The sequence below is a fragment of the Phaenicophaeus curvirostris genome, chromosome 3, assembly GCF_032191515.1.
Source record: "Phaenicophaeus curvirostris isolate KB17595 chromosome 3, BPBGC_Pcur_1.0, whole genome shotgun sequence".
Classification (NCBI taxonomy): Eukaryota; Metazoa; Chordata; class Aves; order Cuculiformes; family Cuculidae; genus Phaenicophaeus; species Phaenicophaeus curvirostris.
In genome coordinates, this window is record NC_091394.1 from 97728579 (window position 1) to 97789526 (window position 60948).

A 60948-nucleotide genomic window follows, 5' to 3' on the forward strand; every position below is an offset into this window, starting at 1 on the left:
TCACAGGAGTGTGTCCTCAGGTTCAGTCTGGACAAACCAGTAGAAAACCTAAGAGTTTTGAAGACATGAAAGAAAGCTCCAGGAAGACCTTAGAGCAGCCTTCCAGTACGTAAAAGCAGCCTACAGAAAAGCTGGGGAGTGAAGTGATAAGACAAGAGGGAACAGTTTTAAGCTGAAAGAGAGGAGATTTAGATTAGACATTGGGAAGAAATATTTTACTGTGAGGGTGGTGAGGCACTGGACCAGGTTGCCAGAGAAGTCGTGGATGCCCCGTGCCTGGAGATGTTCAAGGCCACGTTGAATGAGGCTTTGAGCAATCTGATCCAGAGGGAATTGCCCATGCCCATGGCAGACAGGTTTGGAACTAGATGATCTTTCAAGTCCCTTCCGACTCAAACCATTCTAGGATTCTAGGATTCTATAATATATTCACTGCTTAGGTAACAGTATTAGGAAGAAAAGTCCCAAGTTTGGCTTCCAGATGCTTGAAGATTTCAGGAAAATACATTTGACCTAAAAGCTTCTGGCTCCCAGAGCATTTCTCACTGGTAAAGGTGAGAGAAGCAGCCCTGCAGTGATGTTTCCTAGCCAGGTGAGCAGTTCAGCCTGTTAGAGGGTCCCAGCAAATAGGCAAAGCAAGGTCTGTGGGAGGTAAGACCATTTCAGAGGTATACGAGCAGAGGAGCTCAACCCCCACAGACACACCAGCAGTAGAATTCACATAACCTTTCCCAGCAGAAAAGGACCCATGGCGTGGTGGTCAACAGAACATGAGCCAGTAGCGTGCTCAGTATTGGCCTCTGGAAGGTCAACAGCATCCTGGCTTGTATCAGAAATGATGTGGCCAGCAGGAGCAGGGCAGGGATTGTGCCCCTCTACTTGGTGCTGGTGGGACCATACCTCAAATTCTGTGCTTGGTTTTGGGCACAGATGAAGGATATCGAGTTGCTGGATCATGTCCAGAGGAGGGCAACAAAGCTGGCGAAGGGTCTATAGAACAAGTCTTATGGAAAGCAGCTGAGGGAAACAGGATTGTTTAGCCTGGAGAATAGGAGGCTGAAGAGAGACATCATCACTCTCTACAACTGCCTGAAAGGAGGTTGTAGAGAAGTGGGTGAAGGTCTCTTCTCCCAAGTAACAAGTTATTGGACAAGAGGGAACATCCTCAAGTTGCACTAGGGGAGGTTTAGGTTGGATATTAGGAAAAATTTATTTTCCAAAAGAGTGGTGAAGCATTGGAAGAGGCTGCCCAGGGAAGAGGTAGAGTTCCTATTCCTGGAGGGGTTCATAAAATGTGTAGGCATACCACTTTGGGATGTGGTTTAGTATGCACGGTGGCATAGGGCTGACAGTCTGACTTGATGATCTTTGAGGTCTTTTCCAACCCTGTGTTTCTATGATTTTATGATTCTGTGAAACCCAATAGATTCTTCCTTACTTGCAAATTTGAGGTCTATCAAAACACCTCTTCTTGTTGGTTCCTCAGTCACCTCCATCAGGAAGCTGTCACCAGAGCATTACAGAAACCTCATAGATTGCTAGCACCCTTCTGTCTTGTTCCTCCAACAGATATTGAGTGGTAAAAGCCCACGATGAGAATGAGGGCTTGCTAGGCTGACACACTTTCTCCTCACCTCCAGCCTCCAGACGTACTTCTACCAAGAGCATCATGGCTCTTGGTAGAAGGGGCTTGCGGTCCTGATACATCAACACATCCATGCCAGGACAACCTACTGAGACTGCCCTGCTAGGTCTGGGGATTGCCACTGACACCTTCTGACAAGAGAAGGAAATGCAAATGCGTGGTCCCAGCCCATTTCTCAAGGAAGGGAGGGAGGAATTTTTAGGATTATTTTTGTACGTTTTAATATTCATTGTTCCCAAACTTCAGGTTTCATAATCATTCGGTTACAATGAGCTTTAGAATGAGATATCTCCATCTGAAAATAAAAAAGGGAGAAAACATGAAAGTTGGCATGGCCCCACATCTATTGACTGCTCTTATTTGCTTTTTATCATCTTTCCTCTCGTGGTTTGGATACTAAATGGGTGCTGTTCCTGGAAAGAGCAGGTTTAACTGGTCTGAGCTCAGGAAAGGGTCCTGGAGTGAAACTCAGGCTCTGGCATGAGAATGGGTGACCGCATCCCTGCAATTTTAGCAATGAGAAGACAGGATCAGAGCCAGGAGCACCTGGTTTTCAGGGACAACAACATGACACTACTTTTGGTGATGCAGGCATGACAGGAATCTATGTGAAACGCAATACACCCAGTTGTTGCTTGTGTGAATTGGCATGGAGAAGGAGAGCAAGACACGCTACTCACACCTCATCCCTCATGGGTTTGATGCTGTACATGTTACAATTATTTGATAGCTTAATTATTTGTACACGAAGGACAAGAATTATTAACCTAATGGCAGCTTGGATGGCTGAGTATCCCTGTGTCACAGGAAGGGCCAGATCACGAAAGCTAAAGAGACCAAGGCACCTTTTGCATCGTCTTAAATCGCTTTTTCTTGGGAGATGATGAGCAGGAAGATGGGAACATTTCCACAGCCACACGAAGAACATCCTATCTTTCCAGCCTTCTCCCATCTTAGCTGCTGCTCAGGTCAGCATTACAACCTGGCGATGCTACATCCTTGCTCCTCAAGGCTTCTCATGCGGATCTCAATTCCCAGAAGCTGGGGAGAAAAGGAACCAGGAGAAAAGAAAGGCTTGTAGTGATAGGACTAGGGGCAATGGCTATAAACTAGAGAAAGGCAGATTTAGACAAGACATAAGGAGGAATTCCTGCACGATGCCAGTGGTGAGACACTGGAACATGTTGTCCAGGGAAGTTTAGGATGCCCCATTCCTGGAAGTGTTCAAAGCCAGGTTGGATGGGGCCTTGGGCAGCCTGATCCAATGGGATGTGTCTATGCCCATTGCAGGGGGGTTGGAACTAGATGATCTTTAAGGTCCCCTCCAACTCAAACTCTTCTATGATTCTGATTCTAAAGTGGAGAGGGCTACCACCAGCAGGCAGGTGGAGCTCTTGATTCAGTCATTTATTTTCATCCTTTAGCACCACTCAAATTTTCACTTGCAAGACACTTTTCTTGACCTCTCCGCAACAGAACTAGCAAATGAGCCCATTTTCTTGAGACTCCCATCCATTCCCAGAGCTACTCCTTCCTCTGAACTCTATGTTTGTCACAGCTAGAGCGGAGGCACATCCAGAGGCACAGAAAAGGGCAGGGATGGGGAGGCAGGAGTCTTCCTGCCTCAGGCCTATTTGCTAGCACATGGTGTCTTGAGATCATCAACATGACCTTGGGATGGCAGTGAGAAAGGTTTGCAGAGCCAACTGAAACAGAAACACTGGCAATGGCCCATGTTGTTTAGTTTCCAGAAATACTTTCAGGCATCACATCACATCTCCTAATGCGGCTTCCTTGGAAATACGGATCTTAATGAAGAAAACAGCTCTATTACCTCTGGATCAAAACATTAGTGGTGTCCCCTTTTAGATGTGGAGAAAAGGCACCATTTCCCTGAACTTTCTGAACACCTGAAATGTGGGAGAACCAGTGCTGGGCCTGTCTAGAGACAGACAGGTCCCCACAGAGCAGCAGGAGTGGGGATGTGTGGAATGCCAGGTAGTAAGGGAGTGTTGCCTCTTAGGAGCAAGTTTCTTCTGTCATCGCATGCTGTACAATGCTCTCCAGTCCCCAAAATACTCCTTGTCACCACTGGTGCCCTCCTATCTCAAACTCAGTTATAGGTGAGGCAGAAAAATACAGATTGCAAGGAGGGAAATCAGTGGAGAAGACCCTTTCCCAGGAAGAAGATAGTCCAGGCTGGGGTTATCTCAAGAGAAAAGGAAAGATATTCTTACACCTTTGTTTCAAACAGCCTGTGGCTATTCTTAATCCTGAGAGCCCATTCCTGTTATTCTGCATTTATCTTACATTCCCCAGAGAGCATAATCTCCTTCTCCCATGGGATCCAACTGGACTCCCCAAAATAATGAAGCTTTCAGCAAAAATTAGAATGCCACAACTTTGCAAAGCAGCGTGAATGCTCCCTCGTTCAGGAGAGCAAGGGGAAATCTCCAGGGCAACCCTCCCCACAACTGTGTGTGCATCTGTCCGAGGGCAGGAGAGAGGCCAGAGCTGGGGAAGAGGAGCAGCTGCCCACAGACACCCACACAGGGGTCACTGTGTGCCCAAAATAGCTGCCCTCTCCAACAAGAAAGAACCCAGTGTCAAAGTACAAATCCCATCTCCATTCCCAGCAGGGTCAAGGGCAAGTCAACGGTATTTATGGGCATGACTATTGAAGGCAAAGACAATACTTGTTCTTTATCCTTCACCAGGAAGAAACTCAGGTGGCCTTGAGATGGAGTGTATGGATTTATCACCCCCCATAGTCTATAGGCTCAGCCTACTTTTGACCAGCCTGCGACCTCTAGTCCTGGGCTTTGAATCCAACCCAAGTACTTTCTTTTCACATAAAGCAAGAGGCAATTTCTGTAACATCTGCAATATCATCCAAACATTTTGTTACAAGTGAATCTTTTTTATTAATTCCATATGTATTTATTAGCGTATAAGAAACAATATGTAACATACACTACACTTATACTTATGCTAGTATATTTAAAGGAATCAATGTTTCTTTATTCTGCTTATTCTGTTACAAGAAAGGTAATACACAATTACAAATCTCACATATAGGTTTCAGTAAAATCAATTTTTCAGTGTAACCATCTCGGTGAAATGACATCATCCAACAACGCTGAAATAAAAAGTGTCGATATTTTTCCACAACACTTTATTGCCCTAATTATATTTTCATGAAGTGTTTCAGTTTTGATGAAACAGTAGGGTTTGGGCTGGGATAGAAGTGTTGTCTCAGAAAATGTTAGACCTGGGAAGACTGTTAAACATTCCATTTCTCAATTTACACTACCAGAGCAAAATTAAAATGCTCGGTCTGTCTCTGATGGTTCTGAATCTCTGCTTTGCATGCAATTATCTGGATAAAGTTAGCTTGCCCTTGGCACCCTACTCCTGATTTCATTTGTTAAGGGCTACTCCTTGACTTGCAGCTTCAAAGAATCTTTATTAAGTCTGGCAAAAGCCAGTAGATGGCAGGACTGACCCAGGGCTCCACTTCCCTGGCACACCTCATGGGCACTCCTTAAAATGCAGAATTGGGTGTGTCTATCCCCATTCCAGTTTGATAGCCTCAAACAGCAGTTTTCCTGCTCCAGGACCAAGGAAGGATTCTGAACTATCTCCACAGAATCATAGAATGGTTTGGGTTAGAAGGGACCTTAAAGCCCACACAGTCCAACCCCCCTGTCGGAAGCAGCTACGCTTTCAACTAGACCAGGTTGCTCAAAGCCTCATCCAGCCTGGCCTTGAACACCTCCAGGGATGGGGGATCCCAAACAGCTTACACTTCCAGCACTTCACCTCTGAGGATGACAGTGAAAGCTTCAGGATGCAAAAGCACTGAGATCACAGGAGTAAGGGGCTTGTGATAGGGCCCTAAACCTCCAACCATCCTGATGTCACATCTGCCTTTCCCAGAGACAGAAGACCATGGATGCCTATACCTCATTCCAGCATGGAGACACAGCCAGCTGAACCAGAGCTACCAGGCTTCCCACAGCGGTGGTGAGACCACAGGTCTTCTTCACGGCAGATTGAGTCCCTGGGAGGCAAGTAATTCCCACCTAAGTAAATCAATACCAAGCAAGCACAATGCAGAACTTTTGAGTAATGATTAAGCAACTGGCCTTACTTGTTCAGGCTATTTGTGCAACAAAGTAACACCAGGATTTCCAAAAGAAGAAATTTTGTCCTTTTGCAAAGAATAAATAAAAAAAGAAAAAACCCACACTCAGAAACAGTTGGAAGAACTTCGTTCATTTTTAGGTCCTCTTTTTCAGCAAACACCACATCCAGCAAATCTGGGTGGAAAGGGCTGGTTTTGCAGTAAGTTTTGAGCAAGTACAGATAATACACAAAAATGAGAGCCCTTGCGATGTCAGCGTAGTGGTAGACAGCAGCAGCTGCCGTTGAAATACAACCATTTCCAGTACAGAAGCACAGAAATCATTTTCTCATTTGCATGCTCCAAAATGGGTAAGTATTTGACTTAAGTTCTTATTTTCCAGTGTGCTGGTTTTGTCTGGGATAGAGTTAATTTTCTTTATGTTAGTTGGTATGGGGCTACCATATGGGGCTATCTTGGATTTGTGCTGAAATCAGTGTTGATAATACAGGGATGATTTGGTTATTGCTAAGCAGTCCTTACAGAGTTGAGGCCATTTCTGCCTCTCACACCACCTACCAGTGAGTAGGCTGAAGGTACACAAGGAGCTAGGAGGGGAAACAGACAGAACAGCTGATCTCAACTCACCAAAGGGATATTCCATGCTATATGATATCCATCAGCACACAAAGCTGTCGGGGGAGAAGGAGGAAGCGAGGGACATTCAGAGTGATGGTGTTTGTCTTCCCAAGCAACACATGATGGAGACCTGCTTTCCTGGAGATGGCTGAACACCTGCCTGCTGATTGCAAGTAGTGAATGAATTCCTTGGTTTGCTTTACCTGTTAAACTGTCATTATCTCAACCCACAAGTTTACTCACTTTTTGCCATTCTGACTCTCTCCCCATTCCAGTGCAGGGGAGTAAGTGCAGCTGTGTGGAGCTTACTTACCAGCTAGGGTTAAGCCATGACACACAATGAAAACTGTTCTGGGATATTTTGTTCCCATAAAGAGCAAAGCTGCCTCATAACCTCTCGTCTTCTCAGAAAAGGTGAAGATCTGAGTTTTCTGCTGTGATTTCAATCTCCAATTCCACAGTCCAAGTAAACACATTCAAAGCTCTTCAAGCTGTCCCACTGTGGCCCTCAAGTTCCAAATCAGGTGTTTCATGTAGCAAGCTTCCAGTTTTAATGCTCTATAAGTGCTGGGCTCTCGCTATTTATTTTCTTCTTACTATTAATGTTTTTAATTACTACAGCTGCACATTTTCAGGCCTTTCCCTCCTGGGCTTTACAATAGCTGAGGTTCTCATATGATTTCCGGTGCTGGGGATTTGGGAGCAAAAAGACATCTATAGAAGGACCACAAATTATTAGTTGGCAAAACTGATGATATGATGCTTGGGATTAAACTGTTGAATAGCATCTCTTACTTTTAACAAGCTGCCATACCCTCACTCTCTCTCAAATACACATTTATGTATCAAAGAGATCTTTGCCACCTGTGTTCAGTAGGAAAAACTGCAAATATCTCTTCTTCCACACACTAAGCACACAGGAATAAAGCACATGAGGAGGAGAGAAGAAGAATAAAGAGTAAAAAAATTCTCCATATGCAGTCAATTCATCATTTTTAGCCCCAAGAACACATGCAAATTGACCTTCAGCTCTGTCCCCTGGCAATACCATTGATATAACTTGTTATTTGTATAGGGTAAACAGCCTGCTGAATGCTTTTTCCACCAGCCCTTGCTCCCTTTCATAACCTTGGCACAAGCAACCTCTGAAATGCCGAGAGGAAGGAGGAAGCCCTAAGGGAGGAGAAAATCAGATCTCAGGATGCTGCTTGTAGCTTTAGCTCACAGGTTGTCTAGTGTGGCATCCTCCATAGCCTCGTAAAGGCATGAACAGGCATTGAGAGACAGCTATGCTGACGGCTTTTAAGTTCAGTTCTCACAGCAGAGATGTTGTGAGGGTAATGAGAGTCCCAAACCAAGATACCTTTTACCAGGTGGCTAGAAAAGGGTTACAGCCCCATTGCTTGCAAGGCAAGAGTACTCTGGGTGCTGTCTTGGTCTTACTACAGCATCTACTCACTATAAGTAACTAATTGACTCTGCAAATGAGGTTTGTAGCCCCCTGAGGAGGAAGGCTCAGGCACGGGGAAGCAAGGGAATATTTACCCTATTTCTAGTAATTTTTAACCTGTGTCATAGCTGCATAGCAGAATTTTACATCACACCTCAAGCCCTGTGGTCCCAGCAGACAAGGGAGGATGCGTTAACCAGAGGAAGGCACATCTGAGGACCAAGACCAGCGATGCGTTCTTCCCAAACTCATCATCTAATTGTGGGTCACATCACGATGACCAGTCCCTCCTGTTGTAAATGCTGTCATTAGCATGCATTATTTTAATTAAAAGATGGGGAGAAGGAGGAAAAAAAACACATAACTGCTTTTGTTGCAAACATTTCTGCACATCTGCACACCACCTTTTCCAAGAATCTGTTAATCACTCATTTAAGTGTGGATAGAGGTGTAATTAAACAGTGTGCAGCTTGAGAGGTTCGTTTGAAACACTTACAAGGAGGGCATGGCTAAAGAGGAACAATGCTACACCTTATTTTTGCTGCTAGAAGAGAAAAAAAAAGCCTAGTGCACCCCTGATCAATCAGTGGAAGTGACAGCAAGCTTTTGCCTGACAATTTAAGGCTCAATTTTGGCTTGTTTTGTGTCTAGCAGGTCCAAAGGTAGGCAAAGCAGGAAGGAAACCAGCACAAGCAGAGATGGTTGGAGGATACATCTCCCATGGGACAGATGAGAACTTCCAGAAGCAACACTGCTGAAACACCTGGGAAGATCCTGGGAAAGCAGGAGTGGCAGGTTTGGTTGTGAAGTCACCTTCTGCAGTCCACGTCCACCATCGGTCAGGGATTGCAGGTTGAACCTAAAGATCTGAGTAGCGATATCTTTGCCTCTGCCTTCACTGAACTTTGCAAACAGACCTGTCGTCCTGGATCATTTAGGTCTCTGTCTTTAGGTTACTGTCTATCTCCATCACATGTCCAAAGTGGGAAAATTGAGGCACCAAATCTTTGTAATATGCAGACTAATTTTTAGAGGTCCTGTTCCCAGTGCGCTTGCTCTATTAGGAGTAATGAACTCTGACCACAATAACTGTCATTTTTCACAAAATACACCTGGAAAACATGACTCCCAAGAGAGGTGAAACAAGCTGGCCCAGGAGTGTTTATCAGAGAGGACAGGAAGAAGATGGACTTGCTGCTCAGAGATGAACTGGTACGAATGCTGAGATGAAGCACTCAAAATTCACTTGAGAGGGTAAGAGGCCCTCATGCCGGGCATAATATTTGGGTTTCTTCTAAAAGCGTTTCTTATCTCTCTGTCTGGAGTAAGCAAATACACATAGAACACGTCCCACTTCAGGTAACAACAGGAGCATGTTTATTCAGGTCTGGCACTTACAGAGCTTGGAAGGACAAGGTACACGTCATTTGTTCTCCAGAAAAGTCAGCCCAGGATCGGAAAAAAATGAAACCATTTTATAAAAAGAGACTGCAGCTGCAAGGGGCTGGGAATGTGTCCCCCTTAAGGTTATGCATTCCCAGTGCCTGGAACACACTGGTACCAGGCACCTCCATGGAAGCGAGAGGCAGGAATTTCTGAACACTTGACCAGGTGATGTCTGGGGTTAATTGGTTCTCAGCGAGTCCCAGCCTTGTTTTAACCAACCTTAGAAACGAGGAGGGGAGTATTAGGTATAAAAGCAGAAACCCTTCCAAAACGATCCACCTTTGCCAAGGAGGTGTGAGAGTGCAGTGGGGTTATGTCCACGGAAGTAGAAGAACAGCTTGGCCGAACTGCCCAGGTCTCCAACACTGGAAGAGCATAAAGTCTGAGAAACAACCACCTTGGAAGCCTGCTGAGAAGTAGAGATCTCCTTGCAGACAGTAACAGAGAAGATATTGGCTAATGAGACCTGTGGCAGCCCATGGAAGACGGGTCTTCCTCGGCCAGCCCCATCACTCGCGAGCTCTGAGGACGTAGATGAAGCTAACGAGGACCCCCAAGGCCAGGACCGCGTAGCTGGCTTTCACGCTGCTGGAACCACTGATGTTGCAGAGGAAGGAGTCGCAGCAGTAAACAGAGGCAGCCGCTATGCCAAGGTTAATCCCAGCAGTGGGGCAAATGGGAGAGCATCCTTTGGAGATGGACTGGCCAGACTTGCCACCTGCATTTAAGTTAGGGAAGAAGGAAAGCAAAAAGGAGACAGGCTTATAACATATTTCGGCTTTCTGATCATCTGTTCTGCAAAGGCAGTAACAGCACTGAAATAGCCAAAGCATCACAGGTGTCATTAGGCTATGACAGTAATCTCAGCCAGCCCACACATCTCACGGAACACCCATGACAACCTCCTACACGGACTCTAGAGACCGTGCAACACCCCAGGGACATCTCTTCCAAGCTGGCCAAAGTTTGGCTACTACAGCTCCAGTGAAGAATCCCAGAATTCTCACTCGAGCTTGACCCTGGGACTCCTTAAGCAAGACAGGGAGCACAGGGTATACAGAGCACCTGGGAGTTGCTCATAAGCGAAGGCTGCATTTTGAGCATTGGCTGTGAGAGAGGCACAACACACATTTAGCAGCAGGAAACAGGAACCCATTAGCACCGTGCTAAAGTTTACAGAAGCTCCCAGCCTCCATTTGTCAGTGCACAAGCTGCCCACGTTGTGGACTGTATAACCAAAGCATACAACACCCCTCCCTCCTGCAAGGGAAAGCAAGGCAAGCTAGGCTGGGCTCTGGGCTCTGCAGTCATGCCAGGAGAACAGCTAGAGCAGCCTGATTCTATAGCAGCATGACCTGGGAAGCACCCTCCCAGATCTTTCCTGGCACTTAGGGAGGAAACCTGCAAATACCCCTTCCTGATAACCCCACTTCATCCACAGAGAGCGAAAAAGCAAAAGTGGGACTCGGGGATGAACAACCGAACACGTGGCAAAAGCACAAAGGGTAATACCAGAGCTTCCTGTAGAGGAAGGCTGCAGCACCCTCCACCCTTTCACTTATCAGCAACATCCCCACCCCTACTCAAAAATTCCCCTTGAACTCTTGGCATTGGTGCAGGCACGTGGTCTTTAATGTGACTCCATCTGGGAGCACATCCCTCATACAAACTCCCTTGGGATGGTCTGACACTCAGCTGCCAAGACCTTTCCCCTTTTTACTGCCAAAGGACGGAAAGTCCTCCTGCAGCTCAGCAGGTGACCCAGGAGAGCAGCCAAGAAGGGCAAAAGAAAGTCCTCACCACTCACCGATTCCCACTCCGACATATGTCGTCACGCAGTGGTTTTCATTCTCCCCACACTTGACAGGCGTCAGGCAGGCCCAGTTGGAGGATGCATCCGAGCATGAAAAGCAGACGAGCGTGTGGGCTGCAAAGGGAAGTCACATGTGGATTAAGGACTGGTGGGAAGACTTTGTTTGGTGGTCCCCCACCTCTGACACATGGCACACATCAAATCTGGCCACAGACATACTGTGCTGTTCCAGCTGTATCAATCTGCAACAGGGTTTTACCCCAAAACAACAGGGTGAAGAGTTCAAGTATAGGGGATACATTTTGAGCTGTTGGCAGGATCGGCTGCCAGCTCTCCAAGTGAAAAGAGGTTGTAGCAAGGTGGGTGTTTGGCTCTTCTCCCAAACAACTAGTGATAGGATGAGAGGAAAATGCCTCAAGCTGCACCAGAATAGGTGTTAGATTGGAGATTAGGACAAATTACTCCACTGAAAGAGTGGTGAAGCACTGGAACAACCTGCCCAAGGAAGTGGTGGAGTCACTATCTCTGGAGATGTTCAAAAAATGTGTAGAAATTACACTTTGGGACATGGTTTAGTAGACATGGTGGTGTTGGGCTGATGACTGGACCTGATGATCTTAGAGGTCTTTTCAACCTTAATGATTCTATGATTCTAAAGCCTCAATAAAACCACAGGTCTGCCTGGTACTTCATGAAATGCTCCTGTTTGCATAAAAAGCTGGTTTAAGCTCCAGCTTTCAACTTGAAACTAAACAACGGAGGCAAGTTCAGGCCTGCGACCTGGAGCCTGAGATTTGGGCTTATTTAGCTCCGCTACCACAGACACTGATGGGAAATGCTCCAGCTGTGATCACGAGTTCAAACTTTTCACGACCTGCTTTTGGCAGCATGGCACAAAGCTCAGGTGACACTTGAGCTTGCGCATGTTCTGGAAATGATTCTCAGCTAAAGGAATTCCAGTGTCGCACCAAGACTTGCAAGGACATGCACTGTCCAGCTACCCAGGGACTCATAATATTAAGAAGGCACCATACGCAATCAGTATTTTTCATTTGGAGCAGGAGGACAGCAAAGAAAGCATACTTTCCTCCATGGCAGGTCCTCTAAAATCATAGAATTCTAGAATGGTTTGGGGAGGAACGGACCTTCAAGATCATGAAGTTCCAACGTGTGGGACACCTAGACCACCTCCTGTGGGCAAGGACATCTCCCACTAGACCAAAGCTGCTCAAGACCCCATCCAACCTGGCCTTGAACAGTTCCAGGAATGGGACATCCACATCCTCACTGGGCAACCTGTTCTAGTATGTCAGCACCCTCATCATGAAGAATTTCTTCCTACTGTCCAGCATAAACCTTCTCCCTTCCAATTTAAAGCCATTCCCCCTTGCTCTATCACTACATGCCCCTGGAAAAAGTCCCTCTCCAGCTTTCTTGTAGGCTCCTAACAGATACTGGAAGGCGTATACCAGCAGGATGGACTGCATCAGCTGGCTCCCATCCCTCATCCTTCTGATCTGCCCAAGAAACAGGAATGATTGGAGAACAGCATTCAGTGGCGGGAAGTGGTTGCAGAAACAGCCTTGGACCAGTGACTCAGCAGGGATACAAGCATTTTGTAGTGGATGGATGATCTTCTCTGTATTTCACATGTGAGAACATCACATCCACATTGCAACTGTTGACCTACATAGGCAGACAGATCAGGTTTGCTTCCAAGATTCCCGGGCTCTGATTTTTGAGCACTCAGACAGCAAGCCCTTCCACCAGGCACTGCCTTTCTCTTCTGTGTTTACAGGATGCAAAACAGAGTGGAGGCTGATTCAGGAAGTGCAAAGCAGTGTCATTCTTGTTCCTACCTCTTTCAGCACCATCACAAACATCTTATGTTAAGGAGGCGAAGTCAGTGAAGCCTTGGGAGAGGCTCAGTAGTCCTTGTCATGGAGTATTTTAAAGAACAAGTTGGACAAATGACAGTCAGCAGGTGTCCCACTCTGCTGCGGGACTGCATGACCTCCCGAGTTTCTTCTCAATCCTGTTTCTCTCAGGAAAAGCAAAGCTCTTTACGGGAAAATTGAGATAGAAACAACGATTGTGCTCTGCAGAATGACTTTTGAGCAGCCTCAGCCAAGGCAGGGGAAGAAGACAAAAGCATAATCTCAGGGAGATGGATTAAAATGGGTTAGGGGGAGATTCTGAATGTCACATCAGGGCAGACAGATGACTGCTTTGTAGACAAAGACAAAGCCACAACCCCTTAAGCAAGAATTTCCCTGGACTGGCTCACACATCCTCCAAGTACCTGCCAATGATCCTTGAAAAAAAAAAAACCCCAAACAGCACCCACAACCTACACACAGCATGCAGGATTACAGGGCCACTGGTTGAGTCAAAAGCCCCAGGAGAGACAGGTCAGTGGACCTTGCTTCTGGACCTAGGAGACTGGGGGATGACACCAGTCACTGAGTCTACAGCCTGTCATTGGCCCTTGCTGAGCCCTCAGTGTTTCCATGGGTGGCATTTTTGGCCAGAACTCACCCAGGAACTTCAAAGTAGAGTCCAGTTCTCCTGCTCCCTTGTCCCCAGCGTATTTCTGCTCCTAGGTCTCAGGTGAGCTGTTCCAACCCCTTCTCCTTGCAACCACCCTGAGGGTAATGTGAGGAGACAAATTGACTCATCCTATTTCACATGAACCATCTGCAGCCAGGAATGAAGTGGATTATAGGCTTCCTGTGGGCATTATGGTAGAACATATGTCCTCGTACGTATTTGCTCACTATGCAGAGCACACAAGCCGAGCAGTGCAGTGCTATTCCTTAAGGCTTAGAGGTTCCAAATACAAAACACATCAGAAACATTTGTACATGCACACAAAAGTGCCTTTAGGTATCAAATTCTTCCCCACATGACTAAATCTAAGCTTGTACCACAGTGTCTCCTACCTGCCCCCATGTTTTTATTTGTCATAACTACCTTGTCTCAAAACAGACAAAATCTTTCCAAAAGAGGTTCATCTTTCAACGTAGTTTAAAGAGAGGAAATATGCAGTCATAACTAAGTGCCACTTTCTGCCCCAGCAAAATAGATAACTAAATAACCGTCTGCCAGCAAAACAGATAACTAAATAACCGTCTGCAGAGTTAAGAGACCAATCAGGCTGAGTGATTTAGACAAAAAGCACAAGAGGGCTGGCAAAATTATTTTACGCAGCCGGAGACAGAGCAAAGAGTTGGAGCTCAAGGCTGAAAGAAAAAAAAGAAAAAAAAAAAAAAGCCCAAGACTGAACAATGCAAAAGGGAAGCCTCGTTTTCACCAACTAGAAAATGCAGCATTCTTCCACGGGAAGAATTTATGTTTGTTCGCTGCTCCACTCCTCAAGAGAAATAAAGAGCTCCCAAAACAGAGCAGAGCATTTGGAGGAATTCCTTAGATAAGAGGTTCAAGCCATTCTTGCAGAGAGCAATGCAGGGAGGGGGGAAAAAAAGCATTTAAAAGCCAGACGCTCAGCAGCACTGGTGGAAAACGCTGTTGCTTCAATCCCTACGCCAAACATTCTTTCCTCTTCCATTGCCCTTAGACATGATCCTTACATCCCATATGATCTTCAGGGCATTTGGACCAGGGGGTAAAGCTTTTCTGCCAAAGACTCCCCGGATGTGTTGAACACACGTGGGAGTAAAGCTACCTTCCCTTTGGTGAGGAACTTAGTTTAAAGCTGAAAGGTTTTTCAGAGGTGGGGGGGAAGTGAAACCCCTTACTGCTCTGGCCTTGGTCCATCTTCCCAGCTGGAACTCAGCACATGCCAACTAGGCTTTCACAGAGACCCAACACTTGAATCGCTTCCTGGACCCCATGAGAATGGCAGCAAACAACTAGCTTCTTCTCACCAGTGTCCTCAGGAGAAAAGAAGGGTCCATGATTCCTGATTGGGTGCTCAGAGGGCCCAGAACTCTCCTGTTTGCTTTTTGCTTGACATCTCCAAGCAGCGACATATGGAAACAATAATGGGGTTTGCATGGCCCCATGGAGTTTGGATAGTCAGAAACGGAGTCCATGGGAAGGCACGGATTCCAGACCCTATGACTTAAGACGACTTGTAGTTTAACACCCAGCAACAGAAAGCATGTTATCCCCAGCTTAAGCCCCTACATGTGCTCCACAAGGCACAGTCCCTTGAGGGCCATCGCCCCACACTCCACAAGGCATGGTCCTTTGATGGTCATCGCCCCCACACTCCACAAGGCACGGTCCTTTGATGGTCATCACCCCACACGCTCCACAGGGCATGGTCCCTTGAGGGTCATCACCCCACATGCCCCACAGGGCATGGTCCCTTGAGGGTCATCACCCCACATGCTCCACAGGGCATGGTCCCTTGAGGGTCATCACCCCACATGCTCCAGAAGGGATGGTCCCTTGAGGGTCATCGCCCCACATGCTCCACAGGGCACGGTCCCTTGGGGGTCATCACCCCACATGCTCCACAGGACATAGTTCCTTGAGGGTCATCACCCCACACGCTCCAGAAGGGATGGTCCCTTGAGGGTCATCGCCCCACATGCTCCAGAAGGGATGGTCCTTTGAGGGTCATCACCCCACACGCTCCAGAAGGGAAGGTCCCTTGAGGGTCATTGCCCCACATGCTCCACAGGTCACGGTCCCTTGGGGGTCATCACCCCACATGCTCCACAGGGCATAGTTCCTTGAGGGTCATCACCCCACACGCTCCAGAAGGGATGGTCCCTTGAGGGTCATCGCGCCACATGCTCCACAAGGCACGGTCCCTTGGGACTCATCACCCTACACGTTGGCCATTGCAGCCAGCCCCGAAGGTTGCTGGGAGGGGGCAGCAGGAGCCAGAATCACGAGTGGCTCTGCCCAGACATTGCTCCATCAGCCATTGCCGGGGCTGGGCTCCCCCTCCACCCTCCCTCCCTCCCTCCCTCCTCGATTGCATCTCAGTCCGTTTCGGCGCCGTTATCCCAGCTCGCTGCACCGAAAAGGGGGAGCGGAGCCGGCCCCGGTCTTTGTTCGAGCTGCAACTGGGAAAAGCGCCAAAATATCGACGTGCCCAGCTGGAGATGCGCACCTCAACACAGAGGCACGGAGACCCTGAAGTTCCTGCTTCGAGAGGGACGCTGCTGCGAGGCGCATCTTTGGAAAGACACCCCAAAACCCGGCACGGCTCAGCTGCCGTCGTCGTCGTCGTCCCCCAAGCCTCCCCCCCCGCAAACCTCCAACTTCCAGAGCCTGCAAGGCGCAGCGCACCCACCCCGACCTGCCCCCAAACCAAGGGCTGGGGGGGGGTAGGTTTAGGGGGTGCTTTAGGGAGAGGTGGCGGTGTCCGGATGGCAGGGGCATCCCCTTCCCCCCCCCCCCCGTCCTTACCTCTCTCCACGCACAGCACCGCAGCCAGCGCGGCCAGCAGGAGCGCCTTCATGGTGCGGCGGTGGGACGAGCGAGATGCGCAGGGGCGGCTGGCGGAGCGCAGGGATGGAGGCAGGGGCTGGGCCACGGGGGTGGGGAAAGGGCAGCGGCCCCGCCCAGCGGGCCGGGTTAGGCCGCCCCGCCGCCTCCCCGCCGAGGGGCCCCGGACGCGGCCGGTTTCGTTTCCCCGCTCCGGAGAACCGAGGGCGGGAAAGCGGGTGGCGCGTGTGGCGCAACGTCGAGGGAGCTCAGGGCCCCTGGCCCTGCCCCAACGGCTTTTGCCACCCCCCTTTCCTCGCTGTTTCACTGAAAGAATCATAGCATCCACACTTTAGGAAACACCTTTGAGATCATCATAGAATCACTAAGTTGGAAAGGACCCATGAGATCGAGTCCAACCATTCCTATCAAACACTAAACCATGCCCCTCAGCACCTCGTCCACCCGTGCCTTAAACACCTCCAGGGAAGGTGACTTAACCCCCTCCCTGGGCAGCCTGTTCCAGTGCCCAATCACCCTTTCTGTGAAGAATTTTTTCCCTAATGTCCAGCCTAAACCTCCCCTGGTGGAGCTTGAGGCCATTCCCTCTTGTCCTGTCCCCTGTCACTTGGGAGAAGAGGCCAGCACCCTCCTCTCTACAACCTCCTTTCAGGTAGTTGCAGAGAGCAATGAGGTCTCCCCTCAGCCTCCTCTTCTCCAGGCTAAACAACCCCAGCTCTCTCAGCCGCTCCTCATAAGGCCTGTTCTCCAGCCCCTTCACCAGCTTTGTCGCTCTTCTCTGGACTCGCTCCAATGCCGAATTCACCACTCTTTCAGTAATTTTCCCTAATGTCCAATGTGAACCTCCTTTGGCACAGCTTGAGGCCATTCCCTCTCATCCTGTCACCTATCACGTGGGTGAAGAGACCAACGCCCACATCTCTACAATCTCCTATCAAGGAGTTGTAGACAGTGATGAGATCATCCCCCTCAGCCTCCTGTTCTCCAGGCTAAACAATTCAATTTCCCTCAGCTGCTCCTCATAAGACTTGTTCTCCAGTCTCTTCACCATCTTTGTTGCTTTTCTCTGGACACGCCCCAGGACCTCAATGGTTTTCTTGTAGCGAGGGGCCCAAAACTGAACACAGGATTTGAGGTACAGCCTTACTAGTGCCAAATACAGCGGGACAATGTCTTCCATGGTCCTGCTGGCCACACTGTTTCTGATACAGGCCAAAATACCATTGGCTTTCTTGGCTACCTGGGCCACTACTGACTCATATTCAGCCAGCTGGCAACTGGAGAGACAGGAGTAGGAGGTCTCCCTGCATTCCAGACCCTACTCATGCACAGCCCTTTTCAAGTGAAACCCCTTGCATCCACAATCTCATTTCACCCATTAGGACCTTCTGCTTTCATTCCTTTCTCACTTCTTCTGTGCATCTTCATTTGTGGATCCCCTGATACATTCACAACCACCCTAAGCATACGTAACCTGCATGTGCAAACCCCTGCATCCTTCATGCACAGACTCATAGAACTGTTAAGGTTGGAAAAGACCTCTAAGATCATCAAGTCCAACCATCAATACAACACCAACATGCCTTCTAAACCATGTCCCAAAATGCCATGTCTACACGTGTTTTGAACCCCTCCAGGGATGAGGACTCCCACCACTTACGTGGGCAGCCTCTTCCTGTGCTTCACCATTCTTTCAGTAAAGAATTTTTTCCTAATATCCAACCTGAACCTCCCCTGGTGTATCTTGAGGCCATTTAATCTTATCCTATCACTTGTTACCTGGGAGAAGAGACCAGTGTCTACCTAGCTACAGCCTCCTTTTAGGGAGTTGTAGAGAGCTATAAGGTCTTTCAAGTGCATCCCCCTACATCCACAGCTCCCTTCACGCACTGGGACCTGCTGCTTTCATTCCTTTCTCACCTCCTCTGTGTATCTTCATTCACAGATCCCCTGAGCACACAACCCCCCATACATTCACAACCACCCTATATGCACACATGTTTTTCATGTGCAAATCCCTGTGTGCAGGACTTCCTTCATGCTTGGATATCCTACCTGTAAGATCCCCTGAATGCACAAGCCCCCTGCATGCATGACACCTCTTATTCACGTATAATTTCCTCTGCATGCACAGCCCCCATACAAGACCCCAGCACAGAGAGGACCAGTTTCCTTCACCACTTACCAGACCCTAAACTGGATTAGACATAAAAGGCTGGGAAACTTGAGGGTACAAGTGCCCAGCACCTGGGGTGGCACGGGACGCATGGCAGGATGGGTCTTCAGAAAGTAGGACAGTCAGGTTTGTTGTGGTGGCCCAGGTTCAGTTGATCTCACAGCAGTAGTTAAGTCCTATTGGAAATGAGCTGCAGGGAGGGCTTTGAGGGAGTCACTGTGAAGCTCACTGTCAGGGAAGCCTGGGAATGGAAGAGATGACTTGTGAGCCAGCAAGGAACAAGGAGGTTTAACAAATTCTGTATGCCAAAGATGGGTTTAATACTGCAGAATCAGCATTTTCTGGCAAATGCATCTGTCAGAAGAAATTCCAACTCCTGTCTTGCTGGAGTGTATTCAGAGCCCTCTATTTGGAAAACAAATCCATGCCTGCAAATGCTTGTTTCCCTTTTCTCTCCTGTGGTTCGTTTTTATTTGTCATTGCCAGTTATTCTAGCAGGAACTGACTACCAGCAATGTGGTTTTGTGCTTTAATATCTTCTACTGGAACAGGCTGCTGGGACTGTTTCATTCTCTAGTTTATACATCAAATACTAGAAAAACTGGGAAGTTTCGGCTTCGCGGTAGCCTGAGCAACTGTAATTCAGATACACTCACAAGGCCCATGTCTCATACACACCAAGTTCAGGTTGTGCCCCTAAGAGTTGGTCTAGTTTTTTGTAGCCTGTGTTTGAGCAATCTCACAGCATTTATCTCAGCTTTGAGGTGCAGCACTTGAGATTTAATTTCTGGATGGCAGGAAGGCATAGTGTGTTCCTTCACCTTTCCTATTCCTTCATGATCTTGTACATTTCATGGCTTTAAATTGAAGGGGAGAAGATTTAGACTAGACATTAGGAAGAAATTCTTCACGATGAGGGTGGTGAGGCACTGGCACAGGTTGCCCAGGGAAGTTGTGGATAACCCATCCCTGAGAGGGTTCAAGGCCAGGTTGGATGTGGCCTTGAGCTGCCTGGTCTAGTGGAAGATGCCCCTGCCCATGGCAGGCGGGTTGGAATTAGATTATATTTAAGGTCCCGTCCAACTCAAACCATTCTATGATTTCCCCATCCTCACGAGAAGTGTACAAAGGCCTGCAGCTTTTTGGTTTTCTCCTTCACACAAATTTAACATTTTCAGTTGCAGTGTTTCCTGGAGAGGACCTGTCTGCTGCTAGGAAGGAAGAGAGGACCTAAGTCACAGGGGGGACAACTCACCACAGGATCTGGAGTCACCCTGATGCTACTGGAATGGCTGGGCAGGGGCAGCATTAATTACAGTATGCTGCAAGTGGAAGAGGTGAGCAGAGCAACTGAAGAGCAGTTTAATGTGGAGCAAGATGTACACTTAAGTAAGCCCTTCTGAAAGCTCACTAGTCAAAGTCCGTACCTCCCGCCTCCTTTCCAAGGCTACAGTGTGGGAGAGCAGACTGCAAAGCTCCACACAGCAACAGAATCCCAGAATCACACAATCATTTAGGTTGGAAAAGACCTTAAAGGTCATCAATTATGACCGTAAACCTAATACTGCCAACCCCACCACTGAACTATGTCCCTAAGTGCCATATCTACACATCTTCTAAATACCTCCAGGGATGGTGACTCAACCCCTTATCTGAGCAGCAACCTTCCAATGCTTGAAAGCCCTTTCAGTGAAGTAATATTTCCTAATATCCAATCTAAACCTCCCCTGGTGCAACTTGAGGCCATTTCCTCTCATCCTATCACTCCATACTTGGGAGAAGAGATTAAACTTGCCTCAGTATAACCTCCTTTTAGGGAGTTGTAGACAGAATGAGGTCTCCCCTCAGCCTCCTCTTCTCCAGACTAAACCACCCCAGTTCCCTCCTCTAAGATTTGTGCTCCAGACCCTCACCAGCTTCATTGCCCTTCTTTGTATATGCTAAGGGCTTTGTTGCCCTTCATTTGCATCTGTCTGATAGCAGCAAAAAATGCCTTTTCACAAGAAGAGGGAGGCAGTAAGAAAGGCAGCAGGGTTAGAGGCCAGTAGCAGGAATGTGCTCTGCACTAGGGGAAGGTGGACACAGGTGTAAAAACATGCTTTAGGGAAACAGGCGAGGAAGCAGCTGGATCATGAAGAAAAGTGGTGCTGGAGTAAATATTTCAAGGTCTGATTGCATGCTGGAGAAGAATGACTAGTCTTAAAATCAGGAAATTAAGATTATGCATGGGTCAAGGAAACAGATTAGTAGAGATAGGTGCACCAGTTAAAACTGGAAATGCTGGGGCTGCAAGGCTTCAGTGCTGATCTGGCACTTTGGGAATTCGGGCTTGCAACTTGGGCCCCCTAAAAGCTTGTTCAGCTTCTGTGGAGCTAGGTGGCACACAGAGTTTCCTTCACCATCATGTGTCTGTTCAAAAGTCTTCCTGAGTCTGTCCAAGGCTGTGCAGGTGGGTCTCCGTTGAGTCATTTATACCCCAGTCAAGTTTGAAGTATTTCCCTGGTTAGTGGAGCACTATTGATTTGTGGAGCAAACTTGCTGACACCACCTTGCATAGATGTTACAGAAAGGGGATGAAGTCCTTTCTTTTCAAGGGTTATATCCTTCTTCAGAGACATGAGAATCATCCTACCCCTGGATGTTTCTCCTCCTGAAGCCTCTTCTGGTTGCTCTGGATCAGAGTTGCCCAGAAGACCTTAAGGAACATTCTTGGATCATTCAGACATGCTGCAGAAATAAGTTTCTCGTGGGTAAACCAAGTCACAGGTGTTTCTTTGAGCCTTCTTGTATTCTACAGTGTCAAACAGATCACTGTCCTCTGTCACCTTGACAGGCTGCTCTCTGCTGCAGCCCATGGGGATAGACCCGAGATATCTCCTACTTAGGTTCCTGAAAATGTGGGTGCATAACCAAGTGCTTCTTTGTCTTGCACCGTTTACCAGAATAGAATGTTTTACCCACCCAAACCACAACCTGAAGTCACAACCAACCTGTCAGGTGTTTGAAGTTTTGATCCTGGTTGATGTCAATGTTTCCATTTTCCTTTTCTTCCAGAGCCGTTAAGGTGAAGGTTGTTCTCTGTCTGGTGCATTCTCAGTCAGTATTGGAGAAATTGGTATTCTCATACCTCCTCTTTCAACAGTCTGCATGACTCATTCTCTTGTTTGTTCTAGCTTTTGCCAGGAAAACAACTGTGAAGCTTTAATCAGGGGTCATTGCTCAGGGAAAAAGTTAAATTCCAATTGCCGCTGTGGTATCTCCAGGCTGCCGGAAGTGTGCTGCAAGATACATCTATGTCTGTAGTGACCAAGACTGAAGAAAGGTTACTATAGAGTTCTACAGCATTTCAAAATGACACCTTTACAAGTGGCCTCATGTTATCATGCCCTGAGTGTATTCGTAGGCCTTAATTGTCCTGAAAGGTCTCACCAGGGGCCTCTCCTCAGGCTGTCCATGGGTCCAGGAGCCCCATATAAGGTCAAGCCTGAGCCTTTTGTCCTTGCCAGGACTATGCACCTTGAATCCTGTGTTCAGTTTTGAGGCCCTTACTATAGGAAAGACATTGAGGTCCTAGGGTGCATCCAGAGAAGAGCAACAAAGCTGGTGAAGGGCCTGGAGGATAAGTCTTATGAGGAGCAGCTGAGGGACCTGGTGTTGTGTAGCCTGGAGAAGAGGAGGCTGAGGGGAGACCTTATCACTATCTACAGCTCCCTGAAAGGAGGTTGTAGATAGGTGGGCGTTGGTCTGTTCACCCTAGTGATAGATGATAGGAAGACAGGGAAGGGCCTCAAATTGCACCAGGGGAGGTTCAGATCGGACGTTACGAAACATTTCTTCACTGAAAGGGCCATCAAGCACTGGCAGAGGCTGGCCAGGGTGGCGATTGAGTGACCATCCCTGGAGGTATTTAAAAGGTGGGTAGATGAAGTGCTTAGGGATAGGATTTAGTAGTGGACAGGAACAGTTGGACTTGATGATCTCAAAGGTCTTTTCCAGCCTAGGGGTTCTATGATTCTATGATCCCATGCTGTAAGTGTGTCAATTTCCAGCCATCTCCTAGATGGAGCTTGGACCAGTGCTGTAGATAGTTTGTCTCCAGATCTGTTTCTGGCCTTGCGGTGGCCACTGGACTCAGGCTGTGACCTTGTCTCCAACCTTGTCTGCTGGATGGCCATTGACATATGTAGTAGGTGTACCTGTCTCCAATCCTATTTCCCATCTTCCAGGTGAACGCTGGACCCATGTTGTAGCCTTGTTTCCAGTTCTGGCCTCTGTCAGTGAGATTCTGCATTATTCTGCAAAGGTTCCTATGTCTAGAGGCATCTCCTCTCCTACAGAAGAAACCTCATTGCTTGTTCTTTTGGGGAGGGAAAAAGCTTTTCAGGCTCTTTCCCATCCCTTCCACCAAAAATGTGCCTCTGTAAGTAAGGAATTCTCCTGGCTCTGGGGAGGTTGCACAGACCATGCTGAAGCTGTAGGAAGGATGGAGATTTGTAGTAGAAATGTTACATTTGGTGGTATGAAAAACGCAGGAATGGAAATGTTGTCCAAAATATGGATCCTTTACCTGGTGTGTAATAAGCCAATAATAACATCACCAAGAGAGACATTGTTTTATTCAGGTTTGCACAAATCCTGGGTGGTTGGAGGTTTTTTCCTCAAATCAAGCACAACTCAATGCCTTAATTTATACACAAAGTTACACAAAACCATACTTTATTCATATGCATGTAATCACGAATTTACATGTAATTACAATAAATGACAAGTCGTTCCTTGCACTTTTTGTGCATGCTTCAAGGGGGTCTTTATGGGTGTCTGGTGGTCAGTACCACAAAAATCACCTACCAAGTTCACCTCTAGGTCAGTTCCTCCCAATCTCCTCCCAATTAATGGCAGTCTCTCTCTACTGTGGATTGGAATGTCTTCATTTCATTAAATGTTCAGCTCCTCATTCAAAAGTTTTGCTAATAAATTGCATTATTATCTTAACCATGCAGCTGAACAAACTTTAATCCCCTACCACAACAATTACAAAAAATCATAGAATCATAGAATCATAGAATGGTTTGGGTTGAAAGGGGCATCACCCAGTTCCAACTACCCTGCCATGGGCAGGGACACCTCCCACTGGACCAGGTTGCTCAAAATCCCATCCAGCCTGGCCTTGAACACCTTCAGGGATGGGGCGTCCACAACTTCTCTGGGCAACCTGGGCCAGTGCCTCATCACCTTCATAGTGAAGAATTTCTTCCTAATGTCTAGTCTAAGTCTTCCCCTTCCAATTTCAAACCATTCTCCTTCATCCCATTCTTGCCCTCCCTGATGAAGAGTCCCTCCTCAGCTATCTTGCAGGCCCCCTTCAGGCACTGGAAGGCTGCTCCAAGGTCTCCTCTGAGCCTTCTCTTCTCCAGACTGAACAACACCAACTCTGTCAATGTGTCCTCATAGCAGAGGTGCTCCCTCGGATCATCTTTGTGGCCTCCTTTAGACACGTTCCAACACTTCCATATCCTTCTTATGCTGGGAATTCCAGAACTGGACACAGGACTCCAGGTCAAGAGAGCAGAGCAGAGAACAAGGATCCCCTCCCTCGTCCTGTTGGCCACACTGCTTTGAATGCAGGCCAGGGTATGGTTGGCTTTCTGGACTGGGAGTGCGCATTCATGTTGAGTTTCTCATGAACCAGCAGCCACAAGCCTTAGGGCTCCTTAGGGCTGCTCTCCATCACGTCATTTCCCCATCCTTTATTGAAACCATGGATTGTTGGGACCCAGGTGTGGGACCTTGCACTTGGCCCTTCTAAACCTCATGAAGTTCACACAGACCCACTTCTGCAGCTTGTCTAGGTCCCTCTGGATAACATCGTGTCCTTCTGGCATGACAACTGCCCCACTCAGCTTGGTGTCATCTGCAGACTTGCTGAGGGTGCACTCTCCTGCCTGTCTACTGATTATAAGGTATTTTATATTAAATGAATCATGGGCTTTTACCAACAGAAATGTGGAAGTGAGTGAGAGAACCCAGGAGAATCATAGAATCATAGAATAACCAGGTTGAAAGAGACCCACCAGATCATCGAGTCCAACCATTCCTATCCACCCGTGCCTTAAACACCTCCAGGGAAGGTGACTCAACCACAGAGAAGGTTAAAAAGAAAAAGCATGTATTGACTGCTGTAGAACATATCCCCCACCCCCATCCCCCCTCCCCCACCCCGCCTTCATTCAAGTGAAGAGGTGGAGCAAACTGACCGAAGATAAGAGGCTTCTAGAGGGTGGAAAAAAATAGGGTGGGACCCATAAAGCACCCAGATAAGGAAAACAAAAGAACTTGTTAATTCAGGAATTTCACATAAGAGGGCCAAAATAAAAGGGAAAAGGAGCCAAAACACCATCCTCTCCCTATAGGCTGTAAAAGGCAAGTCCAAAATCAGTTTATTGTGCTCTACCAAAAACCTCAGAGGCATGATGAGAACTGCATAGCTGTCTTCTCTTGGCTACCTGTGGCATAGAAGTGACACTGGCCAGGTCATCAGGGCACACACATGTTGGCATTTTTGAGGCAGCAACCAAACTACATCTGCAAGGATGAATGTGAGAGGGCAAAATCAACTTCGTTAGAGATTTGGTATGATAAAATTACTTTCTTCTCTCGGAAGATCTTGCAGTGAGTTTTATTACATTAATTTCCTGTAGACTGCAAAATGGAGTTTAGTGTTCCCAGGAGCAGTGTCTGCACGTTATCTAATTGCTGATTACCATCTAATGCTGGAGCAGGTCCTGGAGCTGGAGGCAGGTCCCAGATGAGCCATCCTGAGCACTGGTCGCAGAGCCAGCACCTCTTTCCTGGCCCTCATGGACCAGGGAAGATTTAACCCCTGTCATCCCTATGCATGGCGACAATGCTTTGTGTGGTCTTCAGAGATTTGCTTAGGAGAGAAATCAGCTGAAAAAGGAGAAACCCAAATGTCATTCATATTATGCAGAGCTGTGTCTCAACTCAACTGCTTCAGCAGTGGTAGTCAAGCATGGTCAAGCATTGGAACAAGCTGCCCAGGAAAGTGTTGGATTCTTCTTCCCTGGAGGTGTTCAAAACCCATGTAGACATGGCATTTTGGGACATGGTTTAGCAGGCTTGGTGGTGTTGGGCTCATGATTGGACTGAATGATCTTAGAGGTCTTTTCCAACCTTAATGATTCTATGATTCTATAGTTCTGTTGCATTTACTGAGATTCTGGGAGACCTGAATGTGTTCATGGCATTGAACATCCTTTGGAGTAAAGTTCCTACATGATGTCAATGGAAGAGTATCTTCGGGTCACCTTTGCTACTAGAAATTGCTATAAATTTGGCTTTGAGCAGCCTGATCCAGTGGAAGGTCTGCCTACTAATGGCAAGGATGTTGGAACTATGTGATATTTAAGATCCTTTCTAACCCAAAGCATTCTTGATGAACTTAGTGGCCTTTTCCAACCTTAATGCCTTTATGATTCTATGTGAACCCTAAAGCTAAAAGTAAGAAGAATGGAGCGGCTTAGACCTTCCCTTTGGAGAAGAGACTGGAAGGGTCTCATCTGATCACACACCAGTTTGCACTTATCAGTACTGTGTGCAAGATTTTCACTGGATTGCAGAATTCCAACAAGACCGCCTTCTTTTTCATCATTTTCTCCTAAAGTTGGACACATGTTAACCTTGTGATGTGTTATAACACCCACCACAACTTCTTTTTCTGCCAGATTGCTGCAAGGAAGATTTCCTCAGCCTTTGTTTATGCAGATGACAAATGCACCACTAACTGTAGAGCTTTGTGCTTGTCCTTCTTATATTGCATCTTCTTTCTCAGGCTATCACTTAGATTTATCACAGTAGCCTCGAATTCTCCTATTTGTAGATTCTTTCAGTTTGTCATCTGCAAGCTCAATAAATTTCTCTAATCCATCATTTGAACTGGTGATTAAAACATTGCATCGTACCAGAGCCAAAGCAGATCCTGTTTAATAGATCATTCCAGTTTGACAGCAATCTGTTGGCAGTTATTTGCTCATGATTTTAGCTACAGTGTTTTTGTAGTTTTGCTTATGAGACTGTCATGTGATACGGCCCCAAAAGCTTTATTAACACTGAGCAATGTGACAGGTACCACTTTTACCTTCACTGCAGATTTTGCCATCTTGTCACAGGTGGGAATAACACCCATCTGTCACAAAGCTCTTGCTCTTTATCCCCATCTCCTTGACAGCCCCTGCATGACTGCAAATTGCTTCATGTTTTATTTCAGAGGGTTTTTCCAGGACTGGGGTCTGGGTTGACTGCTCTGTATGTTCCCCAGAATCTCCCCCATCCCCTTTAATGATGATGGATGCTGCATTTGGTGGCATCCAATCTTCTGAAATACCCAGATTTACCTCCTGTGAAGAAACAGGAGCAGATGAAACAGGATGGGTTTGGTAGCTGTGATGGATTCCGAAGAACTCTTTTCCCAATCCCTCTGTGCCTGTATATGCCTTCATTTGGCTGATATCCGTCACTGATGTGAATATTTAGTTGGACTCAATGATCACAAAGGTCTTTGCCAACCAAATAATCTATGATATTCATATTGTAAACACCATATTTCATTTACTCAGAACTGTGCCCTGCTTCATTTTAATGTTCTTGCTTTTGGTGTGTTTGTTAGCTAATCCATGTTAACCTCATGAACATCTGTGACAGAAAAATGCTCCTGTAACCCTTGTGTTAGATGTGGTTACTGTCTCCACACTCGCCTTCCCTTTTACTCTACATGTACCGCAGGCTGAAAGCAAAACTGCATCTCCTGGCTCTCGCTGTGCAACTCGAAGTGGTTGTGAGATTGCAAAACAAATTCTACACTGAAGTGGCACCACCAAGCACCACCTGCATGTCTTCTCCCAGCAAGCACAGCTAAGCCTGCAGTGCACCATCAACCAACCAGCACACTGCAGCTTTATTTGAAAAGGCAAATGTGACTGATTCCTCCCTTAGAGGAAGAGGAGGCTTGGCCATCTGTACGTAGACTCCTGAAACACAAGAACCCTGATCTTCCCCCAGCCCCTGAATCTTCCTCCAGGGCAGGGAAGGACAGTGTGGAAAGGGAGCTGTAACCTTGACCAAGATGTACCCCATTTCTTACACTGACCAAGAAGGACAGCTTTTAAGTGTCCATGTTCCTTCTTCATTTCTTTGAAAGAATTACAGTGATTTCTCACTCAGAGCATCAGCTCTGACAAAGTCTATTCATAAATCCTACCCACATACTCACTTTTCAGAGACCTTTGGCTCCTCCTTCACAACTGTGGGCTTTCAGTCCAGAAACCAGATGGATGCTGGTATGACTGGCAATGCAACCAGCAAATCCTTTCAAACACAGTATAAACCTTAAGGCACTTCACCTGCAAAGGAACAGCTTAATCCTAGTATAGTAAGGTGCTCTGGCATCCAGAAATTGCCAGAAAGGAAATTTGTACGTAAGGAGACCTAGGAACCCCTCTGTCCATTTTATCTTGTTGGAGCCAACATCTGTTTGGGTGCTGTCAGCAGGCAACATTTAAACTAGTGTGGTGAAGAGCCAGCAGTGTGCCCAGGTGGCCAAGGGGGCCAATGGCATCCTGGCTTGGATCAGAAACGGCGTTACCAGCAGGTCCAGGGAGGTTATCCTCCCTCTGTACTTGGCACTGGTGAGACCGCTCCTCAAATCCTGTGTTCAGTTCTGGGCCCCTCACCACAAGAAGGATATTGAGGCTCTGGAGAATGTCCAGAGAAGAGCAACGAAGCTGGTGAAGGGGCTGGAGAACAAGTCTTAACGCAGAGCAGCTGAGAGAGCTTGGGTTGTTTAGCCTGGAGAAGAGGAGGCTGAGGGGAGACCTTATTGCTTTCTACAATTACCTGAAAGGAGATTGTGAGAGGAGGGAGCTGGCGTCTTGGCATCTTCTCCCAAGTGACAGGGGACAGGACAAGAGGGAATGGCCTCAAGCTCTGCCAGGGAAGGTTCAGGATTGACATCAGGAAAAAAATTTTCACAGAAAGGGTCATTGAGCACTGGAACAGGCTGCCCAGGGAGGTGGTTGAGGCGCCTTCCCTGGAGATGTTTAAAGGACGGGTGGATGAGGTGCTGAGGGACATGGTTTAGTGATTGATAAGGATGGTTGGACTCCATGATCCGGTGGGTCTTTTCCAACCTAGTGATTCTGTGATTCTGTGAAGAGAAGGGAAAGAGCTAGGAAGGAGATAAAGGCCTGCAAGGGGGCACGGTGCATGCAGAAATCTGCCAGCAGAAGGAAGTCCCCATAGGCAGAACGAAGCAGCTTTTTGAAAAAACATCTGATTGTCGAGGATCCCAGAGCAGAAGTGGAAGACCACAAAGGGGATGCCTCAGTGCTGATTAGTGGGTTCAGCTGGGCTCTGAGTAGATCACCTCTCCCTCTAGACCATACAACAACTCCCACTCCACTGCTTTAAAAACAGATCTGGATGAGGCTTGCTCTTCCTCCTTCACTTTGTCCATCCTGGTCCCCAGTGCTCCACCAGCCTCAGGGGACTTTTCTCAACCCTTGACTCATTACCTCCACGCCAGCTGGTCTCACTCACCAGGTCTTTGCTTTCTCACATCCAGTGAAACTGTTTGAGATCTAAATAGCTCCTTCCACTTCCCCTCTCCTCTTTTCCTGTGCCAGCTTGCCTGGCTGTAAAGACCATAATGGCTTTGACCTGAAGTCCAGCTTTCCTGGAGCTATTGGAAAGCACCCAATATATTGCAGGGAAGAAGTGTCATCCCTCTGTGTGGGATATTCATGGAGCATGTGCTTATGGAATTATGATGCAGCATGACCATCACAGTCCCTATCAGTCCTGCCAGCCCTTGTCTTTAACAGCTGGACATCTTCCTTTCCGTTTGAAAAGTCTTTCTCTTCCCCTTCGCTGTCTTAGCTTTCCTTCCCTCTTGTGGTTTTCTTTGATGAGAGAAAACTAACAGCATGTTCTGCTGGCAACTTCATATTTGGCCCTTTTAACATCTGTCATCCCCAAGCACGGCTCACCAGTACGCTCAAATCATTGGGTATCAGTGTCTTCTTGTCCCTACCCAGCACCATGGTGTCACTTCCTTCATTTGTTTTTTCCCCTCCTTTCCATTAAACAAGATATTTAAAACCAGGCACCAGGCTTCAGAGCTCACAGTACAGTACATGAAGTTGATGGGGCATTTTTGTCTGATTGCCCTCTTGAGAAACCTGTTGTTCTGGAATCCAGGCAGTGTGAAACTTCTCAAAAATACGCATCCTTCCACATATACAATCAAAACACTGCAGATTTCCAAAGCAGTGCTTCAGAAAACCCAAATATCTCATTTAGCCATCAACTACAACATCTCAACTAAAAAAAAAAACAAAAACCCTTCAATTGTTTGGACAAGCTCTTGTTTCCCTCAGGATGCAGCTGAGCTAATGGTGCTGCCAACTCTTGCTATGACCAAGATGCTCTGGGCTGTTTGTTTTAGCCTCTGGCTGCCTGCCCTTCTTTTTCTGTGCAGACACCCTCAAGCCTCCTACAGAGCATTTCTGTCTCCCCTCAGCTGCAGCTTGGACTGTAAAACCAAACAAAGCCTAACACAAGCAATCGTTTCTACACCAGGAACACTGTTTTGTAGAAACCATCTCATAATCTCTAAATGACTGGGGTTGGCAACAGCTGTCAGCTTGGTTTGGCCCTGAAATGAAAGAGGGAAATGGATATGAAGATGTCCTCTCGTGCAGCTGAATGAGGTCCATGAAGAGGCAGTGCTCACCATGCTGCCCTGACTGCTCCTTCCCTTCTCCTTCCCATCTTTCCATTGCTACCCTCCTGCTGCCTCTCCTCTCTCAGCCACAGTTCACAGAATCATGGAATGGTTTGGGTTGAAAGGAACCTTAAAGATCATTCAGTCCCAACCATGCCCTGCCAGAAGCAGGGACACCTCCCACTAGACCTTGTTGCTCAAAGTCCCATCCAAATCCAACCTGACCTTGAACACCCCCAGGGATGGGACAGCCGTGACTTCTCTGGAAAAGCTCTTTCAGTGTTTCACCAGCCTCACAGTAAAAAAAATCTTTCTAATATCTCATCTAAATCTCCCCTCTTTCAGTTTAAAATCATTCTCACTCATCTTATCCCTGTACTATCTGATAAAGGTCCCCTCCTCAACTTTCCCGTAGGACCCTTTTAAGTACTGGAAGCTGCTCTAAGGTCTCCCTAGAGGCTTCTCTTCTCTAGACTGAACAACCCCATCTCTCTCAGCCTGTCTTCATAGGGGAGATGCTCCAGCCCTCTAGTCATCTTTGTGGCCTTCCTCTAGGCTCACTCTAACAGACCCATGCCCTTTCTTTGCTGAATATTCCAGAACTGAACACAGTACTTTAGGTGAGGACTCACAAGAGCAGAGCAGAGGAACAGAATCAAGTCATCTCTTGCCCTGCTGGTTACACTTTTGATGCAGCCCAGGATATGGTTAACAAATTTGCTCCTCTCTCCCCAAGCTCAGCCAATACATCAGAACTGGGTGATAAAGGATGCTCATTTCAAAATATGATACCCTTATAAGAGCAAAGAGCTAGAGGAGACATAAATTGCTTCCCATTGAGGCCAATATATTGCTGGAAATAAGGTTCAAATCTATGTACTTGCTTATAAACTGCTTGACTGATGTGTGAACAGAAGGTAGTGAACAACACTTCAGTGCTGACATGACTATTGAGCTCTTACCTGTGTCTTAGGCAGGGTTTTGAAACTCTAAGAGTCAAAATTACATCTTCAAAGACCTCTTCAGAGCTGTAATGATTTGAAACCTGAATGTGTCAAAAGGGCTACATTTTATTTGTTTTATTAGGTGACTTGAATGTCTGAGGACTCTTAGGATTCAGGTAGGCTTAGGAAATCAGTGGGAGTTCAGCACCTGACTTATTTAAACCCTCTTGAATATCCCAGGGGAAGCTCAGCCACAAAGCATGACTCTTTGAGAGCAGTAAATATCTCAGAGCAACACGCTTTTATTTCAGCCAACAACGCCATCATGGGGAGCTTTTTCTAACCCTTCACAGTCCACATGCAAAGATGGAAGTGATACTGGCTAGGACACCCAGGGCCATCACTCCATAGCTGCTTTGCTTGCTGCTGACTCCATTCAGATTGCATAGTGGTCTCTCACAGCAAGAAACTCTCTGATAGGTTTGGTTTTGTTGCTGACCTCTTGCTGGACATATTGAAGAACACATCTTTGAGATGACATATTTAGGCCTGTTGGAATCTAATGCAGAAGAGAAGGGGGGAAAAAAGAGAAAACGTGGAATGTAAAAATCCTTGTTGAAAAGTTTTTGTATAGAATCATAGAATCACAGAATTATTTAGGCTGGAAGGAAATCTAAAGCGAATTCAGTTCCACCCCCCTGTCATGGGCAGGGACATCTTCTGCTGGATCAGGTTTCTCAAAGCCACATCCAGCCTGGCCATGAACACCTCGAGGGATGGAGCATTCATGACTTCTCTGGGTGGCCTGGTCCAGTGTCTCATCACCCTTACTGTAAAAGAAGTCTTTCCTATATCTCATCTCAGTCTCCCCTCTTTCAGCTTAAAACCATTACCCCTCATCCTATCCCTTCACTCCGTGATAAAGAGCTCTTCTCCAGCTTTCTTTTCAATACTGGAAGCTGCTCTAAGGTCTCCCTAGAGCCTTCCCTTCTCTAGGCTGCACAATCCCAACTCACTCAGCCTGTCCTTGTATTGGAGGTGTTCTGGCCATCTGATCATATTCGTGGCTCTTCTCTGGACTTTGTCCAACAGACCTATGTCTTTCTGGTACTGAGGACTCCAGAACTTAATGCAGTACTCTAGGTGAGGTCTCACAAGAGCAGAGCAGAGGGGCAGAATCACCTCCCTCAGCCTGTCAAGTACATGTCGACACGGCAATGTCAAGCAAGAAGGTCAGAATTTCCTAACAGCTGGTGATCGGGTGCTATTGCTTCCATACGTGGCCGTGACTGGGATGAAAGCCTATTCCTGGGGCCGCTCTTCTACAGCACAAACAAAGTGTCATTCAGAAACGTACTTGTTCCAATGTAGTTATGGACAGTCACGCAGTATTTGTCTTCCTCTGCACACATGGAAATTGTCAAACAGTTATTGTTGGACTCCTGTTCTTGGCACACGTAGCACATAAATGGGTAAGCTAGGGAAAAGAAATAAAGAAGAAAACATGGAAAAAAAAGAAACTATATGGTTTAGGAACCAAATGCCTACCATCCAGATCCATTTTCCTAGTTACAGCCTGACGAATTCTTGTGTGTGAATGACCAGTGGTTTTCTGTATCCTTTGACCCGCAGCATCAATGTTAAATCCCTCTCTGTCTCATATATCTCAGACTGTGAAGTATTATCGATCTGTTTGCAATCTCTGGCAGCCGTAGATGTGAGTGGAATTCACGGATTTGGGGTCTTTTATGATGGAGATTATTACTGAGCAATAGCTCCTCTGTCCTGAGAGCTTTGCCACATGAATTGCCAATTACTGCTCAGTCACTTCTCCTGAGCAAGCCTATACAGGGCTTGCCAGGGAGAACATGAGTATGCCTGGAGCATTTTGAGGAGGTGGACAGTGCTCAGTGTCTTACTTCTTTTCCATCTGGCTTGGAGAGTACTGTCACATATATTTTCTTGTGGTCAAAAGCCCCTGATTGAACTGCCCCAACCACAGTCCTAGGAAGTCTGGTGAGAGCAGTCAGATGCTCTGTTGAACTTCTGCACACCACTGTAAGATAGAGAATAAATGGGAAGTCTTAACTACAAATAGGATTTAACACAGATTTGGTGAGATAATTCATATGTCTGTAATATGGATACCAAAGGTGGCCAGCACGAAGGGCAGGGAGCCATTAGTTGTCTTGTCTATCAAGGATGTACACATTTGCCCTCAAGTCCAGAAGGTGGTAGGACAAACCCCTAGAAAGTCTCTGGAAAGTAATGATTAAAAGGAAGAAAATAAAAAACACAATCTGGATGAGAAACCACACCAGGGAGTCTGCAGAGCACTCCTCAGCTAGGCAGATTAGTTAATTTATAGGTTTTGTGGTGTGGTTGGGTTCTGTGCTTGCAAAATCACCCAGAGCAAAGTATGTGGGTTTGTGTGTAGGAGAGGAGATGAGACACTTTAAAAACGCAGACATTTTTGGGAAGAGAAGTGAAAACAGTACAGGATGCTTGCTGAGTTCCTGATAAGTCTGTCAGTATGGAAAGGGCAAAAACCAACTTGAGGACACGTTCCTGTGAGAGCAGTTTTGACCGATAAGAAGTTGGCAGAAAGGAAGTGCAGTGTAGGTCAGAGTCAATGAAGTGAGAAGTTCCTGATGAAGGGAAGCAAAGGCAAAGGAAGGGAAAAGTTATTAACTGTTGATGCTAAGAGGGCCATAACACTGTGTAGCTTTTTTGTTTTGTTCATCATTAGAAAAGTCGTACCTTCATTTCAAAGATATAGGAGATGCAATAAAATTCAGCCAGTTTTATGGCACAAACTTGAATGACATTATAAGCAAGTCCAGGGAAAACAAGCAAGTTAAAGTACAACAGAATGAGTGCAAAGCCAGACATGAAAACACAGACACAGGGTAGTTCACAATGGTTATGGGTCACGCCAATTGGAACAATGCAACTCATAAGGTTCTCCAGAGCTTTGCTCTGGGCTCAGGATTATCCAGTGTCATCACTAGTGAGAGTAGGGATGGGATAGAGGATGCACATCACATTTTCAGATGATGCCAAGGAGAAAATAGCTGCAAATATATTGTAAGTGGTGTTCTAAGTGTTTTTGACACATGTATGTTATGAAAGGATGAAAAAAAAAAGGTGGATGAAGTTCATTAATGAGAAATACATTATACTAAGATAAAAATTAGCCACTTAAATGTAGGATAAGGAAGAACTGGATGATTTACAATTAAAAACTGCAGTGTAAACCTCGGGAGCCAACTGTATCACAGTACAGAGATGAAAACAAACGTCATCCAAGGGAACACAGGCAGCAATGTCATGTGCAAGATATGCAAAGTGGCCTTTCCACTCTGGCAAGGCCTCAGCTGGAACACCGATGACCATATCTGTATGCGGCACTTAAAAAAATATGTGAAACATTTCAAGACCAGAGGAGAAGGAGGAGAAATGGTCAGATAACTTTAAAGTGTGACAAGATTAGACAAGATTAAAAACATTTCAGTTACTAAAATGAGAAAATACCGAGGAAAGACACAGTAGCCTTCTTCATGCTAGCAAAAAGAAGCTGCAAAGAAGAAAATAATGAACTGTTCTACACATCCTATGTCATGGATGCCCCATTCCTGCAGCTGTTCAAGAGCAAGCTGGATGAAGCTATGAGCAATCTGATCCCCAAACAGGGGGATTGGAACTGGATGATCTTTAAGGTCCTTCCAACCCAAACAATTCTATGATTCTATGGCAAAAAAAACAGAACTGTACAAAAAGAGTTGTTAAGAGATACTAAAACTAACTTCCTAAAGAGGTGAGCATCTGAGCAAATCCAGCCTCTAGAATTTTCTTTGTTGAAAACTTTCAAGGATACATTAGGCAAACTTCTTCCTGGTTTGGTCCAGCATTAGAACAGGGAGAAGTATCATGACCTAGTAATGTTTCTTCTGGACGTAATACATCTATAGCAGTGAGTCGTGGAAGCAAACAGTAACAAGTCCTCTTTGGTGGGCTGTGAGATCAAAAGGTTTTGGGCTAAAATCATCAAATTTTATAATCATCAAGGTTGGAAAAGACCTCTGAGATGAAGTCCAACTATTAACACAGTACCACCAGGCCTACTAAACCACGTCCTGAAGTGCTATATCTACATGGTTTTTGAATACCTCCAGGGATGAGGACTCCACCACTTCCTTAGTCAGCCTCTACCAATGCTTCACCACTCTGTCAGTAAAGAAATTTTTACCAACATCCAATCTAAACCTCTCCTGACTCAACATTCAGTCAGAAAGTTACAATCTCTTATTCTCGAATGTGAAAGCCTTGATAGTAGAATTACTAACATTCTCCAGTCTAGACTGGGCTACAGAAAGGTGCTGTATAGAATACTGTCTTTAAGTCCATTTGGAAGCTGATGCCAATATAAAATGTCATCAGCCTACTACAGCAATAAGGTAACCCACCATGAAAGTGTGCTACCAGAGCCTTGGATCTCTTTTAGCTTTCCTGTTTATTCTGGGTAACACTAAGGACTTTGCTACTGATAATTACTCTTCTCTGTCCATATTGTGTCACTGCATTTAGGGATTATAGGCACATAATGCTTTCATTGTTTGGAATTGAATGCCCTTTTTCCTACCCCAAAAGTGGCCGAAGTTGATCTTCCAGGCATGCTGCAGAATCATCTATTAAAAAAAAATGTAGGAGTAGGGGTTTAATACATCAAAGAGCAAGAATTAATTAGATGTCTCTTTCTCAACTCCTGCTAGATACGTATCATGGTTTCTGGGAAACCACCAGGCGTGGGGGAAATATTGGCAATCTGATCATTATTCCTACGTGCAAGCAGAGATGTAGCAACATGTCTCTGTCCCAGAAGGACTCACATTCAGAGTACTTCAGACTTCTCTTAGGGAGAAGGATGCCTTTCAGTTGTGGAGTCTTGAGCACAGGAAGGACATGGATCTGTTAGAGTGAGTTTAGAGGAGGCCACAGAGATGATCCAAGAGCCAGAGCACCTCCAATATGAGGACAAGCTGAGAGAGTTAGGATTGTTTAGCCTAGAGAAAGCTCCAGCGAGACCTTCTAGTAGCCTTCCAGTACTTAAAGGGGACTACAGGAAAGCTGGAGAGGTGCTCTTTATCAGGGAGTGTAGAGATAGGATGAGGGGGAATGTTTTTAAGCCGAAAGAGGGGAGATTTAGACTTGATATTGGGAAGAAATTTTTGACTATGAGGGTAGTGAGGCACTGGCACAGGTTGCCCAGGGAAGTCGTGGATCCCCCATTCCAGGAAATGTTCAAGGCCAGGTTGGATGAAGCTTTGAGCAGCCTGATCCAGCAGAAGACGTCCCTGCTCATGGCATAGGGGGATGGAACTGGATGATCTTTAAGGTCCCTTCCAATGCAAACCATTCCATGATTCTATGTTCTATGAACATGGCACATGTACAGAAAAAGTCTTTCATCTCTTCCTCTGATTTAATCTGCCAAAATTCTCACTGGTGCATTTCCTAGGGAGCAAGACACATGGCAAACTGCATGTCTTGCCACAATGAAGGAAGCAGCAACACAGAAAAGTCTATAAAATACTCGGCCACTCACATTGCAAAGTTGGTGACACCCCTTTCAATTTTTGCCACATGAAAAGTTCTCACCATCTTCTCTGTGTAAACCTTATATTAACTAGTAGCATCATTAGACGCTTACCTTGCACTACACAGAGGACAGCAGCCAGCAAGGTGACAAGAGTAGTCTTCATCTCCACCAGATCCTCTCAGGCAGAATGGGAAGATGTTTGGAGGTCAGGTTATATATCTTTTGGACAGCAGCAGTTTTATAGGCTCCAGACAGCTCGCGGGTGGACAGTAAATCAACCCAAGGGTGTGTGATGTGCATGTGGGACTTGCTCATGCTGGTGCCCATGGAACAGGCTGGCACTTAGGGAAAAAAACTTTGAGCAACACATTTATTGCTCTTCCAGTCACATAAGTGATATGAGAAGTGAGGATCTGCTCTCTTCTCCTCTGAGTTCTTCTCCTTCCTTCCTTCCTTCCAGCACAAGCAGCAGCCTCACTGATGAAATAATAGGGCCTGGAGGCATGGGGAGATGGTCCTAGCAGTACATTTTTCTAATCCCTTTGTATAGTCAACGGATGATGTTCCAGGGTTCATACCATTCATTTTCTTTTAAGTATTCCACAGTACCAGGAGCTCAAACTCTCAACTGGCCTGTGCTGGTTTATCTACAACAAAATCAGTTCATTTTATATGAAATTAAATTAGTTAATAGTTAAACTGCTGGATTTGCAAAAAAGCCCTCTCTCCATGTGTCCCTTTTTCAATCTCTCCTCTTAAATCAACTCCATTTCTTCTATTTCTCTGCATTGCTCTCATCTGAATTTCTTAACTGTTTCTGACATTCTGGGAAATAGAGTCATAGAATAGTTTGGGTTTGAAGGGACCTTAAAGATCATCTAGTTCCACCCCCCCGGCCATGAGACATGTCCCACTAGATCAGGCTGCCCAAGGCCCCATCCAACCTGGCCTTGAACACCTCCAGGGATGGGGCATCCACAAGTTCCCTGGGCAACCTGTTCCAGTGCCTCACCACTCTCATGGTGAAGAAATTCTTCCTTATGTCTAGTCTAAGACCCTAACACGAGATGCACCTTGTTAGAGTTGGAGTTGCCATCTCCGTCATATTAGAAACACATCATTAGGATATTTTTGTGTTTCTAATATGAATCATTCCAGTATTGGATGACTTCCTTATCCATGTGAATTTGTTTCACTTTTTCAAGCCTTGCTGAGTTGCTCCTGGAATGACATCATCAGATGGTGAATTCCAGAGTTGTTCAAGCCCAATGTCAAAATAGACATTGCTGCTCTTGTATTTGGAGGTTAGTGAGGTCAGCAGGGAACATGGTCGTGATGACCAAATCGAGCCTTCTGTTTTGCAGGTGGCACTTCAGTTTAATGTCCAAGTGTATGACAAACAAGTCGTTCTTCATAATTAGTGGGTGTGTCTTCTTTCTGGTATTTTGCAATGGGGGTAAAAGGAAGCAACCATTTTTTCCTTTCTTTGATCCTAATAATTATCCCATAAACTTCTGTTATATGTATTCTTTTTTCCTTGCCTCCATGATGAAAGAGCGCTGTAATTACTGCCATATTCCCCCCGATCCTGACTCTGCCAACATCCATTTGCTCCTACATGAACCTTCCTAAAAGAGGATATTGGCTCTGTCCTTTAATCAGGCCTCCTCAAGTCAGCTGTGAAAGAGCCTGGTGAGTCTAAGACATCATAGAATCATAGAATGGTTTGGGTTGGAAGAGATCTTAAAGATCATCCAGTTCCACCCACCTTACCATGGGCAGGAACACCTTCCAGTAGACAAGGTTGCTCAAGACCCCAATCCAACCTGGCCTTGAACACCTCCAGAGCGGGGGCAGCCACAAGTTACCTGGGCAACCTTTTCCAGTGTCTCACCACCCTCATTGTGAAGAATTTCTTCCTAATCTCTATCTTAAATCTTCCCCCTTCTAATTTAAAGCCATTCCCCCTTGTCCAATCAAAGTGTGGGCACCTGTCGAGATGTTCTCATCCCCAAAACTGCCAACAGATGTGTACCAAGGAGAGAAACTTGAGTAGAATATAAGCTCTTTTATTGTCAAACAGTTATCTGGGAGCTGTCCCCAGAACATTTACAGCTTTGTTAGTCCCGAGGTTTACTGCAAAGCTGGACTGTGCCCTCTTCTCAGCATCTGGAGAGCCATCATTTTTCAAGACATTGACTGGGTCACAGAGATTCCTTCTTTCTCAAGAGGACAGATTACAAAACTCAATACAGTCAGAGGCAACACTTAAGCAGGCAGCATGGGGGGGGTGTCTACTGCTGCCCAGCAGCACAGACTTCAGCCTGGAGGAGGGTCTGGAGCAGGCCAGCCAGGGACACCAAGTGAGGAGTAAGATTGAGGGAGATTACAAAAACCCAAGGAAGCTGAAACACCTCTGTAAGAGTAATCTCATTGCTACCTGTTTGGGAAAACTAAAACTGACCTCAAACTGGAGACGTGTGCTTATCTATATGACAAGAGAACAGAAGTTACTTTTGAAAAAAGGATGCTTTTGTTCCTTTCCTTGACTTCCCAAAGCTTTTCAGACCCGACGAAGAAATTGCTTTGATCTTGCAGATCCATCTTGTCTCTTGCTTTGTTATTGATTCACTGTGTGTTAGTCAGATCTGGATACATAAGCAGAGTGAAAGGAAAGAAATGTCATGTTGTGAGGGAAAAGGCAGCCAAATTATTCAATCAGAGGAGAAGGCAACACAGGTCCTTCAGAGTCAATGGTGATAAAGCCCTGAGTGAGGGAAAAAAAGGGCCAAAGTTAAACCACCTCCTGCAAGTGCCTCCTTGGCTGATTCAAGTCCTGGTGTAGTGACTCAGAGCACCCAAAACTTAGTTCTTATATAATCCATGCAGAGAGAGACAGCTACCTCCCAGAAGCAATTCCAACTATTTGAGTGAGAAATTTGTCTTCCTTCTGAGAGCCCTCCATGCATTCCAGACATCTCTGCAGGGCACTCTCATCCAAGGAGTATGCAACCATGGGAGCCAACAAGTAAAAAACCGTGGGCAGAGGGATGTGGAATTTGGCAGCCACATCTACCTGAGAGATTCTCACGGAGGCTGGAAGAGAGACACACATGGCCAAGGAAGGGCTCACCATGCTTTCATGGTTATAGCACCTCCTGCCTCTTGGCAATTGCTGCTCCCACTTGCAGATAAGCACCCTTCTACATAAATTGAGATGTGGGTCAACCTTTGAAACACATGCATGGGTTGTATTGCTGGGCAGGTGGGAATGCAAAGCCCATAGGGTCAGGGAGAAACCAGGACTGAGGGAAGCAGACTGGGGCCCATAGGTGGAGCTGCTCCCTTAGGGACAGGACTCCTGGCTTCCCAGTGCTGTTCATACCTTCTCCATGCGACAGCCGCAAGCAGACCATGAAAGCCTCCATTGGAAGACCATTGGAGCATTGGAAGAGGCTGCCTAGGGAAGTGGTGCCCTGGGAGTGTTTAAAAAACATGTAGCCATGGCACATGGTGACATACTTTAGTAGACAAGGTGGTGTTGGACTTGATGATCTTAAGGATCTTTTACAACCTTAATGTTTCTATGATTCTATAATTCTAAATCCTAAACCTGTGGATAGCAAAGGCTGAAGACAACTTCAAATAGTTCAGTTGCTACCACTTTTTGATCTGGGAGTGGGGCGGAGAATGGCCATCCAAGGCCACAGAACAGTCTTTGGCTCACTCAAGATGTTCAAATGTGTGTGCTGCTTGAATATCTCTGGTTCTGGCAGGTGGAGAAGAAAGGTGAAGAGAGTAGGTTGGATAGAAGAATGGAGCCAGCTGAGCTGTGAGCTGTGGGATAGCAGTGCAGCAGAAACTGTGGGGACAACAGAGTCTCATGGCTAACGAGAGATATCCTTGGCCAATCCTACTTTTGCACTGAGGAAAAAAAATGAGCTGAGGCTCTAGCAAGAAAACAGAGGTTGGAGGTAAAGCGCAGATTAAGACTGGATAAAGCAACCAGTGAGAAAGGCTGGGAGAGAAAACAACCAGGGAGTGCAGGGCTAGCAGTTGGATTTGGATGGGAGGAAGGAGGAGCAGCTGAGGGAACTGGGGTTGTTTAGCCTAAAGAAAAGGTGACTGAAGGGAGACTTTATCATGATCTACAAATCCCTGAAAGGAGGTTGTAGCAAGGTGGGTGTTGGTCTCTCCTCCCAAGTGACAAAATAGTGGGATGAAAGGAAATGGGATGGGGTACAAACTCTTCAGGCGGGATAGGAAAGGCAGGAGAGGAGGTGGGGTAGCCCTCTTTGTAAGGGAGGACTTGGACACCGTTGAGATGGATTGTGGCGATCAAGAGGTTGAGTGCCTGTGGGTTAAAATCAGAGGAGCCCACCAGAAGGTAGATTTTGTGATGGGAGTCTGTTACAGACCACCCAGCCAAGGAGAAGCAGCTGATGAGCTCTTCTATTAACAGCTGGGGTTAATCTATAGATCAATGCCTCTTGTTCTTGTGGGAGACTTCAATCTTCCTGATATCTGCTGGAAGTACAATAGAGCAGAAAGGAAGCAATCTAGGAGGTTCCTGGAGTGCGTGGAAGACAACTTCCTTGCACAGCTGGTGAATGAACCAACAACGGAGGGTGCCCTCCTGGACCTGCTGTTTGTGAACAGAGAAGGCCTTGTGGGGGATGTGGCAGTAGGTGGACGCCTAGGACAAAGTGATCATGAGATGACAGGGTTTTCTGGTCTAGGTGAAGTGAAGAGGGTGGTTAGTAGGACAGTAGCGTTAAATTTCCAGAGGGCAGACTTTGAACTCTTCAGGCTGGTTGGCAAAGTCTCATGGGAGACAGTCCTTAAGGGCAAGGGAGCCCATGAGGGCTGGGAGCTCTTCAAAAAGGAAATCCTAGCAGCTCAGGAGAAAGCCATCCCCATGTTCTGGAAAAAAAGCCGGCAGGGGAGAAAACCAGCTTGGTTGAACAGAGATATCTTGAGCAATATCAAGAAGAAGAGAAATGTTTATGGGCTCTGGAAGAGGAGACAGGCCTCTTGGGTGGACTACAGGAGTGACGTGAGATTGTGTAGAGAAAAAATCAGCAGGGCTAAGGCTCAGCTAGAAATCAGATTGGCAAAGTCTGTGAAAGATAACAAAAAATCCTTCTATAAATATATAAATAATAAAAGGAGGACTAGGGAGACCATACAGTCCCTATTGGACGCAGAAGGAACAACATTGACAGGGGATGAGGAAAAGGCTGAGGTACTTAATGCTTTCTTTGCCTCTTTGGAACTGGATGGGAACTGGATCTACAAGAAGGGTCGCAGGGAGGATCCAGGAAACTACAGGCCTGTCAGTCTGACCTCAGTGCCAGGGAAAGTCATGGAGCAGGTGATCTTGAGTGCTATCATGAAGCACATGCAAGAGAACCGGGTGATCAGGCCCAGTCAACATGGGTTCACAAAAGGCAGGTCTTGCCAAATTAACCTGATCGCCTTCTATGACAAAGTCACCTGGCTGCTGGATGAGGGAAAGGCTGTGGATGTGGTCTTCCTGGACTTCAGTAAATCCTTTGACACAGTTTCTCACAGCATTCTGCTTCGGAAACTGTCAGCCTCTGGCCTGGACAGGCGCACACTCTCCTGGGTGGAAAGCTGGTTGGATGGCCAGGCCCAGAGAGTGGTGGGAAATGGTGTGAAATCCAGCTGGAGGCCAGTGACAAGTGGGGTTCCCCAGGGCTCAGTGCTGGGTCCAGCCCTGTTCAATGTCTTTATCAATGACCTGGATGAAGGCATCGAGTGCACCCTTAGCAAGTTTGCGGATGACACTAAGCTGGGTGGAAGTGTCGATCTGCTGGAGGGTAGGGTGGCTCTGCAAAGGGATCTGAACAGGCTGGACCGCTGGGCAGAGTCCAATGGCATGAGGTTTAACGAGGCCAAATGCCGGGTCCTGCACTTGGGGCACAACAACCCTGTGCAGTGCTACAGACTAGGAGAAGTCTGTCTAGAAAGCTGCCTGGAGGAGAGGGACCTGGGGGTGTTGGTTGACAGCCAACTGAACATGAGCCAGCAGTGTGCCCAGGTGGCCAAGAAGGCCAATGGCATCTTGGCTTGGATCAGAAACGGCGTGACCAGCAGGTCCAGGGAGGTTATTCTCCCTCTGTACTCGGCACTGGTGAGACCGCTCCTTGAACACTGTGTTCAGTTCTGGGCCCCTCACCACAAGAAGGATGTTGAGGCTCTGGAACGAGTCCAGAGAAGAGCAACGAAGCTGGTGAGGGGGCTGGAGAACAGGCCTTATGAGGAGCGGCTGAGAGAGCTGGGGTTGTTTAGCCTGGAGAAGAGGAGGCTGAGGGGAGACCTCATTGCTCTCTACAACTACCTGAAAGGACGTTGTAGAGAGGAGGGTGCTGGCCTCTTCCCCCATGTGTCAGGTGACAGGACAAGAGGGAATGGCCTCAAGCTCCGCCAGGGGAGATTTAGGCTGGACATTAGGAAAAAATTCTTCACAGAAAGGGTGATTGGGCACTGGAACAGGCTGCCCAGGAAGGTGGTTGAGTCCCCTTCCCTGGAGGTGTTTAAGGCATGGGTGGACGAGGTGCTAAGAGGAATGGTTTAGTGTTTGATAGGAATGGTTGGACTCGATGATCCGGTGGGTCTCTTCCAACCTGGTTATTCTATGATTTTATGATTCTATGAAATCACAGAATCATAAAATCATAGAATCATTTGATTGGAAAAGACGTTTGAGATAATTGGGACCATGGCCTCCAGCTGCACCAGGGGAGGTTCAGATTAGACATTAGGAAATTGTCTCCACTGAAACGATTATCAAGCACTGGGAGAGACTGCCCAGGGAGGTGGTTGGGTCCCCCATCCCTGGAGGTATTTAAAAGATGGGTAGACAAGGTGCTCAGAGATATGGTTTAGTAGTGGGCAGGTACAGTTGGACTCAATGATCTCAAAGGTCTTTTCCAACCAAATGAGTCTACAATTCTATGATAAGGGTGGACGAGTAGGGATGGGAGCAGACTGAGGTGAGCTTGGAGTCATTTCCTTTGCAAACCTATTATAAAGGTGCAGTTCTTTCTGACTATTAATGTTACTCTGCTCTCAGCAAATACCCAGCAGAGTGCGCAAAATTGTAGCTGCTCTTCCTGTGCAATGAAAGAAAACAGGCTGGGTGAGCTGCACCCATCTAATTACCCTGGGACTTCTTTATTGGGGTAATCCTAGTGGAGAGTTTCTTCAGCTGAGGCGAAAGCATTTCAGCCTCCTGTGACTCACTTCAGAAGGGTTTACATGAGCAAATCTGATTCCCAGCTAATATCCACAAGGAAGGGCAGGGCAGGGGAATGACTTCCTTCAGTTTTAATCTCAATAAAAAACTTGACTAACTAATAAAAGATTTACTTTCAAAATAAATATTTTGTTATAAATGAGGCTGAAATTCCCAGAATCCAACAGGCGCACAGTGCAAACCATCTGTCTTTTTTGATGATTTTCTTTTAAGCACCATGCAAGATACTTTTCTGCTTTTTCAAACTAATCCATAATGCTTATAAAGCAATTTCCACTGGAAGATCTTAAATCAGTTTAAAGAAAACTTAATGCTCATCATGCGTTCATGTTGGGTCCTGCCTTGTCCTTTCCGTTTGCCTTCTGGAGAGATCAACAGCCATTTCCTTGCAGCCAGCTGACCCAGAAGAGAAATTGAAAGCAAGTTAAATAGAATACAGTTTACTCCGAGATGGAGTCACAAAATGACACTTCTGCCAATACAGAAAAAGAAAAGAAAATCAGGGGAGCGGTTCCTCGAAGTGAATGCAAAGCAATTGCAATATATTTCAGCATTATTTCAATTTTACTTGCAGACTAACGGCTCTGCTTTTGGGGCTGCTAATGTGGATGCATCCAGCAGCTACGCCCAATATGCCATGCCACGCAGTCACACAACAGAATAAAATAACACTTTATCATGCCCAGCTTCTGTTTAACAACTCTAATATTAAGGGCTTCCTCGGAGCAAAATTATACAGGGCAGAAAGTGATTTAAAGGGAAAAATGCCATGAAAGAATGGCACAGACAAACTGAAGGGGGAGAAAAAATGCATGGAGTTCTAAAGGCAGAGAGCAGGAGAGTTGCTGACCATATAGTACCCTTCTGCATGTGCAGGGCTCCACATCATGCTTTTCTCTTCCAAACATCATTTTGAGGTAGGGTTGTGCTCTTCCATATTGGCATCAGAGCGTGGAAAAAGTAAAAATATTTGCTGCTGGGATGTGATCTTCCAAGTAGGAGAAACAGGGCAGCATTCACACTGTACAGAGAGTTTAATCCCTTGTGATGCAAGGCCAAGGAGCTCCTTTCCACCCCACCCCCTCTAAAAACCCAACCGGAGGATACAGGCGAGACTAGCCAAGGCACCCAGAGCTATCATAGTGTAGCTGGTTTTCACACTGCTGGCACCACTGATGTTGCACAAGGGAGTCTGGCAGCAGTTGGTAGCAACACCAGCTATGCCGATATTCAGGTCAATCTCTGGGCAAAATGCAGAACATCTCTTGGAAATACGTTGTTTACGGTCATTGCCTGAAGGAGGAGAGAGAGAAAAACAGGAAGAAAAGTCATGGGTGTATCTGGTGTATTTTGGACAGACTCAAATGGTAGATTCCCTGTGCAGTATCCAGTGGGGAACACATTGTTCTGTATTTAATGCTGTTGATTTTCCCTTGGGCTTCATCACACTGCATCATTATTAGTTGTACATGACCTATGGAGACCATCTTCAGGCCTTAAAACTCCTCTGCTGTTTTCAGGGCCAGCCGAGTGCAACCTAGAGCAAGAATTTGGAGATCTAGCCCATTTATACAGAGCAAGACATCATCATCATCACCTTTCCTGAGTGTGCTGAATCACCAGTGCAATATTTTTACAATATATTGCAACAGAGACAGGCTGTGCTGAGTTCCCACCAGTTGCAAGACTTGCTGTCTGTGTGCTAAAATTCTCATTAATTCTTCCACCACACCGCAGAGTAGGAGGATGTTCTGCAGTCTGTCTGACCCAAACTCCCTCTGGTCATCAGAGCTTTAGAAAAGCTTCACACTTACCATATCCTGTGGTAGAATAGGTTGTGAGACAGTACTTCTCATGGTCAGAGCATGCGGCTATATTGAAACACTGCAGATTGGAATCAGCATCTTTGCATGTGAAACAATTCAAGGAGAAAGCTGCAAAAGAAACATACAACATCCGTCAATCGTCTCTAAAATACTGATAGAAACACCAAACTGTGCTGCTCCAGATGGAGGATGTGTCAGCCCAGCCACAAGCAGGCGCTTCCCTTGGTGTATGAAGCTTGGCCTCCATGAAACTTGGACCTTACTTTAAGCTCTGATTCCTGACATTGATGTGGTTTGCTTGTTTAGTAACCCTTGAGGTATCTTCCTTCTGGATATGTACTTGAATCCATTTAAATATCTGGCATTCAAAGTGTGCTTTTGGAAAGAGCTCCCAGTCTACTACTGCTTACAGCATGAAGCTCTTGTGGTTTCTTTCCAACTTAGTTCTTCCAAGCCCTGTTTGCTGGCCACTAGGTCTTGTATGGAAAGAGACCAGCTGATTCCTGTCCACATTCATCCACTTAGAAGCATGGAAACATTAAGGTTGAAAAAGACTAGTAAGATCATCCAGTCCAACCATCAGCCCAACACCACCATGCCTACTAAACTATGTCTTGAAGTGCCACGTCTACGCATTTTTTTAACCCATCCAGGGATGGTGATTCCACCATTGCCCTGGGCAGCCTCTTCCAATGCTTGATCAATCTTTCAGTAAGGGATTTTTTTCTAATACCCAATTTAAACCTCCCCTGGTGCAACTTGAGTCCATTTCCTCTCATCTTTTCACTCTTCAAGTCCTCTGAAGAGCCCTGGCCTACACATCCTTTCTCAGACCGCGAACACCAACAGTGAATTATTTTAGCAACCTTTTCAAACACAAAAATGAAGAGATGCATCTGCAAGTAACATCCCTGGCTGCACTGGGCATGATTTTCTTTGCTGCATGCCCCCACGGTGTATCTCAAATTAGGAACAAGTGACCTAGATCTGCATCGCAGTGTTTGCTGCAAAGATGGATGCTTGCATTTGTCAGTTTAGCTTTCAGAGCTCTTCTGTGCTGGACCTGTAGAAGACAGGGCTCAGCAAACCACCCCCTTGGCTGCAGCAGAATGGTTTTTACAGCCATCCGTGGGAGATGTCTGCCTGACTCTACACAGTGTGTACATCTGTAACACTGTGCATTGGCAAAGTGCTGTGCTAATGGGAATGAATGAAAACAGCTTGTGCTCAAGTAAGCTAAAGCAGTCATTCATAGCAAAGAGATCCTTGGGGAAGGTTTCTTTGCATGATAAGGGGAAATTCCTACTCATCTGTTTATCTGGAGCAAACACTCCTACGGTAATGTCACCATAGGGGATTAGGCTCATTCTTCTCATTTCCAGGCTATCCCTATCTATGGCTAGTTAATACATTTCTTAGTTTTGTAGCAGCACTGTCCTTTGCCTTCCTTGCTCTGTGTCTCCTTTGCCAGCAATGTCCAAACGTCATTGCTGCCCTTGTTTGACCTTAGGCAAGCTCATCTGGCCCAAATAAACCCTACTAGCCCAGACCTGGCCCCAGCTCAGCCTGTGATCCAGGTGACCAGGATGTATGCAGTTATATTTCATAGGAAGCCACAAAAATGCCTTTTAGGGCATTATTCATTCTTCTCTGTCTCTGTGGAAACAGTCTTCTCTCTCCACTCCAGCTGACAGCCCCTTTGCCCTTTCCACAGACCCCCAGCACTAACCATCAATTTCTTCTCATGGTCTGAAGTTCTCACAGATCACACTTTTCCCTCTGTGGCTTCTCAATAAAGAGCAGGTAGCAAAGGATGCAGCTGTGAGGGAACCAGGCTTGCACCAAATACGATCCCATCTCTCTCAATTCCCATGCTCAACACCCTTATGCTTTCAAAAGCTTCAGACCTGGCACACAGCTCACTCTGACTTGATACCAAGACTGTCACAATTTGTGTCCTGCCTTGGTCATGGTCATTTCCGTCTCCAGACTCTCTTGACTGTCCTGCCTGACTCTTATAGTCAGTATTCTCCTGACATTGCTGGCTACATTTATTATTTTAACATTCTGGAGATGTCTAAGGCCAGGTTGGATGAAGCTTTGAGCAACCTGATCCAGTGGGAGGTGTCCCTGCTCATGTCAAGGGGGTTGGAACTGGATGATCTTTAAGGTCCCTTCCAACAAAAATCATTCTACAGTTTTAAGTTGAGGAACCTCCTTTACACTATCTGCACTCAAATGATTGTGGCTTTTCTTGTGCAAATCCCACATTCCTGATGCATTCCACTGGGAACAATCCTTCCCTCCTAGAATAAACACATTCTAGAACAGAGTCCCCAAACTGACCGGAAGTTTTCCAGGCGTGTAACCTGTTTTATCCCTTAATTAACATAACTGGGTTTTCCAGACATGTAACTAATTTTATTCATTACTTAATGCAATTTCCTTCATCAAGATGATTCTGAGAAAAGCTTCCTGGATCTGTTGAGGAAACAGTGGAGCATGCCCAAGTCCTGCTCCACCCCAGCCTCCCAAATTTAAGAGTGAAATTGTTCTGAGACCCCGCCAAGAGTCAGGGAAAGCACCTTCGGGGTGATTTTGCCAACTTCTTTCTGTGTTCAGGAGGTTTAACTCTCACTCACCATTTACTATAGAGGACTTCTAAAGGCAGGTGTGCTCCTCACCAGGTGGCTTAGTAATGCCCAGAAGTCAGATAGAACGATTTTGATCCCCTGTACTGGTAAGTAGAACAATTGCTTTTAATACTGAAAACCAGTTCTGATTTCATTGTGCCTGTTGAGATAGTGGAGGGCCATGAAGATAATCCAAGGGCTGGAGCACCACCCCTTTGAGAACAGGCTGAGAGAGTTGGGGTTCTTCAGCCTGGAGAAGAGAAGGCTCCAGGGAGATGTTCTAGCAGCCTTCCAGTACTGAAAGGGTCCCCAGGGAAGCAGAAGAGGATCTCTTTATGACGGAGCACAGGGGTATCACAAAGGTTAATTGTTTTAAGCTGAAAGAAGGGCAATTTAGATTAGATATGGGGAGAAATCTTTTTCCTGTTAGGGTGGTGATTCACTGGAACAGATTGCCCAGAGAGGTGGATGCCCTATCCCTTCAGGTGTTCAAGACCAGGTTGGATGAGGCTATGAGCACCTCCAGTGGGAGCTGTCCCTGCCCATGGTAGGGATTTGGAACTGGAGATCTTTAAGGTCCCTTCCAATCCAAACCTTTCTATGTTTCTATGATTCTATGGTATCTATGGCTGAATGGGGAAAGGGAAGAATATTTCTTTAGAAATGTGCCTCACTCAGGATGCAAATCTAGGGTTAAACCAGGCTGCCTTGGAGATCTGTCAGCACCTAGCAAGACCTCTGCTCTAACTGAAGAACAAAAATTCCTCAAGGAAGATTTTCATGGGAATAATTTGAGCCACTCAGATAAACACTTTACAACTGTAAAGCATTAGGAAGTGCAAGTGCTGGCAGATGAAGACTTTGCACCATTAAAATCAGTCAGGTTCAGGATTAATTGGAAGAGCAGCCAGCCTTCTGGCTAGATTGCACAGTGAAGTAGCGCTGCGTATGTGTTAATTTTCACCAACTCCTTTGGTAAGTTTGCTGTCTCCTTATGTGATCATTTTAAAAATGTGATTGCATTGATAAGCTGCAGGAAAGGAACTTTTTATTGCCCTCAACTTTCTCAACCCCATTGAGCACGATGATTTAGCTCATGCCAAGTTTAAAGCCTGTGAAGTCCCGCAGTAAGAACATTTACAGCCTCAAATTCAATATGCATTAAAGTGCTCTGCCAGACTAGAACCAGGATGGCCAGTAATTTGAAAGTAAAGTCCTACAGCAAAGCGTGAGAAAAATTCAGTTTGCAATAAGGCAAAAGCCACACAAGCTGAGGAAATCAACTATTTCCTCTGGAATAATCAAAGACGCATTCAGGGCTGCACCCTCTGTTCCTTGGCTGACCCACAGCCCACTCCTGTGCAAACAGAGCCTCTTCCAGAGACACAGGCAGTGGTCCTTGGCAGAGCCCCGACAGACAGAGTTAAAGCACGTGTCCCCAGTGCATCTATCTCGAAAGAAACAGATTCCATTTATCAGAATGAAAATGAGACTTTGTGTCTCCATTCCAGACCTGGGATGAATGTTAGCAAAGTTGCAGGTCTGCAAGAAAGTGATGGGAGACAGAATTGCATCTTCTTGTGGCATGGCCATCTGTACTAATTTAGGCAATGATGGTTTGTAATTGCAACCAATAATCAAGGAAGTGAAAATAAAAATCAAGCTGTAGTTATAGGTTACATTTGCAGCTGTATTGTACCCTTTGCCTGTCCAGCTCTCTGTAGCTGTCAGCTAAGCCCCGTTCTCACAGAGCTGTACCAAGGGCTCTCAGCTTCCTCCACTGTACCACTCAAAGATTTGGCTGGGACTGCACAAGTCAGGTGAGGTGGGCACCTCATCCCTGACTTCAGATCCTTCCAAATTCTGGTGGGGATAAATTGCCTGGTTTCTTATCCTGAGCACTGGAAATTTCTCTGGAGTCTAATGACCCTTCAGTTTTACTATTTGTGCTACCAAATCCTGTTGTCCTCCTGCTATATCAAAGACATGCCCCAGTGCTGGGGGTCTTGCTAATGCAAAGCAATCATTGGAGACTCACCACTCTCTGTGCACAGGGCAACAGCGAACACGACAAAGAGAGATGTCTTCATCCTTTACAGGTCTCACAGCGTCCAAAAGAAGCAGGACTCATCCAGGGCAGGTTTTATACCTCTGCAATGTTTGCTTTGGTGTTAAGATAATTGCTATAGGGTTGTTGTGTCAGCGCTTGCATGTGGAAGTACACTTAGTTAGAAATGTAAATGGGCGTATATTCTCCCCTTGTTCTTTTCCAAGTTGTTTCACAATGCAGCTTGTTCGTCTGGTCTTAAGTATGCAATAGTTTCTAATTCTGGAGAAGTGGAGGAAAAGCAAAACACTAAACTGAAACAGTGTCCACGTGAGAAGAGGAATGTCTTCTTTTCCAGGCCAGCTTGGGTCTCAGATCAAGCTGCATCCTTGAAGATCCTTGCACACTGTTTTAGCTCATATGGAAATGCATTGAATTTGAAATGGAAATGGGGATTGAAACTTCTACAAAATGTCTCCTAGGATCATCAACGCAGCTAGATCACAAGAGCGCTATCCTTCCACTGCATTTCACAGGGGACCAGACATCATTTTCTGTGGGCCTTTAGAAGACTACAATTCAAAATATTTCCATTCAGAAAGTTGGATATTTTATCAGAGGGAAAATGTTCTCTTATTAGACTCATAGAATGATTTCAGTTGGAAATGACGTATAAGATCATCAATTCAAACCATCATTCCAGCCCCACTAAGTCTGCCACTAGACCATGTCCCCAAGTACAACATCTTCTTGTCTTTAAAACACCCCCAGGGATAGTGGCTCAACCACCTCCCTGGGCAGCCTCTTCCAACTCTTGACAATTCTTTCAGGAAAGAAATTCCTCCCAATATCCAGCCTAAATCTTCCTTGGTGCATCTTGAGGCTGTTTCCCCTTGTTCTGTCACTGGCTACCAGGGAGAAGAGACCAACCCCCACCTCATTACAACATCCTTTCAGGGACTTGTAGAGAGTGACATGTCCTCCCTGCAATCTCCTTTTCTCCAGACTAAATGATCCCAGCTCCTTTAGCTGCTCCTCATAAGTCTTGTGCTCTAAATCCTTCACCAGCTTTGTTGCCCTTCTCTGGACATGCTCCAGCCCCTCAATGTCGTTCTTGTAGTAAAGAGCCCAAAACTGAACCCAGTATTTGAAGTGCAGCCTCACCAGCACCGAGAACAGAGGAAGGATTACTTCCCTGGCCCTGCTGGCCACACTATTTCTGATGGAGGCCAGGATGCTGTTGGCCTTCTTGGCCACCTGGGCACACTGCTGGTTCATATTCAGCTGACTATCAATCAACACCCCCAGCTACTTCGCCAGACAGCTCTCCAGACACTCCTCTCCGTTACAATCTCTCTCTTATTTTATTAGAAAATAAATTCCATTGGGCAATGACAATGGCCACTCAAATTAAAAAACAGAAATAGCATCTGCCCCCATCGCATTGAACAAACTATGATTTTTTTCATGAATTGCAAGTGAAAGAAATGTCAAGGATTAAAAAACAAACCAGTTGAAACACGGAGAACAGAGGATTGCTTGATCAAGGATTTCATCTCATTAAGCCATCAGAAAAAAAAATTATAGCCAGCCAAAATTATGTGAAATACCACTAGGTTTCCATATGGTGCTTTCTTTCTCCTTTTTTATCATGTTTCATCCTGTATGCCTGTAAAAAATCAGAATCTTCCCCATCTTCTTCTGATTGCTGTTGCTTTTTCCTCCCACACTTGTCTTTGTGCCATCTAGTCGTGGGCATGAAAGAACAGTCCCAGAAATGGTCCAGCTGGATCCCTTTCACGTGACACTCCAAGCCGCAGGAGCAACCTGTGTGCCCCAGTGCTCTGCCAGTGACTCTGCCCCTTGCTGCTCTCCATCTGCCTTATTTCCCCATTTTTGTAGTCTCAAATTTGCTCAGATTTCCATCTCCCATTAAATATTTGCCCTTCCAGTATGACCCACCTACAGTTATTATCTCACCAAATAGGCATGTCTAGATCTTGAGGTGATGTAAGTCTTTCCAACACCTCTAAATTAGGTGTAAAAATATTATTAGTATGGAGGCCTGCATGACTAAGGTGAGGAAATTTCTGCTTTCTCAATAGGTAGAGTGTGAAACTCAGTTGGAAGAGAGTGGCAATTAACCAAGAAAGCTCAAAGGAGGGGCATTGTTTGGCTTCATAAAGCCAATGCGTTTGTCAAGTACCAGGCAGGAGGAAAACAGAGGCTGATATCTTGTATATAAGGCAGCACAATACTCTCTTTCTTCCGAAATATTTTATTTCCTCAGTCCAGAAGAGATTTCCTGAGTCTTTATTGGTAAATCAACTTTTATTGCTGACGATTTGAGGTACCAGCAGAAAAAGGAGATCTAGTCACAAGGCGATGCCATTCTGCAGCCCGTACATTGCGCTGCAGAGGCAGCCCACACTCACATTTATTTCAGCCAACAGCATCCATTAACAGGTACAGAAATAGCAGCTCAGACAGGCGCTTTTTTTCCACCCCTCCTCCCTTGTAGTCTCATCCAAGCAAAAACTAAAATATCTCTTGCCTTCTGCAAGCTGCTGAGATTTTGAGATGTCAAGGCTAGATTTCTTAAAGGAGATATTGCAGAGTTTCTGACAGTTAGGATTTTCCGTTGAATCATCCTGCATACTTCTGACCAATCCCACATGTCCCCCTGAAGTTAATATTATCTTCATCTCTCAGCAGTGGCCAGGTGGTGACTGAAAAGACCCCATGGGGGTATAAAGAACACAGATGATTAGGACACCATAGGGACCAAGGCAAATGAGAACATAGTATCAGAGCTTATAACTATTTAGAAGCTATAATCATAGAATTGTTACGGTTAGAAAAGACCTCTAAGATCATCAAGCTCAACCATCAGCACACCAACACCATGCCTACTAATCTATGTCCCAAAGAGCCACGTCTACAAGTTTTTTGAACACCTCCAGAGGTGGACACTCCACAACTGCCCTGGGCAGCCTCTTCCAATGCTTCACAATTTTTTCAGTAAAGAATTTTTTCTTAATATCCAATCTAAACCTCCCCTTGTGCAACTTGAGGCCATTTCCTCTCATCCTGTCATTTGGTTGAAGAGCCCAGCACCCACCACACTACAACCTCCTTTCGGGGAGCTGCGGAGAGCAATAAGGTCACCCCTCAGCTTCCTCCAGGCTAAACAGCCCCAGTTCCCTCAGCCACTCCTCATAAGTCTTGTTCTCCTCAAGAAGATTTTGGAAGGAATAACAGGGGATTTAACTGGGGGTTGAGAATGAGATGGAAAGGTTTATTTCCTTTGACACAGTTGCTGAGTGGAGAGTGTTTTGCTTAAGTCTTGTGAGGAGCAGCTGAGGGACCTGGGGTTGTTTAGTCTGGAGAAAAGGAGGCTAAGGGGAGACATCATCACTGTCTACAACTCCCTGAAAGAAGGTGGCAGAGAGGTGGGGGTTGGTCCCTTCTCCCAAGTGATAGGTGGTAGGACAAGAGGGAATAGCCTTAAGATGCACCAGGGCAGGTTCAGATTGGACATTAGGAAAAAATTCTTCACCAAAAGGGTTCTTAGGCACTGGAAGAGGGTACCCCGGGAGATGATTGAGTCCCCATCCCTGAACGTGTTCAGAAGACATGTAGATGTCCACTACGATTTAGTAGTGGACAGGTACAGTTGGGCTTGATGATTCAAAGGTCTTGTCCAGCCTAGTGATTCTATGATTCTATGAGCTTGTTCTCAACCTGGTTGAAATTTTCATGTGAGAATGGCAAACAAGTTCTATATTTTGTGAAAACACAATAGATTTCATGAGAGAAAAGCTGAAACTTAAAAGTAAGTGTGAAATTTGGATGTTTTTGCTAAATGTAGATTTTCAAGTTGGCCAAAAGCTTTGAAAATCATTTCAGAAATTATTGTGATTAACATATAGGAAAAGTGGTTAAAAAAAAGTGTAAAAAACCCAAGTTTCTGTGGTCTCTCAGCACAGAAACACTACAACACTACCATTCTTCAGCTAGTCCATTTAATAAATGCCAGAACATCCTCCTTGCCCAGAAATTAAACCTTTATAGGATGAGTTAATGTAATCCCATCTTCACAGCCATTGGCCAGTACTGTGATTTCTCCTCATTAGACAGAAATGCATGCACTTTGCAGCCTGTTTTGAGCACTGGATGGATCACGACTCCCCTCAAATCCATCAGGGCTGCAATCATCAGGGCTTTTTTCCAGGCGCCACCTCTATATAAGCCCTCCCAAAATACAGCACTGCACTTGTAAACTGCATAGCTGTGGATTACACATCATCCAGCTCCAAGAGTGCATGTATTTTTCCCATTTTAGCTATAGTTCTGCTCCTCCAAGAGCTGCAGGTGATCTCCACCCCAAGAGTTGCAAGGCATCCACCCCATCTCCTCCAATGCAGCAGTGACAGAGGAAAGAGAAGGAGCAGAATTCTTCCCACCAAATCAGACGCCCATTGCCTCTGCCAGGCTCTTTCTGCCCATTTCCCTGTCCCTGCAGGGAGGTCATGAGCAATCAGTCAGACCACAACATCTTCTCCAAGGAGACAAGGAGAAGAACCTTTTTATGAAGAAAGGTTCCAGGAGCACCATCCTTATCTTCGACATCTCCAGAATCTTGGTGTGGGACCTTTACTTATTTTAAAAGCTGCAACCATCCACCCTGCAGAGATCACATGAGAACTTTGCAGCACAGCCAGGAGCACAACCAGTACCTGCCAAACCCCCAGTCCTGTGTGTTAGCAGTTACAAAACTTGTAGTGGGAACAGCACAAACATCTTTGACCTTTCCAAACTGACATCTTCATTTGTTAGCACTCAGTGATCAGGCGTTCTGCTTTATGGAGTGTGTGTCTTGAGCTGTTGGATGCAACTGAGTCATTTGAGAAAGGCAGCCACGAGAAGGCTCCCAGATGCTGAAAAGAGGAATTCAATGTGAAGTAGAGATTCAGACTACAGCCCTTTCTGGCAGAGCTGTTTGCTCAGGCTGATCTTAGTGTGGTATAGGAAACATACTCTAGAATAACATAAATCTTTATTTTGTCTGACAATTGTCACACGCATGCTATCAAAAGAGCTTTCCTGGGGAAAATTAGTACAAAACAACAAATGATACATGGGGAAAAAAATAGGAGCTACACTGCCAAACCATTTTGTGGATGGGAATCTGAAGCAACGTCTTGGAAAAAACAGGGTAGCATAGACTCTGCTGAATACACTTGACAGAGGATGTTGGTTTCTCAGCTGGGGAATACCTTGTAGGTTCTTGGGTTGTCACATCTTCTCCTACTTCTCATCACACTCCTGCCTTGATGACACAGATCAAACTGGCCACAATTCCCAGGAGCATCACGGCGTAGCTGACTTTTATGCTGTTGGCACCACTGATATTGCACAGGGAATTGCTACAGCATGTAGTGGAATAAGCCACCAGGCCAAAGTTCACATTCGTCTCAGGACAGTCTACAGAACATTTCTTGGTGATGCGGTGTCCTCCTCCATCCTTGCCTGGGTGGAGAACAGACAAGAAAGGAAAGCGTTTATTTAAGATTGTTCTGCAAAAGCTGACTAGAGGATGATAGGAATGACAGGAGGTATACTGCACTGTGTTTAATTTGCAATTGAGCAATAAGCACTGTCAGCAGATTTGATGAGTGTCAAGCGAGTATCCACACAACCTGGATCAAATGGACGACACTAGAATGTCCTTGATAGAAATGCACATCATACTTCCTATAGGACAGCAAAAAATCACTGCCAATGCATTTTAGGTTTCTAAAATCACATTACTTACATCCAATCCCTTCTCATCCTCCATCACAAAGCAAGCATATGAGCTCTCAGATCAAGCAACAGGGTCTACTCATGAATACCTGTGTGTTCCAGACAGCCCTGCCACAAGGTGATGAGGAACGTTCCTATAGGTAGTTGATCACAGAGCACCACTACTCACCAAGTCCACCAGTAGTGTATGTGGTTATACAGTAATTCTCATGGTCTTCACACTTGTAGGTTTTAAAACAGTTCCAGTTGGAGTGCTCATTTTCACATATGTAGCAAAACAGGGAGGAAGCTGGAAAGAGCACACACGACACACATTAATGGTTTCCAGCAATTCCCTCCTGGGAACAAAGAGTCAAAATAATCATAGAATCATAGAATGGTTTGGGTTGGAAGGAACCTTAAAGATCATCTAGTTCCAAACTCCTGCCATGGGCAGGGACATCCCCCACTGGATTGGATTGCTCAAGGCCCCATCCAACCTGAAGATTTTCTTCCTAATATCTAGTCTAAACCTTCCCCCCTCCAATTTAAAGTCATTCCCCCTAATCCTATCAGTCAATGCCCTTGGAAAAAGTCCCTCCCCAGATTTCTTGTGTGCCCCCTTCAGGTACTGGAAGGCAGCTGTAAGGTCTCCCTGGAGCCCTCTCTTCTCCAGGCTGAACAATCCCAACTCTCTGAGCCTGTTCTCATAGCAGAGGTGCTCCAGTCCTCTGATCATCTTCGTAGCCCTCCTCTGGACCCATTCCAACAGTTCCATATCTTCCTTTTGTTGGGGATTCCAGAACTGGACACAGGACTCCACATGGAGGTCTCACAAGAGTGGAGTAGGGGGTAAGAGTCCCGTCCCTTGCCCTGCTGGCCACGCTTCTTTAGATCAAGCCTAGGACAAGGTTGGCCTTCTGGGCTGCGAGTGTGCATTGCCAACTCATGTTGAGCTTCTCATCAACGAACACACCCCATGTGCCTTCTTGGAAAATATATTACAAAGTGAAAACCATGTTATGACCAAGTTTTCATGACAAGTGAAATAAGAGGCTGAGTTCAATTAATGAAGCTGAAAAGGCAAACAAACAGACCAAAACCAATTTTCTGTCTTTGATTGAGTTTTTCAGTGTTTAAACCTGAGAACCTATTTTTTCAGCCTGAGCAGCAGTCTCAGGTGACCTTTCTTTCTCCCCTGGTTCCACATTGCCTGGTTGACAGCCAACCTGCGGTAGCAGAGCTCACAACCTGCCCAGCTGGATCCAGTATAGTTCTAGCGAGGAGAGGATTAACCACCACTGTTCTCAAGTGGAGACTTAGTTTTTAGTATTTTCAGACTGCATCTGCAAAACACTGCACAGACATGAATTAATTAAAACCTACGACACCCCCGTGAGTTAAATTACTGAACTCGGAGCAGCATTAAAGGGAGTTCCCTGGGAGACGTTGCTCTGGACAATAGAGAGATTATTTCTACCAGTGCCTGTAAAAACAAGTTCTCAGAGATATTATTAGCAGGGCTGAGACAGATCTATTACAAAGCCCAAAGGAGGTAGGATATATATTTCTGAGCTAAACTGAAGCAAATCAAGTTCAACTTCCAAACTGGCCATGCTGGAAACTCAAGCACATGCCCTCTCGTTCCCTGGAGATACATTCATAACTGGTGGAAACTTTCCCTCCTGTTTGACATCCCATAAAATGCTCCTCATTTCTGAGCAGGGGTGACAGATGCAGTTGACCTGCTCTCAGGAAACCCTGCTCCATTGTCACCAGTGATGGAAATCTCTTGGTTGAAAGTGACCAAATTGCACACTAGGGAGAGTTCTCCATTAGGCTGAAATTTCCCTGGTTCAGTTCTTCCTGGCATTGATAGCTCAGGAAGGCTCTTCTTTCTGCACAGAATAACCTCTTTCAATTGAATTTAAACCTATTTTCAACAAGGGAACTCCTCCTATGGACTTTCCAAAGCTCAGCAACTCTTTGTTCAAATTCATCTCTGAAGCTGAACCTGCCCTTGACGCTTGGTTAGACAGTTCCAAAAAGCAGTCTTATAAGAGAATTAAAAGCCATTTTAGGTCCAAACTACCCCAAGTAGGAGAAGAAAGGGCCTCCCCTCTGTGATGCAGGGGAGCTCATGTGCCTTTGGTACAGCTCTGGAGTCAGCTCTGGGTGTCTCAGCATCTGACTGACCATCTTGCTCTGAAACCTACACAGATGCTCTTTTCTACTGCCAGGTTTTGCAAGTGCAGATGCTCTCCATAACAGCAGATAAAATCACATCCTGGTTTTAACTTTTCTTTAACTGACTATTCAGCACTTGCTCTTTCTTCATCATTTGGATACGTTAAGCCTCTCAGATCTTGTCTGGAGGTTCCCCAACTTGAGCTGTGGGCTCATGTCCCTCTGCAGACCATAGAATCATAGAATCACAGAATGATTTAGGTTGGAAAGGACCTTAAGGATCATCCAGTTCTAACCCCCCGCCATGGTCTGGGACACCTTCCCCTGAATCAGGCTGCTCAAAGCCTCATGCAACCTGGACTTGAACACCTCCAGGTATGGGGGAGCCACAACTTCTCTGACCAACCTGTGCCGGTGCCTCACCACCCTCACAGGAAAACATTTCTTCTTAATATCTCATCTAAATTTCCCCTCCTGCAGCTTAAAACTGCTCCCCCTCATCCCTGCACTCCCTCATCAAGAGATCCTCCCCATCCTTCCTGAACCCCAGACACTGCCTGGCAGGTATTACTGCAGTTTACAGTCCCTGTAGTGCTCTCTGTGCTTTCTGTCAAGTCTCAAAAAGTTCTTCAAACCACTTCCTGCTGCAGATGGAGCCGAGACCCCAGCGTGTGCACAAAAGCAAATGAAATGAACTTGTGCTCACTAACTGATGCAAGGAAAATCCCTCCTTGTCAGGAAACAATCACAGCTTAAACCGTTAGAGCTGTTATAAAGCCTTGCCTGCGTCTGACCTCCACCCTCCATTAGTTCTGGTTTTGCAAATGCAGCCAGAAATAGCCTTAACAGTGTAAAAAGGCTTGCAGGAATACTCAGGATTGCAAATAGATGCACATAGCCAATGTTTCTCAGCTGGACATTTCTACATAATTATCTAGTTATATCTGCACCTCCTATTGGAAGAGGACAAGCACAGAGCATTGTGGATCCCATTAGAAACGTACTCACTCCCAGACACTTAAGAAAGCTCTTTACAGCTAGGAACAAAGAGCTCTTAGGCTTTCAAATATCTGCCAGCAACCTAGGTTCTTTATTGCAATTTTGTAGGAAATAAAGTGAAATGCTGGCAGAAGATGTGGTGCCAATGCCAGCCATAATGCCTTTATCACCAGCTCCTCAAATTTCATCCAGGATCAAAAATAAAACCAAATGCAAAACTGTGAGACCAGATTCATTCCTATTAGCGTTTTCCAGTTCACATGTCTGTCTTCAGATGTGAGTGGTTGGAGCTCGATACTTGAAGGTGTGAGAAATCAAAGCTTTGAGCTCTTCTTTGGGATATAAGTACCTCGGCAGACCTCGCCCAAAAGCTAATACTCAACCACACTAAACATTGTTTGATGCAGGTCGTGCCAAACTGCACTACCAAGACTTCACCTACTGCAATAAGAATCATCAAATCTTCTGCTCCATGCATTATCCCTATTTTATTTTGTGGTATTTTCATCCCCTCCATCTGGCTCTCCCCACCTCTATATCTCCTTACCTTGCTTGGCACACAGGACTGCCACCAGCAAGGCAATCAGAAAAGCCTTCATTGTTGTTGTGCCCTCAAAGCCTGAGCAGTGTGTGAATGTGCACCACAGTAAGTTTTTATACTGGGACAGCGTTTACTCTCAGTTCCTTTGATTACAGTAATTTGACATTTGGGGAGTGACAGCATATAAGATGTGATCAGTGATGGGTGTGTTTGTGCGTAGGAACCTATTACGAGGCTCCAGATAGAATATTTTATGTCTCGTTCAGATCCAATCTTTTTTTCCAGGGCCTGCTCCTGCTGATCGTGTCTGCATTGCTAAATTGGGGAGCAATTTTTCTGATTCAAACATGAGTCCCTTCTTACTCAGTTGGGCTGAACTACAAAACCTGGAGCAAAGTAGAAGCAGCTGTGCCAGTCTGAGTTGGTTCATCACTTGCAAGATAGTAAGCATCACCTGGTGTCTCCCATCCTTTTTCTCTCCTATGATATGAGATCTTTGTACCTGTGGGAAGTGAGAGAGGAGTCAAAAGGAAGATTTTCATGAGATTGTCCAATTCATTCAGAATTAATAGAATCATAGAATG

The 60948-nt window shown here is 46.0% G+C and overlaps 4 protein-coding genes across 4 annotated transcripts; all 4 read right to left on the reverse strand.

The window, feature by feature from the left end:
• Nucleotides 1-9214: 9214 nt before the first annotated feature.
• On the reverse strand, nt 9215-16659 carry LOC138719439 (lymphocyte antigen 6E). The gene is made up of 3 exons (XM_069854782.1): nt 16508-16659; nt 11114-11233; nt 9215-10024 (listed from the first exon to the last, which is right to left on the reverse strand). The coding sequence occupies exons 1-3, from the start codon at nt 16557-16559 to the stop codon at nt 9816-9818; spliced, it is 381 nt and encodes a 126-aa protein (XP_069710883.1). The 5' UTR covers nt 16560-16659; the 3' UTR covers nt 9215-9815.
• A 15072-nt stretch (nt 16660-31731) lies between these two features.
• Nucleotides 31732-37694, reverse strand: LOC138718647 (lymphocyte antigen 6E-like). The gene is made up of 3 exons (XM_069853146.1): nt 37174-37694; nt 32821-32940; nt 31732-32022 (listed from the first exon to the last, which is right to left on the reverse strand). The coding sequence occupies exons 1-3, from the start codon at nt 37223-37225 to the stop codon at nt 31811-31813; spliced, it is 384 nt and encodes a 127-aa protein (XP_069709247.1). The 5' UTR covers nt 37226-37694; the 3' UTR covers nt 31732-31810.
• Nucleotides 37695-45155: 7461 nt separating this feature from the next.
• On the reverse strand, nt 45156-51000 carry LOC138718648 (lymphocyte antigen 6E-like). Its single transcript, XM_069853147.1, has 3 exons — nt 50842-51000; nt 46159-46278; nt 45156-45637 (listed from the first exon to the last, which is right to left on the reverse strand). Exons 1-3 carry the CDS (start codon nt 50891-50893, stop codon nt 45429-45431), a joined length of 381 nt encoding a protein of 126 aa, XP_069709248.1. The 5' UTR covers nt 50894-51000; the 3' UTR covers nt 45156-45428.
• Nucleotides 51001-55892: 4892 nt separating this feature from the next.
• On the reverse strand, nt 55893-60502 carry LOC138719437 (lymphocyte antigen 6E-like). The gene is made up of 3 exons (XM_069854780.1): nt 60371-60502; nt 56828-56947; nt 55893-56382 (listed from the first exon to the last, which is right to left on the reverse strand). Exons 1-3 carry the CDS (start codon nt 60420-60422, stop codon nt 56171-56173), a joined length of 384 nt encoding a protein of 127 aa, XP_069710881.1. The 5' UTR covers nt 60423-60502; the 3' UTR covers nt 55893-56170.
• Between the last annotated feature and the right edge of the window lie 446 nt (nt 60503-60948).

Coding starts and splice junctions, on each gene's coding strand:
- LOC138719437 (XM_069854780.1), bottom strand. CDS start 60,422: ATGAAGGCTTTTCTGATTGCCTTGCTGGTGGCAGTCCTGTGTGCCAAG. Junction 56,948..60,370: donor AGTCCTGTGTGCCAAGCAAG/GTAAGGAGATAT, acceptor TGCTCTTTCCAG/CTTCCTCCCTGTTTTGCTAC. Junction 56,383..56,827: donor ATACACTACTGGTGGACTTG/GTGAGTAGTGGT, acceptor TTCTCCACCCAG/GCAAGGATGGAGGAGGACAC.
- LOC138718647 (XM_069853146.1), bottom strand. CDS start 37,225: ATGAAGACTACTCTTGTCACCTTGCTGGCTGCTGTCCTCTGTGTAGTG. Junction 32,941..37,173: donor TGTCCTCTGTGTAGTGCAAG/GTAAGCGTCTAA, acceptor TCTTTTCCCTAG/CTTACCCATTTATGTGCTAC. Junction 32,023..32,820: donor CCATAACTACATTGGAACAA/GTACGTTTCTGA, acceptor CTTCTGCATTAG/ATTCCAACAGGCCTAAATAT.
- LOC138719439 (XM_069854782.1), bottom strand. CDS start 16,559: ATGAAGGCGCTCCTGCTGGCCGCGCTGGCTGCGGTGCTGTGCGTGGAG. Junction 11,234..16,507: donor GGTGCTGTGCGTGGAGAGAG/GTAAGGACGGGG, acceptor TTCCCTTTGCAG/CCCACACGCTCGTCTGCTTT. Junction 10,025..11,113: donor ATATGTCGGAGTGGGAATCG/GTGAGTGGTGAG, acceptor ACTTAAATGCAG/GTGGCAAGTCTGGCCAGTCC.
- LOC138718648 (XM_069853147.1), bottom strand. CDS start 50,893: ATGAAGACATCTCTCTTTGTCGTGTTCGCTGTTGCCCTGTGCACAGAG. Junction 46,279..50,841: donor TGCCCTGTGCACAGAGAGTG/GTGAGTCTCCAA, acceptor TTTCTTTTGCAG/CTTTCTCCTTGAATTGTTTC. Junction 45,638..46,158: donor CTATTCTACCACAGGATATG/GTAAGTGTGAAG, acceptor CTCCTCCTTCAG/GCAATGACCGTAAACAACGT.